Source organism: Grammomys surdaster, unplaced genomic scaffold, assembly GCF_004785775.1.
Source record: "Grammomys surdaster isolate TR1022 unplaced genomic scaffold, NIH_TR_1.0 275, whole genome shotgun sequence".
Classification (NCBI taxonomy): Eukaryota; Metazoa; Chordata; class Mammalia; order Rodentia; family Muridae; genus Grammomys; species Grammomys surdaster.
The window spans coordinates 796,592-868,680 of NW_021604716.1; the positions used below are offsets into that span (position 1 = coordinate 796,592).

At 44.0% G+C, this 72,089-nt stretch overlaps 2 long non-coding RNA genes across 2 annotated transcripts in view; both read left to right on the forward strand.

Moving 5' to 3' along the window:
- The first annotated feature begins 24,537 nt into the window (after window positions 1–24,537).
- LOC114628997 lies at window positions 24,538–31,478 on the forward strand. The gene is made up of 3 exons (XR_003712581.1): window positions 24,538–24,746; window positions 30,309–30,464; window positions 31,068–31,478. It is a non-coding gene; the product is annotated as an uncharacterized LOC114628997 (long non-coding RNA).
- A 38,250-nt stretch (window positions 31,479–69,728) lies between these two features.
- LOC114628969 overlaps window positions 69,729–72,089 on the forward strand; it is a 5,600-nt gene continuing 3,239 nt past the window's right edge. The window contains exon 1 of the long non-coding RNA XR_003712574.1: window positions 69,729–70,056. This is a non-coding gene — a long non-coding RNA (uncharacterized LOC114628969). The remainder of the gene's footprint in view (window positions 70,057–72,089) is intronic.

Consider the following 72,089-nt stretch of genomic DNA (forward strand, 5'->3'; position numbering starts at 1 on the left):
CTGAATGTAAGCCAGCCCCGATTAAGTGCTTTCTTTTATAAGAGTTGGTATGGTCATGGTGTTCTGTCACAGCAATAATAAACTTAACTAAGACACCGCCACATTTACCTATTATGTGGGTTTAAACTTATGTCTTCATGATTGTAGAACAAGCACATTACCCTATCCCCAGAACTGGAGGGTTATAAAAGCAATAAAGAGATCGGAGGAGGCTGCTCAGCTAGGAAATCACTTACTAGACAAGCAAGAGGGCCAGAGCTTGTATATACAGCACCCAGGCAAATGCCAGGAGGATGTGGCAGCCTTGCTCTAATCCCAGCAGGCAGGAGAGAGGGGAGGGATCCTCAAGGCAAGTTGCAGATCTGAAATAGCCAAATTATCAAGCTCCTGTTTCAAGCTAGAGACCTTGCCTCAAGGCTGGGGAAAAATAAGGAAGACATTAATATCAACTCTGCCCTATGCATAAACATGTATGCACATCATACACACAATTTGTAAAGAAAAATAAGAATGAGCAAAGAGAATAAGACCTCGGGGTGGCTTCAGAGAAGCAAGCACTAGTGACAGGTGGAAGACGAGCGGGAGGATGGAAGGTGGAGGTGCAGGCAAGAGATTAATTAATAATTCAACTGATTGATTGCAAGAACATAAAAAATTAAAGCAGCAACAGGTGAAGGGAGATGAAACTGGTAGTGGAGAGATGAGACGGTTTGAAAAGCTCAGTGGCTAACTGGATGCAGTGGTACAAGAGGCAGAAGAGCCAGGGAGACCCTGGGTGTTAATGAGGGGGCAAGTGGGTAATGATGTTGGGGATCAAGGCTGGCGGTGGGGGGAGAGCCTCTGTTTTAGATGGTTGCATTTAAAATCCTGTAAAACAGACATGAAATCGGCAAGCAGTTGAAAATAGAAGTTTGACTCCACCAAGAGAGAAATGGGTGTGTCTTAAGCATTCCATACTAGTTGAAGGTTTGGGAAGAAAAAGTTCCTAGAAAATTCAGAAGTTGCTGGAAGATTGCATAGGCTAGAACTCTATGGAAGCTCTGTGCTTATAATAGTACTTGAAGAACAAAAGGGGGAGTATCTTAGTTAGGGTTTCATTGCTGTGAACAGATACCATGACCAAGGCAACTCTTATAAAGACAACATTTAATTAGGGCTGGCTTACAGTTTCAGAGGTTCGCCCATTATCGTGGCAGAAAGCATGGCAGTGTGCACCAGTCATGGTGCTTTAGGAGCTGAGAATTCAACATCTTTACTCGAAGTCAATAGAAAGGGACTGGCTCCTCAGGCAGCCAGGAAGCTCTGATTCTACACTAGGCAGAGCTTGAGCATAGAAGCCCTCAGAACCCGCCTACACAGTGACACATTCCTCCAACAAGGTCATATTTTCTAATAATGCCACTCCCTATGGCCAAGCATTGAAACACATGAGTCTATGGGGCCATTCCTATTCAAACCAAGATCAGCGTCAAACATCTTAGACATGATGAGCATTGGTGTTCTGAGCAGCGTGGAGATCTCAGTTTTGATTCATTATGTCTAGGAAGGACCTACAATTCTGCGTTTGGTGACATTGGTGCTAGTCCACTGATCTAAATCAGAAGGGCAGAGCGGAGACAGACAAGTCACATAAGCCTTACTTTCTGCTCTCTGGACCACTAGAAACCCTCTGTTTATTGGTTTGCTGTGAGTTCGATAAACCTTGATCACATCCAGATGAGTAATACTAAGGTATGGTGATGCTTAGGGTTTCCAAATGCATGTCTTCATTCAAACTCTTCCTTACTTCCACCATGAGGTTTTAGTTCCATTCTCCTTACTAGTCTGGTTCTATTCCTCCAACCAACACAGCAAGTTTCCTTCTTTGCCTGTTGCTTAGAGACTTGTGAGGCCAAAGCAGCCAGGCAGAAGTCTAACTTCCAGCTCAATAGAGTCTTTGTTGGGTCTTTGGTGAAAACATTCCTTCCTTTAGAACTAAGACCTCTGGGTCAGCAGACAACGGGATTATGGGAACAGGAAGCAAAAAAATGTGGGTCACTGGGGGTGATTGTGAGTGACACCATTCCATGCCCAGCTATTGCTTCCTGGCCAATGAATCCTGGCTATGAGACAAATGGTATCTTATGTCAGATTCTAATTCACAGCACATACAGCCTTCTGGACCCTTGTCCTCTGTCTGCACTGTAAATGTCTTCCAAAGGCCATTTCACCCTCTCATTGAACCAGCTTCTTCCAGATGCTAAGGCATATGATGAGACCAGTGAACTGAGAGAGCGTGGGACTATCACTATACGTCTTTCGATCTGAAGTGAATTCTTTGAGAAACAGTTCTGTGCGGAAGATGACAGGTCACATTGTCTTCCTGTTGTTCCTCACAGACCAGTCATTCCCCAGACTCAAGGGCATTCTTTCTCACATCTATAATATTCTTTTCTTTATATGTAAATGAATCTCTAATTCATCCTTTTCCTTCTCCAGCTTCACTCCTCAGTGGGGCCTTGCGACAACCAGTTATCATAGTCCTGCCTTGTCCTTCATTTCTGGTCTTCTCCCCCAATACTTACTATATTCCAGTGAACTATAGACTCTGAGATTGTTATCCATCCCACAGAATACAAGCTCCCAGGGGCTGGGATTATCGTCTGTTGATTCATTTCTGTGTTCTCAATGGAGAGGACCTGCGCATATCAGACACTTAGCAAACATTCCTTTAATGAATATACACAGGACGCAAGCCTGCTGGAAGAAAGTAAGGCAAAAATTCTAAAACTAAATGTATATAGGAGGTAGACAAGTAGTACAAGATAATTCTAGGTGATGGGATGTGTTTGAGAGTCCTCCTCCACCAAATTTTTGATTGTTGCTTAGAATGTCCACATATGGTGACTAGTTCTTCATTTCCTTTTCTTTTCTTTTCTTTTCTTTTCTTTTCTTTTCTTTTCTTTTCTTTTCTTTTTTTGAGAGAAGCACAAATATTGTTTTTATGCAAAATCTCAAGATTTTATGATTAATGATTAGGTCTCTGGTCTACAAGGTCAAGGACAATGATCTTGCTTTGCAGGGCAAGTGACTTCCAGATACAAACAAATCTTGTAGATATAGACATTCTGTACAGTTAAGGGTCCTTCAGTATAGATTGTATGGATTAAGTTTTATGGGGATCTACAAGTTCTAGGAGTAAAGGACATGGTTATCCCAGGTGCCCTGGGACCAGCATTCCACAGAGACTCCCATGGAACAGCCACAGAAGCAATGGGGACATGATTCATCTTTCTGGATCATTCTTCACATGGAGCTTAGAAGCAAAGCCAAGCTGTTTGAAACTGACTCTCCAAGGGTCTTAGATAATTTCAGTAAAAGCCTCAAGAAGCTGATGCAGAACTATCCACTGATGGAGACCCGAGCAATTTCCTCTGGACAGGTGCAGATGTGTATGCAATGAGCAGGGGGGATCACATCCGTGGTAAGGAACACTGGGCATACACAGGAGTGGGTAAAAGCACAGACTCTGGACTTCTGTGCAGCAATATGGAGATCACATTCCAAGACCTCAAGCAAATGCCTAAAACACTGACCTAGAAAACCATCATCCTGACTTCCTTTAGGCAACGACTGCATCCACTCCATGGCATCTCCATCTTATCTGAACTGCCAACATCACTTCTGTGCTTTGTTCTTTATTTAATGTAAAATAAGTACTACTTAAACACAGCATTTGACCTGGCAACCAAGAAAGCCACTAAAAGAACACTAGGTGCACCACAGAGATTGTGTACATGCAAGTCAAATGCCACAAGATTCCACCATGTTTTTCAGAAAGGCATGCAATTTAAATCATGAGTTATTTCTTTCTGAAACTTTCCATTTGATGTTTTTAGACCACAGATGGCTCCAGGTAACTAAAACTGTAAATGAGGTTAGATTGCTGTCTGTAGTGCATAGAATTGTTATGAGAATAGAATAAATGAATGCTTGAAGTAGGTCTGACATATGGGAAGCAAATAATAAGTGTAGGCATGATGTCACTGTGCACTGTGTAAAGATTATCCTTCTATTGTTCAAATGCTGGTTTCTGTGTCCCCATATCTGGTTGCAGTCCTTATTCTAAGAATCTCCTGTCTCAGTGTTGTATGAACATTGCTCCTCAGTTATTCCCTAATTGGTCAAGGAAGAAACTGATCAGCCAGTGACTGAGCAGAGGAGAGAATAGGGCTGGACTTCCTCCCAGCCATGAGAGAAAGAGACAGAGAGATTGGAAGTTGGGAGTTGACAAGGAGAGGACCCAGGAAACACCAAGAGAAAACACTTGGAGCAGAGATAGCCAGATCAGTACTGAAACGCTAGCATCTCAAAATGTAAGCATCTCGGGGATTTGGATTGGGAGGTTGCCAGATTAGTTTAGAGGATTAAAATAAATTCTGCTCAGTTGTTATGCCTTAAAGCTGTGAAATAAATCTAATAGTCCTGTCTCTATTATTTGGGAGCTAGCCTGGTTAAGAAAAAACCTGTAGCACTTAGATAAATGACACTAATAAATAAGTACAAATTAAAATCCCTAAACCCATGAGCCAAAGGTATCCCTTTCTCTGTATGAGCTGATGGTCACGGTGTTGTTGTTATGGTGACGGAAAACTGACAAAGGCACATTAAAATAGCTATGACGTTTTCTAATCATGCTCAAGCAGGTTTCATTCTAGAGCCCGTGGTCAGTCAGCCTTCTATTCTGTACTCAGTCTTATTCTCACGAGCAGCCAGACAAGTGAGATAAAGGTGCTTGCTACCAAACACGATGACCTGAGTTTGATCCTAGATCCCACTCGATGGAAGTCAAAAACTGACTCTAATAAGTGGTCCTCTCACCTCCACACACACGTCCATACCCCACAGAACACACACATAAACAAACAAAAACAAACCAATGAAAAATGTAAATCTAGCTGCCAATATCCCTTACATCTATGAATGAAAAAGTCTTCAACAACAAGTAGAGTCCAGTAGTGGCAAAGAGGAAATGCCTCACAATTGTCTGTGGTTATCCTGAAAATTCAAGGTCTGTACAACAATTGAAAGTTAGGTTAGTCAGTATGAGGCTTACTAATCAATTATTTCTGTAGATTAAAAGAAAGCATTAAACAATGAAAATCAAGATAAACTAGGAGAAAAAAGAAGAAATATGAAGAAAACAGGAGAAAACCTTAAAACCTAATAAAGGAAGTTTACAATAAAACTATAGTTAGTATCATAATTAACAGTAAAAGACTGAGTTTTTCCCAGGGTTGGACGCTTCTGCGCTTGCAGTGTCTTTTCAAAGTATCAGGAATTGTAGTCAGTGCAATAAAGTAAAGTGGAAAGTATACACAGGCAGGAGAAGTTCACTGTTTGCTGACAGCATGCAGGAAATTCCAAGAAAGCTACAAAAAAAAACTACTTAAAAACAGATAACTGAATTCAACACACTGCATGTCTTCCTGTCTTCATGTTTAGACCATGGGTCACTTTACCACGGTGACTCTCCCCAGAGTGGCTCAGAGGATCATAAAAGTTTCCATGGAAGGGCAAAGGAACCAGAACCAGTTCAGATAATCTTGAAAAAGTCTGATGGAGGAGAACTTGTGCTACCTGGATTCAAGACTTACTGATAACGTTTCGGTCCTCAAAATATTGTGCTAAACAGATAGATTAACAGAACAGAATGCAGAATCCAGACACAGACCTACATAAAGATGGCTGACTGACTTTTTGGCAAAGGTTTAAAGGTATTTAACAAAAAGAAAACCTTTGAAGAAGCGATGCTGGAAAATTTGGATATTACACAATTTGGATAATACAGAAACTAAAATGAATCACAACCTGCATACTCAGCTTATACACTATTTAATTTAAAATAAGTTGTAGATAAGAAAATTTATGTAAAGCAATAAAAATTGTAGGAGAAAATCTCTTGAACTCAAGTCAAGCAAAGTTCTTAGAAATAACATCAAAACCATAGGCTATAAAAGAAAGAATCAATAAAACCGATTTCATAAAATGAAAACATTTACTCTGTGAAGGACATTGCTGGAGGCTGGAAAGCCAAAGCAATGCCAAGCAAAGCTTGGAAATCATATATCTAATAGTGGGCTTCATTCAGAATAGAAAAGGAACATTCAAATCAAAACCCAACAGTAAGAAAGCAAATAATAACAGATGAGGGGAATTTACAGGTGGAGTCATCATCAAAGATGATGTAAGTATAGAGTCAACAAGGACATGAATAAACACCAACCATTTAGTCATTAGGAAGACACAAACTATAGCCACAGGGCAACAGGTACATATGGCCATTGACATTGACTAGACCCATGTCTTAAAGGCTTAGTCCCCAATTTGAAAGACTATGGAACCCAGGGGGAAACACTGGGACCAACTGAGTCATACCACAGTAGACATTAGTGACAGAAAATCAAAAGTAAATATACTCTGGCCGAGTCCACTGTGGTAGCCAAATGTGCAAACACAGAATCTTGTTGCAAATTGATGGATTCCAAGAAAGAAGCCTAATTCTCAGGAGTTTCTTCCTTGAATTTCACCCAGAAAGGTAGTGAAAGGTAGGAAAGTTCAGGAAGGTAGGTATGTTGGCTGAGTCGGGATTCATCCTCCTTGTTTTACTTAAAACACAAAGCTAAAGAAGACCACTGTGGGTTCTCTGTAGCACGTCTGCACTTTTCTCAGGGCTTCAGCAGCTTGTGGGGGAGCTGAAGCAAAGCTCAGGGCTGAAACTGCGCCGGATCAGCAGAACTTCACACTTGTTTCGACAACTGCAAGAAGAGAGGTCAAGAAAGGACCGTCAAAATGTGTCAGGAGCCAGGAAAGCTGTACCAAGGCCAGCGATGTTCTGTGCTAACGGTGGGCTGGACAGGCGCTGTTCACAAAGAAAACAAGCCAGCACTGTGGTTTGAGCTGTCTTTGTGATATCAGGAGTAGTTGATGCATGCAGACAGATACTGACATACATATACAATCTTTGACACATGTACACATACATAACCACCCTCATCCCTGGTTCCTTCCACATCTTTGCCATTTAAACCATTGTGGAGGAAAAATGAGCAAAGAATGAGAGATACCTCTATAAACGGCCATTCATTCATTTATCCAACATTCATTAAGCAGATACTAGGTCATGCCAGGTCCTGTCCAGGGGCCATAGGCAGAGGGGCATGCAGTGTCTGCCTGAGGGGAGAATCAGTGAAGCAAATGGCACATGAGGAAGCAGGACACTGTATGTAATACTAAGAGGCCGGCAAAGGCATTTCAGAAGGTGGCAGTGAATATGCCAGGGAACCAGAGAAGCTGCTGAAGGAAGCTATCCTTGGGCATCACTTATAGAATGAGAGGAGTTGGATACTTGGAATTACACCCCTCGGATGTAGAGACATATATATGTACTAGACAGGAAACCAAGCTCAAAGCAAAAGCTGTTTGCTTACCCACCAAACTCCCCTCATAACTGTCCGTTGGTTCACACAATTCCCTCATAACTTTAGACAGCAGAATCCCAGTGTCAAGTACAAGCTGTGGAATGACAAGCAGATGAGCAAGCAGACTTTACTGAGCGGCCAAGGCATGAATGGCAGAGCCTCGGCTTGAGAACAGAACCGATCCAACTTTAAATCCTAGGTTTGCCAGGTGTGGGCTGTATGGCCTTGTGCAGGTCACTTTTGCTTTCTAAGCCTGTTTCCTGTGAAGAGAAACACAGTGGGCCAGGCATGATGGTTCCCACCTGCAGTCCTGGCACTCAAGAGGCTGAGATAAGAGGACATCTACAGATTTGAGGCTCTTCTTGGCTATATAGTGTGTGCAAGACCAGCCCAGGCTATATAGCAAGACCTTGACTCAAAGACAAAGAGAGGGAGAAGGGGAAGAGGCAGTTGAACACAAAATATACAGAAACATAGGTACCAAGCTGTCTGCTGCCAGGCATGCACCTATAGCCTCATGGGGTGTGCCCTTATGACTGGTGGATGAGGAAGAGAAGACTAGGGCCTGGTTTACTGATGGTTCTGTGCATTACGCAGGCTCCACCTGGAAGTGGGCAGCTGCAGCATTGCAAACCCGTTTCTGGGACAACCTTGAAAGATACTGATGAAGGGAAGTCTTCACAGAGGGCAGAACTTCAGACAATACACATGGCCATGCATTTTGTTTGGAAGGAGAAATGGCCAGATGTGTGATTGTTCACTCAATCATGGGCTGTAGACAATGGAGTGGGTGGGTGGTCAGGACTTGGAAGGAGAATGATTGGAAAAATGGTGAGAAAGACATCTGGAGAAGAAGCATGTGGAGAGATCTCTGCAGATGGGCAAACAATGTGAAGATATTTGTGTCCCATGTAAATGCTCATCAAAAGGTGACTTCAGTTGAGAAGGCATTCAATAATCAGTAGGTAGGACAGTTGGTTTCTTTCTAATGTCATTCCTGTTATTGCCCAGTGGGCCCATGGGAAAAAAAGTGATCATGACTGCAGAGATAGGGGTTATGTTATAGGCTCTACAACATGGACTTCCACTCACCATGGCTACAGCTGCTGCTGAGGGCCAATCTGCCAATAGCAGAGACCAGCACTGAGCCCCAGATATGGCACCATTCCCTGGGTGACCAGTCAGCAACCCGGTGGCAGGTTGACTACATTGGCTCACTTTCTCCATGAAAAGGACAATAATTTTGTCCTTGCTGGAATAGATACTTATTATGGTTACAGATTTTCCTTTCCTGCATGTAATGGTTCTGCCAAAACCATCATCCATGGACTTACAGAATCCCTTATCCACTGTCATCACGTTCTACACAGTATTACTTCTGATCAAGAAACTTATTTCACAGCCAAAGAAGACAGTGGGCCCACTATCATGGAATTCATTGGTCTTACCATGCTTCACATCTTCCTGGAACATCTGGCTTGATTGAAGGATGGAATGGCATTTTGAAGACAGTTACAGCCCCAATTAGGATGTAATCAATCACCCTGAGGGCTGGGCAGGATGTTCCAGAAGGTTGTGTATATGTTGAATCATAGTCTAATATATGATACAGTTTCTCCCATAGCCAGAATCCAGGGTTGGAAAAGAGACTAGTTCCACTCACTATGACCCCCAGTGACCCACTAGGAAAAATTTTGCTTTCTGGCCTCACAACCTTAAACTCTGCTGGCCTAAGAATTTGGGTTCTAGAGAGGAGAACTCTCCTGCCAGGAGACACAACAAACATACCATTGAACTGGAGGTTGACTTCCCTCTGGCCACTTTGAGCTTCTGATGCCCTTAAATCAAGCTAAGGAAAGAATAACAGTGTTCAGAGGGGTGACTGATCCGTATTATTACGGGGAAACTGGATGGCTTCTCTACAGTGGAAGTAAGAAGCATTATGTTTGGAGTGCAGGAGGTCCCTTAGGGCACCTCTTGGTGCTGCCATGTCCTGTCATTCAAGTCAATAGGGAACTACAACAGCCTAATCCAGGCAGAATGACAAAGGGTACAGACTTTCCAGTAATGAAAGTATGAATCACTCCCCCAGGAAATGTTGCTTGCTGGGGGTGGAGGAAATACAGAATGGGTAGTAGAAGGTAGTTAAAGATACCAGCTGAGGCTATGTGACCAGTTGCAAAAATGAGAATTATAATTGATATGTGTTTTCCTATCATCTGTTTTTAAAAGCATATTTGTACAGATATTTGTGTTTTCTTTCTTCAGTTTCTGCATCATGAAATATAACATTAATTAAGAGAAAATAAGTGGCTATTATATTTAAATTTTAGATACCAAGAGAATGTTCCTCAAAGGATGTTGCAACCTATTCTCAAATGTATGTGTTCGTGCTTGTATGAGGGATAGCTATACAATGTAAGAGGTAATTATGAGCTAATCAAATATAAAACGTGTTTATAATTTGATGTAGGATAGTTATATCATGTTTGACACAATTATGACCTGGTTAATGTTTTTATTTGGAAATTAAGCATGGCATAAGGAGATACAATTGTATGTCAAGTTGACAAGGGGTGGACTTGTGATGGCTTTTCTTAGTTGTCAATTTGCCTTCATCTGGCATCAACCAAAACCCAAGCATCTGGGTACACTTATGAGGAATTTTTTTCTTAATGAAATCAACTGGCATCTGAAGACGAACTTTTAATCCAGATCTTCTGTCTGGGAAGCTCCACCTTTGATCTGGGCCATGCCTTCTGCTGGTGGCCTATGTAAAGGACAAGGAAGAGGGAAGCTTCGCTCTCCCTGCTTGCTCTCATCCTCACTAGCAAGTCCACTCCTTCACTGACATTAGAGCCTTATTTTCAGAATCCCAGGTGTATACTGAAGACCAGCTGAGACATCCAGCCTCACAGATTAAAGAATACCAGGATTCTTGGATTCTTAGACCACCTTTAGACTAGCTGGACCACAGCCTGTAAGCTATTCTAATAGATCCTCTTTATACAGTGATAGATTCATTTTACAAGTTCTGTTCCTCTAGAGAACTCTGGCTAATATACATGCTTTGTGGGAAAAATGAAAGCCCATGCTGCCCCTTGCAATTCAGGAGACATATGTGTGGGTGCACATACATGTATGTGTGCATGCATGAAGAGGACAAGAGGTTGATGTTGTGTGTCTTAATCACTTTCACATTAATTTGTATTTACTGGACAAGAATTAGACAGTATATTTTAATCATGTTTTCTCCTCCCCTAATTCCTCCTGGGTTCTCCTAGCTTCCCTTTCCACCCAACTTTATGTTCGTTCATTCTATCTGTCTGTCTATCTATCTATCTATCTATCTATCCATCCATCCATCCATCCATCCATCCATCCATCTATCTATCTATCTATCTATCTATCTATCTATCTATCTATCTATCGCAATCAAACAAGAAGAAACCTATGGACACAAACATAAATCAAAATAAACGAGAAAATGCCATTTCACCAAAACAAAGCAAATTCAGGCAAAAAAAAATGTCTACAAAAATATCATTGAGTTTATTTCATTTTGGTCAATAATTCTGGCCATGGGGCCTTCCTTAAAGTGTGGTTGATAAACCCAGTGAGCTTCTACTAAAGGAAACTGATTTTTTCCTTTGCCAACAGATATCGACTGAAGATAGCTTCTTGGTTAGGAGAGGGACCCCAAGTCCATTTCCACTTCTCAGTTCTGGGACCCTGTCTAGCTTGAACCAATTCAGGCTCTACAAATGCCTGCACAGCCTTCGTAAGTTCATATGCAAATCAGACACATGGTGACTGGAAGACACTGTATCCTCAGACATCCATTACTTCTGTGCTATCACAGTTTCTCTGCCTCCTCATCCACATAGCTCCCTCAGCCTTGAGGTGAGGGCTTTGATGAAGATATCCCATTTAGTATTGAGTGCTCTGATGCCCCTCACTTTTTTGCCCATTCATGGGTCTCTTCAACTTTGTTTTTTAAGGCAGGGCTTCTCCCTGCCTCTAACTCTCACTGATTCTGCTAGACTGGCTAGCCAGAAAGCTTGTCCCTCGCTAGCTAAAGCACCTCCTGTCTCAGCCTTTCTGGCCCTGTCCTTTTATGTGTGTGCCAGTGATACAAACCCACATCCTCATTCTTGTATGGCAAGCATTGTACCAGCTCCCCCCTCACCCCAGACTCTCAAGTGGTATTTTAAGTGTTTCTAAACTACATCATTAGAATCCAATCCATTTTGTCATATATTGTTCATCTGGCTTTTCGATGGAGACAAAAGTTCCTTTAAGACAAAAACCCATAGTTTAGGGGCTCCTTTCTGTAGCTTCAAGCTGAGAATATGCTGGCCTTGGCCTGTCTTTGGCTGAGCAGAACAAACAGAACTTGAGAGAATCACTTCATAGACATTGAGCTTTTGCATTGAAATCTTCTTTATCGACTCCAGCTCCCCCTCACCTAGTCTTGTGAAACCCAAGAGATAACCAAACTCTGTCAACCAGAAAATTCTGAAATGCTAAGACAGTAAGTACCATAGGCTTACAGCTGTGGCCAGATCCTGTCTAGAGTCCTTAGCTTGGGAGATACAGAGCAGGTGCTTCTGTGTTATCAGAGAATGGTCATGCAGTATATTAGAAACAGAATAAAGAGAATAGAGTATGTGATGGTTTGTATATGCTTGGGCCAGGGAGTGGCACTATTTGGAGGTATGACTCTGTTGGAGTAGGTGTGTCACTGTGGGCGTGGGCTTTTAGACCCTCATCCTAGCTGCCTAGAAGTCAGTATTCTGCTAGCAGCCTTCAGATGAAGATGTGTAACTCTCAGTTCCTCCTGCACCATGCCTGTCTGGATGCTACCACGTTCCCACCTTGATGATAATGGACTGAACCCCTGAACCTAGAAGCCAGCCCCAATTAGATGTTGTTCTTATAAGACTTGCCTTGGTCATGGTGTCTGTTCACAGCAGTAAAACCCTAACTAAAACAGAGTAGGAAGTTAGAAGAGATGGCCCACACTTACACCCTCTCTTTGTAAGGATGGATGGGTCAGTGACCATTCCCAAGCCTTGTTTTCCCTGACTGGAAAATGGGATCGATTAAAGTACCAGCTGAATGGTCTGGTTGGTCACACTGTGAGACATGAAGTGTATGGAAGTGTTTTGTATTCCAGTTCAGCTCGTGTTCCTGTGGCCACACACCAGAGAAGATGCCTTAGCATGGTGGTGGAGGCCACTGACTTTACAGCTTACAATGTAGCCCCATTAACATTCTCATGGAGAGATTCTGAGACTGAAGGAATAGAGGATTCAGAGAAGGCTGGTGGGAGAGGGACAGTTGGTGACCAGGAAAGAAAATTCTAATCTTTTGCTAATGCCAAGGGTCCCGGTTTGAAAACAACACACAAGCAAATAGTGAAGCATGATGACCCTGAGGCCAGCCACAGAACCACAGGAACGAAAGCAGTACACAATGGAGCTTTCAGCTCTGCAGCTCAACAGAGCCAGCTCAGGCCAGGGGCTGCTGAAACAGAGAGGATCAGGGTCCTGCTTAGAGACCCATCCCCATGGTCAAATGTCAACTCATCAATATTAAAATGAACAGAAAGGAGCCTGCTGTCTGCTGGGGCCTTTGTTTCTTTGTTTTTAATTAATTAGTCTTTTGTTCCTCCGTCTGAGCAGCAAAGAATGTCTTCTGCGATCCTTTCAAAACCCAGCTCCTCCACATGTATCCACATTAGTGAAAGCAAAATAAAATCTGTGGTTTTGGCACATTGCCTTGGTCATATGATCGAGCAGGCCTTTGAACGGTTCCTTTTTTTTTTTTTTTAAACAAGTGTTTATTGAATGACTGTTATTCATTCAACAAACATGTCATGAGTGCCTACTGTGCCTCTGGCTCTGTAACCAGTGTTAAGGACACAAGGATGAATACATTTCAGACCCAGAACTCAAGAAGTTCAATAGGGAAGGTCGCAAACAACATCAGTTAACAAAGGGCTGGTGAGAGAAAAGTTGATGGCAGAAGAGAGACACTCTGGAAGAGGCCCTCTCTGGGTGAACCTCTCTGAGTGAACTCTGTGATAGGAGCGTGTCTTCTGGAAAGACAGGGGAGAGTTTATTTCATCGTGGCATTTGCATGCTGAACAACAGACATACAAGGTCCTCCGTGTGCTTACTGTGTGTAGTGGTTAATATTGACCATGGTCAACCTGACCAGATCTATACCTAGGAGACAAACCTCTGTGCGTTCTGTGAAAGTGTTCTGTGAAAGGTTCAGGTAACCGTCCATCCAAAATGTTGGTGATATCATTCCTTGCTGGGTCCTGGGCTTCATAAAAGGAACAGAGCAAGCTGGGCATCGGGATTCATTTCTTCTTGCTCCCTGACTATGGATACAATGCAATCAGTTACCTCACGTTCTTGCCACTGCCCCTGCATGACAGATTGTATCCGTTAGATTTAAATAAGTTCTCCCTCCCTTAAGTTAACTTGTCACAACTATGAGTAAAGTTATAAGTCTACTCCACTGTGATACAAAGTGAATGTGTCACACAGATGTGTGTGCTGGGCTGGCTGGGCTGGCTGGGCAGTGTCCTCAAATGTAGTCCAAATGTTACTCCTGAGAAGCTCTATGGTGGAAGCCTTGTGATGTCTTCATGGCACATGCTCCACCTCAGTGAAGCCAGAGCAGGACCTGGGATGGATTGGGGAAAGGCGAAGACAGGAGGGACTTATTTCACAGAGCTTTGATTGTGGCTTTGAGGAGTCTAGCATAAGGGCAGAGCTGGAATTCAGAGGGCCCAATTTTTTCCTGACCCTGTGTGCATGCTGCAGACCTGCCCTCGGGTGCACTTTTGTGGCTCTGAGGGCAGGAGCTGGGCTCTCGATAATAATTGCATAGATTTGCTTAGTAAACACCGGGTAACCATAGGATAATTACATGTTCTTACAGAGACAGGGCTCAGTAATTACCTTCAGTGGCCCCAAAGTATTATTTAACACATATTCTGGTTTATAAGGCAGAAATAATGATGAATTTGCTTGGTAATTACCCAGCACTCAGCCAGTACATATCCTGCCAGTAGCTGATCCTTAGCCCATCATTAGGGGCTAGCTGTCGCTTTGGTAAATAGAAGTTCTTATTTTCGGTCTCTAGGCACATAAAGCATTATTAAAACACCATTAGCGACATTTCTTCAAATGACAAATACACCAGCTAATGTAGGCATCTCTGTATGAGACGCCTACATTCCTTGGTCCAGAGGCTTTATTTCTATCTTCTGGGAGGGTCGATGGAGGGAACCAATGCTAACCTAAGCCTCATCATAGCATCTTCCTGAAGGTGGGCTGAAGAAAAGAGACCTGATTCCACTCGGATAACGAAAAGGAATCACAGCATCACTGCCTTCAATCCAAAAAGTCTCTTCTTTCACTCATCCAAATGGCAGTGCCCAGTTTAGGTGGGGCCCTAGGACTGGCACCACTACACTGCGGTGGGCTGGGTCGGCATATAGAGTTCCAGGACAAACCACAACCTCTAGATGTATTTATTGGCAGAATTCTCTGGGCTTCTCCTAAGATGAGGCCTGAGAGCTCCGCAAAGGGGCTGAGACTCTGTATGTTGGGGTACCATGGTTCTCTGGACATTTGGGATATATATAGGGTACATATGAAGACAGAAGAGAAGGGTATCAGATAAAGAACTTGAAGATGCAAGGCCAGATCCAATCTCTTTGTCCTTGACATAGGTCCTGGAAAAGCAGCCTACCATGGTTAGTCCAGAAGGTAGTAATTTGAAGGCCACAACCAACTCTAAAGCGCCCTTGGCTCGTCCACTCACACCAGAAGTCAATTCTTTGTAATCAATAGGGCCTTAAAGAGGGTGATCATCCATTATGGGTCGGGCAGGGAGTAGGCTGCCTGGAGCAAACAGAGCCCTTATTACCATTCCATTACACACTGACCCACCCTACTTTGCGGGGAGGACTTGGAAGAGGGGCTCAACATTAACTATAAATGCCAGTCCAAATTCCAACTGCCAAGGTCAGTTCCAGTGGCCTGTTTCTACTGTAGGGCTGCCTTCAGCTTTGGAAGTGATTTGAGTGACTGTGGAAGCCAGTAAGGGGAAGCTCAGCAAGCTCAGGTTTAGGCCAGGAGACCTGGGTTTGAATCCCAGGCATGTTCGTTATAATCCTGACAGTCCTAAACTTCTTTATTTTGACCTGAGAGACTGTGACTTCTCTCAGCACAAAGGCCATGCTCAGTATGCTGTGGAAGTCTCTGGACCCAGCTACAATCAACACATATGAGAGAACTAGGGAAGTGCACTACACATTTAATTGACATGGCTCTATCCTTTGTGTGTTCACTGATGATCAAAGAGCAAGCCAACCAAGCAATTCTTTAAATGGTACAGAGATTTTTCTTGACAATCTGCTTGGGGCCTGAATTGATACTGAAATCCAACATGCAAAGCTACCCTCCCCAGTCCTCCTATCTGTACTGGGTGCAGGAGTGGCTTTGCCTTAATATGGCACTGTGGCATCAAGCATGTCATCCGCCATATTACAATAACCATCATATATAATTTGTAAGTATATTTTTTTATTTGCTTAAAAACTTTGTTTTTTTTTTCCAGTGTGTATGAGTATTTTGCCAGTATATATATGTCAAGGCTCTATGTATATGGAATTTCCAAAGAGACCATAAGAGAACGTAAGATCCCTGGAACTCGAGTTACAGACAGTTGTGAGCCATCATGTTGGTGCTGGGAATGGAACTGGGGTCCTCTGGAAGAGTAACCAGTACTGTTAATCACTGAGCCGTCTCTCCATCCTGCTTGAATTTGCTTTTGATCATGAAAAAACACTCTCTCAATGTCTTCTTTTCACTTAATAATAATTTTAGATCTCCAGGGTTTACTAGTAGGTCCTAGACTTATAAAGGGCACAACTTAAATGGCATGATGCTCTCCCTTCCGAGCATTGGGTTGCATGCTGGAAGAAGAAGCAGAATCCCTTGGCATAGCCTTAAGTATTTCCATATTCAAATACAGGAAGGAATCATGGGAAACAACACTTAAGATTAGGCAAAGCAATGTTGCTCCACGTGTCACAGTCAAATCATTATGGTATATCTTCCTGGCACACTGAGAAGAAATGAGTTTGTCTATAGGTGCTAGAGAATGTAATACTGCGTTTACACAAGTACAGTGTGTCCCACTCAGACTTATAGATAGAAGAGGTGTTTCTGGGAGAGGATTTTGTTTGTACCCATTGCTGTCTTTGGATTCATCCTGAGCTGTTGGGTTCTCTGACATAGTCACTGCCTGCATGGGAACTGGCAAGTACCTGTTGAGAAATAGTATCAGATATAAGCAGCCACAGACCTGCTTCACACCCTTTGAGTACAGCAACTCAGTTAATTCAAGGTCAAGAGGCTGGATTACAATCCAGACCTCCTGACTCAATTCCAACACTGGCATCTGCAGCACAGTTTAACCCAATGGAAGCCTATTGAACAGTTATGATGTGCCCATCACAGTGCTGGATACACTTGCCTAAAGTACGTAGAGCACAGGTTACTAACAACTCAACAGATGGTTTATGCAAGCCCAAAAGGCATCCAATTAGCCCAGGTATGATGAATCTGGGCATTTCATCTACACTTGGAGCCAGTTACAGGGGAGAATGAAATAGTCAGGTGCTCGAACAGACACATGAAGAATCAATGAGTCTTTGTCCTATGGGGCAGTAGGCATTTCTTCTCCATCCTAACTACTAACTGTTGGGAAAAAAATCTGAAATTCAATGCCACCTTGTATGCATGTTGTGTTACCAGGTTTCAAACTGAAGAAGAAAATACAGTCTGTTTTCTACCACTCATACATTACTGGCAACCTGCCCTTGTTCTGCCCTGCAGAGCAAGAGTCTCCAAACACAGGGGTGGAATGTAGCAAGGACACACAATCTCGTATCCCATGTGAAGTGATGAGGCACCTGGGAGGGTTCCCAGGGAAGCCTCCACAGGAAGATTGGAGTTGGGCAAAGAGTGACTGAAGAATCAGGCCATGGACTGTGTCTGTCGGTTGTACCTGCCCCATATCTACCCGACTGTTTCCTCAAAATAAGATTCTGATTTGTTGTTAGGGAGGAGGACTCTATCTTTGCCTTAAAGGTGAACCTGGAACCCAACATGGAAAATAAGGTGAATCTAACCCTTTGCTCACAGTGATTATTGCATGAATAGGTATATGTAAAGACCCAAGATGTTCCAGACAAGCCCATGCCCCAGAATATGAAGAGGAAATCAATCTCTTTTTATGGAAAAGGACATAAATTACAGCCACCCATAGCTCCCATACTAGTACCTACTAGCAACTGGAGCCAACATGGAGAAAAAGACCAACATCCCAGGAACACCAGACTCTTGGATCTGACTCTGCCCAACTTAGATGGCACCCATCAACATTCCATCATGGATGTAGCAGGAGCTCATGTAGCCCCATCTCTCCCGAGTTATAGGTAGTTAATGGTTTTCTATGGGAGAAGAGGGAGTCATATCCTCAGTGGTGTAGCCACTGATAAGTCGCTCTTCCTCAAAACATAGTAACCAGCAATGGTCACGCAAGCAACCCTAGTCAAATGTAGATACACACACAGACACACACACACACACACACACACACACACACACACACACAACATACACACACTGAGGAGAAAACGAGGGGAATTAAAACAGGACAGAGCAGTTAATGTTGGTCTTATTTACAGTTGAGAGAGTCCTAATACATTACATGGTCACATAAAATGGGAGGAATAGCAGAAAAGTCCTGGTAATAGTAGAAAGAAAGATCTAGGGGCAGGTTTAGATGTTTTGGGGTGGCTCACTTTTATATAGTCAAGAACTATAGAAAACAAGGGTATAGAGGGCATATCATAAAAGTCCCAAGTGGCAGGAAGAATTACTTGAATATCTGAGATTCTGAATCCAGAGATAGGGTCAGGAAAAAGACACAGCTAGACCCAATGACATCTCATAAACTGACTGGTCCAGTTGCTGCACTCCTCATCTGGGAAAACCCCTGCCATGTGTGCCAGATGCTGCACATCTGTGGTTAACATTGTTCCTTTAAAGAATCACAAGGATTCCACTGTGGGTGAGCTACACATTCTCATTAGCTGTGGTCAGGAGGGGCGCCTCATTCCTCCAGAGGAATCCTAGCTGACAGACTGCTCTAGGGCATGTCTGTTAGGGAAACTGATTCATCTCTTCTCTTGGCTGGCTGTAGGGGGATGCACACCTGTGTCCTAGGATGACTTCAGAGAAAGAGGAGACAGAAGACAATGTTGGAGCCCGGCTGCCTCAGCAGACACTTCAGCAGCAGTCAGACTCAAGGGCCACCATGCCTGGTGGACAGTCATCAGTGGGATTGTTTATTCTTAGTGCCTGGGTAGCCCCACTTGAGGCTATTCCTCTGAGTTTGATCCCACTAGACAGCTTGGATTGAGGGAGTCTGACATCTGGGCTTGATTTGATCCCCCATTCTTCCTTTCCTCCTACATTCTTCAGCCATTGCAGAATGCAAGTTTCTCAAAGCTGCTTTGAAGGTAGAGGCCCAAACAGGGATAGAGGTACATTTACATCTATTCACATTTTTTTCCAAAGGGGAGGGGGTTTCTTCAGAGCAGAGAGCAAAGGTAGGGAGAGAAAGGTAGGGGAGAAGATGGTGGAGAAAGAGGAGAGAGAGGAGAGAAGTGGAGGCTGGCCATGACCGCATGGAGAGAGGGGGAAGGGAAGGGAGGAAGGGCGAGGAGAAGCTAGAGGCAAGAGAGTAAGAGCACATCTACTCACATTTAACTTAAGAGAATTCTACTATGTGTAGTTAAGAGGAGAGGAAAACATAGAGAAATAAAAAAAAAAATTAGGTTTAACCCAGCACCTCTCATAGGGCAGACATCCCACTCCAGTGTTTCATGGTAAATGGGCATATGTGGTTCTTACAGGTATCTTCTACCAAATAAGCACCTTATCCTACTAGTGTATTTGTCAAAATAAAAATTTAAAAAGCAGGCATAGCTCTTGAAACAAAAATAGCAATGGCATAGCCCATTAAAGCTGATTGTTTCTTGTCTTATTAGGGTTTTATTGCTGTAAACAGACACCAACTCTTATAAAGGAAAACACTTAATTGAATCTAGCTTCCAGTTTCAGTGGTTTAATCTGTTGTTATCATGAGGGAAAGCATGGCAGCACACAGCAGACATGGCTCTGCAGAAGTAGCTGATTGTTCTATGTCCGGAGCAGCAAGCAACAGGAAGAGAGAGTGACACTGGCCTGGCTTGAGCTTCTAAAATCTCAAAGCCCACCACCAGTGACTCATTTCCTTCAATAAGGCCACACCTACTCCAATAAGGCCATACCTCCTAATAGTGTCACTCCCTATGAGCCTATGGAGGCCATTTTCATTCAAACAACCACATTCTACTCCCTGTTCCCCATAGACATGTAGCCATAGCATAATGTAAAAATGCATTTAGTCCAATGTCAAAAATCCCCATAATCTGTAGTAGTCTCAACCCTGCTTAAAAGTCCAAAGTTCAAAGTCTCTTCTGAGACTCGTGACAGTCTCTTAACTGTAACCTCCAGTAAAATCAAAATGAAAAAGCAAAACAAATGCTTCCAACAAACAATGGTACATGTACATCACCATTCTAAAAAAGGAAAGGAAGCATATGAGAAAATACTGGACCAAAGCAAGACTGAAAACCATCTGAGAAGACTCCAAATTCTGCATCTCCATCCCTGATACCAAAGTGCTCTTATTATCTCCAACTCTTTTCAGCTTTGCTGACTGTAACACACTTCTTTCTCTGGAGCTGGTTCCACTTCCTGTTAGCAGCTTTCCTTAGCAGTTATCCCCTGGCTCTAGTATCTCCAACATATTGGGATCTCCAAGGCAATCTAGGATTCACCTTCACAGCTTCTTACAATGACCTCTCTAGGCCTCCATGCCATACACCTGGCCTCAGAGGCTTTCTTTAGCCACCAAGGAAGATTCCATAACCCTCTTCTTTTATCCTTGGCTCTAAAGTCAGAACCACATGGACAAAGCAGCCATGTTCTGCTACTTGCGGGGCCTGGATCATTCAAATACATTTTCACCAACTTTCTGGTTTTGATAATTTCCTTTACTGTCTAAACTTTGCTGATCTGGAACTCAATGTGTAGTTCAGACTGGCCTCTATCTCAGAGATCTGACAGCCTCTGCTTTCCTAAGTGCTGGTACTAAAGGTGTGTCCCTCCAGCCACCATGCCTAGCCATAAACATTTCTCTACTTCCTTTTCACAAGTTGTAAACTTAGACAGCTGGGATCTTGCCCTGAGCTCACCACTCCCTTTACTCCATTTAGCAGCAGGATTTTCTTTAAACATTTTTTTCTGGTGCCCTTTTTCTCTTCAAGCTGTACATTTTGTCTTACTCCCTCTCTTTATAGGGCTGCATAAGCTTGGGCACAAATAATCAAGAAACATATTTAATACTAGGGTGTCTAGAAATCTCCTCTGCCAAAGCCATATATATATATATCTTCAATTTAGCCTCAGGCAGAGTTTATTTTATTTTTTTAACAAGGGCAGAAAGCAGTCACATTCTTTTCCAAATATTACAAGAACAGTCTCTAGGCCACATGCTAATATTCTTCTCCTCTGAAACCTCTTGAGCCAGGCCCCACAATTCAAATCACCCTTAGCCCCATTGTCTTCCATGCTCCTAATTAGCATGGCCCACTAAGCTCCTCTTAATACCTTCAACTCCTGCTTTTTCAAAGACTCAAAGTCCACAGTCCTCCAAACAAAAATGTGGCCAGGCCTACCATAACAACACCCAACTCCTAGTACTAACTTCTATCATAGTTAGGGGTTCTATTACTCTGTAGAGACACCATGACCATGATAATTTTTATAAAGAAAAACATTTAATTAAGGCTGGCTTGCAGCTCAGAGGTTTAGTCCATTATCATCATGGTGGGAAGCATGGCAGCATCCAGGCAGACATGGTGCTGGAGAAGTAGCTGAGAGTTCTGACTCTAGATCAGCAGGCAGAAGAAATACAAAGTGACACTGGTCATGGCTTGAGCTTCTGAAACCTCAAAGCTCAGCCTCAGAGGCACATTTCCTCTAACAAGGCCATACTTACTCCAATAAGGTCATACCTCATAATAGTGCCACTCTCTATGAACCTATAGAAGCCATTTTCATTCAAATGACCAAGCTGTTCTACTGTCAAGTGTGACAGGAGTTTAGAGGGCCCAGTTGGTATCTGACCTCTAAGAATTGATTCAAGGACCAGAGGCTTTCATCTCTGATGTTGTCCTATTGAATAGCCTAATAGAGAACAAGGGATTTGTCAGAGCACAAGCCCCAGGAGCCAGCTCTGATATGGGAACAGAGTGCAGGACTTATGTGAGAATGTTCAGGATTTGTGTCTACGGAAGGAAAGCAGGGATACAAAATTAGATACAGGGATAATGATGCTGATATGTGTGGTCCCAAGGAAAGATCTCCACTAACTCCTCAAACAGCTCAAGGACCTGAGTCTGGGGAGGCTTTCTCAGTTGTCCCTTATTGTAGCAAGATAATGATGCTGTGGAAACCAGGCATTTGGGAGAAGTGGGAGCATCTTCCAGCAGCCAAGTGATAAGTTTATTACTACAAACGGAGATGGATTGTTACCACAGCCTGAAGGACTAGAGCAGAGGTCTGCAGCTGTTCAGGAAATGGTTAAGGGTCTGCAGGCCCCTCACTCAGGCACCTTACTTGTCTCTGTTGTTGTGGGGTGAAAACAGCTGCAAGTGGGATAGGGACAAAGGAGTGAGGCTGGGATCCAAGAAAACTGTATTTATAAAACAAGCAGTAGACACGGTATGATTGCTAGGCAGGAACGATGTAAAGATGAAGCCTAGACATGATTGTCAGCATCCAGGCCTTAGTCCACTGGGCTGATCTCAGTCACAGGGTGTCATTGAATTATAAAGGACAGGAAATGGAAGCTTTCTTTTTATTTCAACAGAAAATGGATGGAATTTGTGGTATTCTTTTAATGATCTATCACCACTCTGAAGGACCTCCTCCATCCTGGTCTTTAAGGATATCCAGCAAGTCCAGAAAGAGTAGAGATGACTCCAGAAAGGGTTTCAGAGAAGTGAAGGTCCAAGGAGAGACCAGAGAAGAAGGAGATGGGCACGGAAGGCTCAAGGGGACACTTCCTAGAGGGTCACATCTAAGTAACACACCATGTGGCTTGTCCTGTGTGTAATGAGAGGAAAAAGTGAGAGGAAGAAGAGCCCACAAATGCTACCTTGCCAGAAATATAGAAAGATTACTTCTCTATCCACATCCCTGTATCATGTCAGTGGAGGTATGGTCTACAGGACTGTACTACTCAGTGTCTATTGGCGTGAGTTTCCTGTACAGAAATTTAGGGCCTTGTCAAGGTGTCTGGGCACCCCTAAACACATCTAGCCCAATCCTCAGAGACCCTCACCATTTCTTACCATCACTACACTCTCAGTCAGATAATGCCAAAAACTACTTCTTGCATTGAAAACCGTTTTCTACCACGATCCAGGCCCTGCATGTTGTACACAATTTTATATAACTATCACTAAGCAGTTAATGCACACTTTACATCAAAGGGGAGTTGTGAGAAATTTTTTTCCAGACAAAGACAAAGGAGATGACTGATTTGGTTAAAGTGCTTGCCATTCAAGCACCAGAACGGAGCTCTGTCCACAGAACCCAGGTAGAAGCCTAGCATGGCAGTATGTATTTGAAATCCCAGCCCTGGGGACAGAGGGTAGATAGATAACTTGGGCTCACTAGCCAGCCAGCCTACCTCAATCATCAAGTTCCAGGTAAAATAAATGACCTTGTTTCAGAAACAAAACCAGGAAAACCAGGATAGATGGCACCTAAAGGTTGGCCTCTGGCCTCACAATTGTACACTCATACACACACACACACACACACACACACACACACACTACTTTAAAAGAAATCTCCTTTCCTTCGTGAGAAAGATGCCTCATATGCTATCTTTAGGGTAGAATCTGTCAGCACACATTAAGGGAGGGGAGACAAGCACCAGTGGGCAGTTGGGAAGCCTCAGGTTTCGAGCTCAGCTCTGCTACTTGCTAACTCTGAAAAACTAGTTATGTGTACTTCCTTTTTCTAAGTGTGTGTATATTTTTATGTGCATGGGTGTTTTGTCTGCATGTATGTATGCATACCACATGCATGCAGTGGTATCTGACCTAGACCTAGAGCAACACATCATTGTGAGCTGCCTTGTGGGTGCTGAAAAAACAACCCAGGTCCTCTGGAAGAGCAGTCTGTGCTCTTAACTGCTAGGCTGGGTCCCCAGCCCCTAATTGTGTATACTTCTTGAGCCTCAGTTTCTCCATCTTATTTAAGAGGATAACTGAGCAATTTACAAGGCTTCAGCAAAGTTGAAGACACTGTAGGTATGTAAAGCTCTGGGCAGTTGGCAAATGGCAAAGTATTCAATAAGTATCAAAAGTTATGAATTATTAATACTGCCGTACTGCAAGTGATCAAAGTCTGCTGGAGGGGAACTTATGCAAGCCGCTGCATCTCCCTGACTTTGATTACAACTTCTACAAGAATGTGGATAATCAGACAGTTGTGTCCTATCGAGCACTCCCACCACACACGCACACACCCAGTATGAGGGTTTGGCATGAGTAAGAGGTTGTTTGACTCTCGTAATTAAAAATAAATACAAAGTGATGTTAAACTCATCTGGAAGGCTATTAGGAGAATAAACTATATGTCACAAAGGGAGGTGGAGGCACCACATCTGGTTCCAGAGAAGCAAGATTGAATAAGATATTGTGTTAGTTATCTCCTGTCCCAGAGCTGAATAGCTGAAAGCAACCACAGGTTTGCTTCCCACAGCTCTGTGGGCTGGCCACGAGGTTCCTCAGCTGGTGGCACCTGGGCTCGCTCTCACAGCTGCAGATAGACTATATTTGGCTGAGAGAACTGAGAAGGCTGAGTGCCATGAGAGCAAGCCCCGGGGCATAAGCGCTTAACCTCTGACTGTATCCCAGGTGCCTTATTGGCCAGAGCATGTCATACAGCCAAGCTGCGCATCAACACAGAAAGGGACCACACAAAGGCACGATAGCAGGTGGATTCGTGTTGAATCACTGTTGGGAGACAGCTGGCCACAGACATCTTACCTGCCCCTGAGGTAAGCCTCTGTAAACTATTCACTTTGCCACTGTCCAAAGACCGCTTCCGTGGTACACCCTGGGAAAGTGTTTACAGGAGAATCCCTGGGAAAGCATTTACAGGAGAGTCCCAGTTTAGTTTACACAACACTATAGAAGTCTGGTTTTCTACACAGAGCCTTAAACACCCGTTGATCTAGCAAGCATGATTAGACCATTCCTTGTCATGTTTCATTAGCCTGAATCTGATCACATGGCCACAGTCCAGCTGCAAAGAAAGGAGTAGATTTAATCTTGGCAATATACCTGGTATTATTTCTGCCTCCACAGCCTCTGTCCCACTCCAAGATGCTCACAGAGAACTGCTCCTTTGCCTGTTAACATTGTCTGGCTGACAGTGTAGTCATCATAGAAAATGGTGGGATCTCTGAGGGTTGGGCTGCTGGCCAAGCCAGGATGGGTTTAGAGGAACCCAGATACTTTGCCAAGGTCCTAAAGTCCTGGGCATGAAGCTAGTCCCAGTTGACACTGAGTAGTACAGTCCTGTAGACCATGCCTCCATAGACATTATCATAAGTGGATATGGGTAGAAAAGTATTCTTTCTATTTTTCTGTCCAGGTAGCATTTGCAGGCCATTCTTCCTCAGCATTAATAGTCAACAAGGACTATTGTCCTCTGGTTACACATGAGACAAGGCCACATGTTGTGTTACTTCGATATGACTTCCCAGGCCTCCAGGAAATGTCCTGAGGTGTTCTGCCCATCTCCTATCTCTCTGGTCTCTCCCTGGGCCTTTAGTTCTGTCTTCTGGAGCCCTTTCTTGAGGCATCTTTACTCTTTCTGGACTTGCCAGTAGTCCTTAAAGACTAGGGTGGAGGAGGTCCCTCAGAGTGGGGACTTGAAGAGCACAGAAGAAAACATCAACCACTGTGGTTAAGGGATAAAACTTGGGGCTCTTGACCTAGTTCCGTGACCAGTTAGCTCCCTAGGACTGGTTCTGTAATTGAAAGGCTCTAGAGCAAAATGAAGGTGTAGATCTTCTTATTAAAATATTGGGAGAAAATGACATTAAAGGAGTTAACATGTGAGGTCTGTCCTTTCTTCCCATGGTTCCTCTGTAGCTTTTCATCTTACTATGATTGTCATTGTATGTAAAGAAAAATGGGGAATATCATAAACTATGAGCTGAATTTTATCACTTATTTTTGTATAGCACAATGTTTTAGATGTAAATATGAGAGAATTCAACTTATACACAGAATCATCAAAATGACGTAATTCTTAATTCTTGGCTCTTATATGTAGGTACATATAAGTATATGTAAATATCTATGTATATATGTATATGTCATTTGTTTTAAAACAATAGTATTTTGCCATGGAATTCATCCGTTAATTTAATTTTGCTTCTTCACTATGTTTGTTTGTTTGACTGATTGATTGTTTGGCACAGGGTCTCATCTAACCCAGGTTGTTCTTGAACTCTTGATCCTCGTGCTTCCATTTCCCCAAGTACTAGGATCACAAGTTAGTGGTGAATGAAAGGAGTGTCAGGCTTCTCTCTACCTCTCTTCTTTTTATACCTTCGTTTATGGCCCAAGGAAGAATCAAATAAGGTACATAGTTTGTTATTCAGAGACCTTCACCTACTTTCTTGTGTCCCACTGAACTGGGAACATGACCTCTTGGGGTTATCAGTGCTCCAGTCTAGTCAGTTATAGACACAGCATCTACTTCTTTGTGTTTTGTTGAAAAATGTGTATTACGCATCTCCCAGGGTTTATTTGAGTCTATCGCAAGTGTAGGAAATGAGGTGACAAGGCCCTAAGGAAGCATACGGCTGCTATTCTGATCATTGTCATATCCAATATCCAGTCAGACTTCACTCACAAAACACACACTCGAAGACCAAATTCTTAAGAACTTCATGATGGCCACAGCAGTGCATCAGACCAAGATGCTCTGCGTGTGCCCATGGAGCTGACATCCAATGTCCTCATGTGTCTGCAGCTGCCCCATGAGGTGCCTTGTTCACTTTCTTTTCCCTAACTTGATTGATGGCTCTACCACTTACCTCTTACTGAAGCCATTCAACTGATGCTAGGGTTGGGTCCCCCTCACTCCAACCACCAGCCCCTCCTCTACACAGCATCCAATCGCAGCATTCAATTGCCAAGCCTTATTGATTTTTACCACCCATATATGTTCTTGATCTGTCCTTTTTGTGAGAAATGACCATTAGCTATTGCCTATATAACACTAAGAGCCTCTTAATTGGTTCTCCCTAACAATCCACCGTCCACTTGCTTTCCAGAATGATAACCCTAAAGTGTAAATGGACTTCCTTGAATGTTTTTGGCTGGAAGCCTTTCAATCACTGGCTTCTTCAGATCCTTCATATCTGTGCTTCACATTAATCCCTCAGAGAGGCCTTCCTGGAGTGCTCGGTACAAAATGGACCTACACCCACTGGCAGAGAGCTGGCCCATTTCCTTCATCATCCTTATCTCCATCTGCAACTGTATATGTGGGTGTTTATTACGCTGGAATATAAATTCAAAGAAAACAAGACTATTTGTCTCACTGCACTACATCAGCAATTAGCACAATGCTCAATCATTGGCAGGCACTTAGATTACTTAGGAAATTGATATATGGGTTAATAAAGCAAAGGGAAAGTGCCTGGCCAACTCCCAGGTCTGGCTTAAATGGAAAAGGAGCTCATGATAGCACATTGAAGGAGGGGTAATTTTAATGATAGAATAGTTCATGTGAAAATAGAAAAGCTGGTACAAATGAAGTTCATTTGTATGGCACATCACATAGGTATGTAATAGTAAGAGAAACTAAAGCTAACTCTAGATAATGCAGGCTTGGGTGATCAAACCATCAGAGCCAACGAGAGTCTTATGTTTGTATAAGAGGCATAAATCAAGACTGTATGGAAAAATAGGCATCAAGCCAACCCAGACATAGATTATAAAGACTGTGTCACTGGACCCAAGAGTGAGCATGTAGACAGACTTCAGATCATTTTGGGACTAAGAATAAGAAAGACTTTGATTTTCCAACAGTTGGTCAGTTGCCAGGAACCAGAAGACCCTTTCACAAACACGGCTCCATATAGTATGTAAAGCTAGGTAGTCTCTCTCAGAGATTAACTACAGGAAATACATGACATTCGTGAATTCAAGTTTGGCTGGCTAAACATGCTGACAAGCCAAATAAGTAAAAGAGTTAAACATTTTAAAGTCCTGAACAGGCAAAGACAGAGCAGAATCCCTGAAAAAAGCAAGTCTTGAGAGTCAGATGATTTGGATGTGGTGAAGCTGTCAGGGCATTTCCAGAAACAGGAACAGCATGAAAAAAGGTGAATGGCAAGACCACTGGAGTTAAAAATTCACCATTAAATTTCGCCAAGTTAATAATACTCGCTGTAGCCTCACTATGCAGTAATGTTGCAGGATAATTTATCACACTGTGAACCTCAAGATTGTTATTTACTGAAGAAACGTTGTTTCTAGTTGTGATGTGGTTCAGCCTTAATACACATCCTTAATCCCAAACAATGAAGATAAAGTTAGTTTGTAGAAGGAAGCAACCGTGTTTGAAAGTGATGTCTAATTGAGTGGCAGACAAAGTGATGAATCAGAGAAAGATTTTGACAGAATAGGATACGCCCAACTCTCACAAAAAGAGAAAGGAAAGGGAAGCTACTTGAGAGGCAGTGGAAAGAGATGAAGAGAAGGAGGCAATTTTACTAGGACAGTTGTACAGAGACAGGTTGCAGAGATAGAACAAGTTAGACAAAATGAGCCAGAAAATGACAAGGAACCAGGTTAGAACAGACTTTCAGAGCTACTTTGAGGCCAAGCAGTGCAAAAAGTCAGAAGCCATGGGAGAAGCTAGATTGAATCAGTCAGCATGGAAAGGAGTTTAAGCCATAATAGCTGAGTTGACCATCCAGCCAGCATTCAGAAAGAGCTAGAAAAGGTAAGCTTATTCAGCAGTAAGTAAGCAGAAGCTGAAAACATTCTCTACTTAGATAAGATTGTATGGAAGCTGGACACTTTCAGGATGAGGCCTAGGTTAGCAGACAGAGGCAATACGCCTCAGAGACAACAATTATATCAGGCAAATAAAAGTTACTTTTAGACAGTAATTTTTTTTTTTAGTAGTAACCTGAATATTAATTCTTGCTCCCGCTCTCTTCTTGGTCAATGTTGAGTAGACAACAGTGAAGACCTGGCTGCAACTGGTGCTAGCTACACTGAAAGTAAAGCTACCCTATAGAAAGTTGTTGAGACCACTCTGGTTTCTAAGCCAATGTTTCCAGTTAAGTAGGACTTTGAAAAGGAATATAAAATATGACAAAATAGAATGCATCATAATTCATTGTAGGCAGTAAAAGTAAGTACAACTTTGTCAAAGAAAAGTTTCACCTTTCAGCTTTATATGAATGTATAGGTCATACTTTTAAAAAAAAGTACTTAAAGACATAGCCTGGAGATGGATCACATTCAAAGTCTTTTTATTGCCTTCTACTTCATGGGAGATGGTTATATGAAAGACAACAAGTTGACGAGGCGATGATATTAACCAGATATTCCTCTGGGGTTTGGTTGATGGTTGAGTTTTAAAGAGGTGTCAGAAGTGTAAACCACATTAAAATATAAAACACATCTTGGACCTTCCTCTCCTCTTCTGGTCCTCTCCTGTCGTTTGGTAGACCTGTCAATATGGAGCAGAGAGAAACAGAATGGACTGATATTCCGTGCAGATACCAAGAATGAATAGTAATCTGCTGCTTTTTGACTTCAGCACTAGCTCCTCCAGATGGCCCGTTCTTGAAGATGCTTTAACAACAGTTGACCATGATCTTGCCCTGTGTTGTGCTTTGAATGTGAAATATTCTTCACACGCTCACATGTTTGAATATGTGGTTCCCAGCTAGTGGCACTGTTTAGAACAATTATGGATCCTTTAGGAGATAGATCATTGCTAGATAAATTGGATCATGACAGGCTGGGTCTGGTGATAACTTACCCCCTTTCCTGTCCCCTCTCTCCTTCCTGACTGTTGGTACAAAGTGATAGCTGAATCCAGTATCTGCTTCTGTGCCTTCTCTGCCATACTTGAAAAATCTTCCTTGAACTGTACGTCAGAATAAGACTCTCCTTCCTTAAGTTTGTCAGATAGTGTATAATAGCAATAGGAAAAGTAGCTAATACACCTTGTATTTCCAGCTTACAAAACAATCAAATGACCTTTCTATGAATGGATGAAGCCAGATCTCCTGACAGCAGTGCAAGCATTCAGCTCTACAGGATAACTAGGAACAGCAGACCCTGCCTAGCAAGCTAAGCAAATTCTCAGGCTCTCTCAGGCTTTCAGCTACTAGGTCAAGATCCTAAGAGCCAACAGTACCCTTCCCCACCCATGGAAAACTACAGCATCTGGGTCAGGCTATTGAATAATGTCCAGTCCGTCTGGATCTGGACCATTACACTGTGGGAGGTCAGTTTCCCTTTTCCCTCGGCATCCAACATTGAATTTCCCATCTCTTCTTTTCTCATCATAGGATCCAGCTGTTTCCTGCAGCCTCCTGCTAAGATGTGAGCTCTGAGCTGGAAGACCCAACTCCAAGATTAGCCCAATCTTCTGCCCTTGCCCTCCACTTCCTGGACTTCCCTGTAGAGCTGTGGAGGATGTGATTGCTTGGCCTTCTGCTCCTCCTGTAAGCATAAATGATGGTAATATTACAAGCCAGCCCTTCTGGCTTGAAGACAATGGGATCTGAAGGCTGGGTGTCAACAGAGGAACGAGGGTAGATGCTCAAAATGCTGACCCAATGGTACCTTTATGTTCCTTGGCCCTCAGCCCACCCACAACTTTCCCAGCAATCTGGCTGCTTCCACACCTTAAAACCACCCAACAAGAAAAGGGGGAAGTCTTTCTGTCCAGGAAACCCTCAGGTCCTTCCTACAAAACCAGAGCCTCAGGGAAGCAAGAATAGCTAGTAACTCTTTGCTGAGTCTATGACAGTCCATGTGCTAGAGATGGCTCCAGATGGCTTAGTTTCCATGCTTCACCTCTTTCAGATCTCTGGAAAGGAATGTGAATGCCATGGGCATCCTCAGGTATCATGAGACTCTGTCCTTGAAGAAGGGGCAACTCAGGCCTACCTAAGGCTTCTGTTCAGACCTCCACTTTGGACCTTGGTGCATACCTTTGTCTTTCAGCTATACCCCACAGCCCCCCTCCAGATAAAGAAAGAAGACTACAAGAAACTTTCGGTCCTCTTCATGAGAGTAAAAGGTCTTTCCTCTTTCTCCCTCAGGCCTCCCTACTCACACTTCTCTTTCCTGCAAGTGTTCGTAAAAAAATAAGATGACACGCAAGGGTCTATAAAGCAATACCCAGAGATGAACGGACAGCCCAAATGTGACCAAACCAAAGCCTGTGAGCTAGAGGGACAATCTTCGGGAAGGAAAACAGAAGGAGACTGGGAAGGGATGGGGCCGAGACGTGGAAAGAATGCTGGGAATGTCAACCAGCTAAACACACCTTAGACATGTCACCACCACCCTCACAGTCCATTCACTCTTGTGACAACTGAGGAAGCTTTGAGGTTTTCCCTGCCTTACCTCAGACCCTCCTCAGCCCCTGGCTGTACCTTCTTTCATACAGAGCTCACTGCCAGGACTCAGCAAGTCATAAATAATGGCAAAATAAAGCTTATTGGATGGAGGCTGAGTAGTTTAATAAATCAGCATAATTAGACATATTTCTGTTCCAACCCAAAGGGGATCAGTCCCAGCACAGCGGCTGTGCACTGCTGGATACCTGCTGGCTCAGGAGTATCTGATTTAGCTTCCTGCTTCCTGTAATGCTGGTTGTCTGGGCTGGTCCACCCATTTCAGCCTGTGAGTCTGGGGCAGCCCAGGGGTCCTAGCAACAGAGGCCATGCATTTGATCAGTCTACCAGCCACAATAGCATGCATCAATATTCTAACATTGTGATGTAGTCTATGATCTCTTCTTCTCATGTTTTAGCCACATTGGCCCAGATGCTTCTTAGGAGAACCAGACACATTTGATGCTGGTAATTAACGTGTCTTCCTAGGCAAGCCTCTTCAGTTCACACGAAAATATGAAGAAAAAAAAACAACCAAAGATAGCTTTGACTAATGCGAACTGCTCTATCACTGCTCTGGACATACAGGGTTAAGTCCAGAAATAAATTAATCTGTGTCACACCAAGAGAGAAAATACTTGGTCCTTTCTTTTCACAATGTTTCTTTTTAGCATTGCCTGACATTGTAGTGTGTTTTGTATTTATCTCTCTAAAGACCCATGAGAGAAAAATATCTCAATTTTAGGCCTGATTATGCTCCACTGTACTTCAGTGACCCTGTATATAGTGGATGGGTTGTCTAATGGTTATCTCTGATCACATATGAACACAGAATGGCAAGTGAAGTTCCCAATGGCATGAATACAAGAGGCAAAAACAGATATGCACATAACACAACAGATAACATGCAACAGATAACACACTAAGGGAACTGTGGGGAGTTGTGAGTGTGTGTGATAATAGTAACCTTGATGATAATGGCTTCCAGTCATGTCCCTCTATGCCATAGACTGGGTCACCTTTTTATAAGTAAGATCTAAGCCAATATCTATCGTACCTGGTTCCAGACAGAACTCTCACTTGGTGATTAAGTAAACCGTCAAAGTCATAAGTCACAAGAACAGAGCCAGGCTTAGCTCGGACCCATTTGTCTGCAAAGTCCCCGCTACTTTCTGAACGTTAACATCCTACTTACACATTAGTTTATTCCACAAAGTTCTGTTGTGCTACCTGACTTCTGACTATCTCTTCACTGTCACTTAGAGAATGTCTGCATCTTAGAAACTGTGTCTTTTCCTTCTCTTACTCCAAGCATGGCTTAGAAGCATGAGCTACACAGGTACACACATGGAGACACAGCTGACTAACATATAATCACAGACTGTGTCAGAGAAACACAGACAATCCAAACAGCGACGGCAAAGCGGATCTGTCTGGCCCCACATCTCCCTTTCATGGGGACAGTCTTACTGTTCCTCAATTTTTCAGTTATTCACAAGGTTCTTTGCATCATGCAACTTGCATGAGTCTAGAAATTATAAGGGAGGAGCTAAAAAAGGACTCAATGGCTAAGACTGCTTGCTGCTCTTCCAGAGGACTTTCAGCATCTATGTTGGATGGCTCATTACCTGTAACTCCAGCTCCAGGGGACCCAACACCCTCTTCTGGCATCTGTAGCACACATACACACATGCACCTACACACATGCACACATTCAATACAAAATAAATGAATTTTTAAAAAATAGGTTCATAATCTGGGGTCTCCTGGAATGTTAAAGAATCAAGAGATAGATATTGCTATAATTTAAATGTCTCCCCCAGAAAACTCATGTTGAAATTTTATTGTTACAATGACACTAAGATGGTGAACAATTTTAGAAATAGGTAGGTCATGGGGGCTCTCCATTTGTTAAAGGAGACCCATCTGGTTGCCTCTTCCATATACTTTGAAGGGACCCAATGTTTATAATGAAAGAATAGAGCTTGGGCTTTGGCCTCCTTGGGCCAAGAGTCTTCAAGTCTTCTGTGCTCTTATGAGCTCCCCTTCATTATCCTTGGGAGCTCAGGGCCATTGGGAGACTCCAGAAAATGGAATGCTACCTATCACTCTCAACAAAGCTAGCTCCAGCAAGAATACTGAGTCCAGGGCATGTGCTCCCCTCCGTCTTCCATACTCACTTGCTCTTTCTTCATGAACAAATCAGCACAAAGGCCCTAACCAGTGAATCTGAAAGAGAGCAAGTTGAGTGTAGTGGGTTGAATAGCTATGGCCCCCATAGACTCACGAGTTTGACTGCTTGGCCGTTAAGGAGTGGCGCTATTAGGATATGTGGTCTTGTTGGAGTAGGTGTGTCCTTGTTGGAGGAATTGTGTCACTGTCAGGGTGGGCTTTGAGGCCTCCGATGCTCAAGCCAGGCTCAGTGTCTCACTCTCTTCCTGCTGCCTGCTGCTCCAGAGGTAGAATTCCTATTCCTTCTCCAACAACATGTCTGCCTGCAGGCTGCCATGTTTCCTGCCATAATGATAATGGACTAAATCTCTGAAACTGTAAGTCAGCCTTAATTAAATCTTTTCCTTTATAAGAATTGCTGTGGCCCTGTTGTCTCTTCACAGCAATAGAAACCCTAACTAAAACAGAGGGGTCTATGGAACAGTTTTGAAGGAGGCAAGAGAAGGGGAAAATTAAGTAATTATATTATAATCCCCAAAACTAAAAGAAGTAGTTTTTAAAGGCCTTGGCCAGATGCTAGCTCCATTCTAGATCTCCCAGTATCCAGAACAACTCTCTAAATCTCTGTTCTCCTTAAACTGCCTACATTGACACTCAGTTCTAGCAAGAAGAAATGAACTGTGATAACTTATATAGCCTCACGGCATTTGGGATGGACAAGCAACTAATGTAAAGTCCAGCACAGAACCTATAAGCACCACTAACTACACCACTCCTGGCCAGAATGACTGGGGCAGTAGCTAACATAGACTCAACTCCATAACTAGACACAGAATGCATGGCTCTTGACAGTTAGTAAAAATGGCTTCTGTTTATCTTGCCGTGCAGTAAAGGTTTTGTGCTTATTATCTTATTCGATCCCCACTTCAACTCTGCAAAGCATCCATAGTTTACAAGCTGAAAGAGAAGTTAGGTAATATCACAGACAGAAGATGGAGCCGAGATAGGAATTGAACTGTCCACCTCCAAAGTTTTCCCCACCGTGTTAGATTCTGCCTGGGAAGCTCCTTTGTGTCATGAGCCTTGTCTTGGCAGCACCAATGGTCCTGGAAGTTATTACACATCAGGAGCTGTCTTTCTGGAAAGGATTATGATGCAAGGCAGAGCCATAGGTGACATTCCATCTTCTGAACTTGCACAGTGGCCCGGAGCTCCCAGGGGCAGTGCAGGGGAACCCATAGGGCCACAGGACACTTGAAAACTGTTGGCCCGAGGAGGCCAAAGCCCATGCTTTATTCTCTTATTATAAGCATTGGGTCCCTTCATAGCACAGTGACCGCCTTACCTGGGAAGAAAGTTGAAGCTTGGTGAAATTGAGATTTAATGAAGTTGACACAGTGGGATTTTGGCAGAACTGGGTTTTAAGCTAAAACTAACTGGTTTCCTGAACTCATCACTGTGACTACCTGGGTTACACTTTGGGTGTTCAGAGACTACAAGCTGAATCTCCTCTACCCACCTCGTGGTTAGAATCGTGGCGATCATGTGCTGGGTACCTACTGTTTGCCCCATGTTGTTCTCCTTATATGAGCCTTCTGACAGTACAAGGAGGTAAAAACTGCTAGTCACACCATACTGACAAGAGAAGTAAAGCAGAAAAGCCAATGGTAGGGCTGGGATTTGAACCTAGATCTGGCCACTTGCTATAATCAGACACAGACACCTCCAAAAATGGTAATTCCATATCTACTATTCCTTGGATTCTTGTTCTTAGTCAATAAACTTTGCTTTTAAAAAATGTTTTTGTCTTTTTTATGTGTGTATCATGTATGAATATGCATGTAAGTCTTATACGTCTTCCTCAGCTTCTTTTCATCATATTTTGTGAATGTATGAATATAATATGTATGCCTGTACATGTTTGTATGCACATGTGTGAGCACATGTACATAAACATACATGCCCCATTGTGTATGTGAGAGTCAGAGAACAACTTAGCTTCCACCTTGTTTGAGACAGGACGTCTTTGTTGTTCATGCTGTGGTCAGGAGGCTGGCGGCCCATGTGACCACAGAGATTCTCCCGTCTCCACCTCTCATCTCACTGTAGGCGCATGAGATTCCAGTCACACTGTCGTGCCTGCCTTTCATGGTTCCTGCAAATTCTAACTCAGGCTGTCATGCTTGCAAAGCAAGCACTTTACCCAGTGAGCCATGCCCTCAGCACCACCGGGTAAACTCAAATTCTTATTTCAACTTTGCTCTGCACCCTGAGTCTCCTACAAAGGCCAAAGGGACTACAGTCAGGAAGAGTATTAGGAAAATACAATTTGATGCCTTGGAAGGAGTGCTTGTAGGGGTGGCACTGGCTCTCTGCTCTTTTCCAGAGAAGTGTTAGGAAGCACCCCATGAGAACTTTTAAGAAAAACACTGCTGGGAGCCAATGCTTCTCCCAAATATACTCAGTTAGCAAGGCTGAAGAACACTCTGAAATCATCAAAACAACCGCCATGCAGCAGAAAGACAAGTAAATACAGACAGAGAGGGAAAGGAAGAGAGAGGGGCTCTGAATAAAACGTCCTTTGGCATGTAAGTCTAGATCCCCAAGGAATTATGTTACAAAACTTAGAAAAAAGCAGTCAGGAAATGAATAATTCAAAGAGATGGCTCTAGGTGTTTTCCAGAAATAGTCACGTGACGCTATTATCATTAGCATCAACATTGTCAGAGTGGGCTTACACATGCACTGGGCTGGCAAGTGCTGCAGGGGAGAACCGAAGTCATCAGGAATGACTATAACTCCTACCATCTGCAGTGGGTTTTGTTGTTGTTGTTGTTTTGTTTTGTTTTTGTTTTTTTCTTGCTGTGCAGTTCTTTTTGTCATAAGTCTTCTTGCCACAGCTTATGGAGATCCACTGGATGTCCAGTTAGAGATAAGGAAAGTAAGTTCAGATTCTAGGCTTTGGGAATCCAACCAAGTGTACAACCCATTAAAGTACAACAATGACGAGAACTGAGGTGATGCCTCTTCTCCCCTCTCTCCTGCCAAGGCTAGAGCTCACGTTTTCACTGTTTATATCTTAGAAAGCATGATAGAAGCATGGGTAGGTGACTGTGCTTCCTCCCCTTGGGTGGTGAAACTGGATGATGTCACAGAATTGTCCACCTAAAGAGCAAGCAACTTTTGATTCATCTGATACAAGTATCGGCACAGAGAAATCCTTCATGCAAATCACAAGCACGTGTCTCCTCGTCTGAGATGGTGTAATGCCAGGTAAGGATGCCGCTAACTCAGAGACAAGAGAAGCCCTGTCTGTGTTCTGGGTCTCATTAACACCGCTCAGGCTAGACACCTTTGTGCAAAGCACAGACTGCATGGTCAGAGAGGCACTCCCAAGTGCTACTGCACATGAGCGTTTACAGGAGGATGACCAGGATCGTGAAAGGGATTGGAGAAGGCACGCCAAGAGAACAATCAAGAAGGCCTACTTGCTTCTAATTACAACTTTTGTAAGATCTCTTTTTATTGTATGTGTGGGGGTTTTGCCTGCCTGTGTGTATATGTACCACATGTATGCTTATTGCATGTTGAATTCAGAAGGCATCAGATCTTCTGAAGCTGGAATTACACAGGGTTGTGAGCCACAATTTGGTTCTGGGAACTAGACCTGGATCCTCTGGAAGAGCAATCAGTGCTGTAACCACTGAGCCATCTATCCAGACCCAAAGACTTACTTTTATCACAACAGGTTATGTGGTCTTTGTGCAAAATGATTGGAATCAGAGATAATTCAGATTCTGAGTTTGTAAAATTGGAATATTTCCATATATACACAAATATGAATATATGGATATAAATATTCATTATACATACACATGTGCATATATATTAGACATAGACATAGAAGTAGACATAAAGATATTTTGAGGGATAAAACCCAAGTGTAAACATATAACTGACTGGGGGCTCTGTTCCTCAATAGGGCTGCCTTCTCCGGCTTCAGTGGAGAGTGGGTTATACATACCCTACACACATGGCCGAAGAGTATTTTGTGTGCTATTTGTAGTGTACCTGTATTTTGATGGTGATATGGGTCATGTGTGAGATTTTTCACTTTTAGTGTTGTGTTGTAGATTTTAGAGCATTTCAGGTTAGGGATTTTCATCTTAGGTATGCTCAATCTCACCTAGGTTCAAGAACACCCAAATCATGGTGTCCTTTTCCCCCAAACCAACTGGAGAGATGAAATTGGAAAGAAGCTGATGTTGGACAGGGTGACATTGGGTCTCTCTCCATCGTAAACCCACTTAGTCAACTGTGGACAGTGTTCAACTGTCACTGGCTCCTCATCAGGTATTGACTCAATTTCTGTCGAAGCCACATAGAATGTGTGCTTCCTACAAAGCGGATCAAATACCAGAGAAAAGGGGAGGAGCTAATCTCCTTGTTTCTTTTCTCCAAATTCAGTCAAAAATAGACTTCCTCCTCACCTGTGAGGGACAAGAGAAAAGAAGAAGATGTCCACTAGCAGAGCTAAGACACAGAGACACCCCACATAAGTGTGTTGACAGCTACTCCTGCCTCTAGCTGGAACACTTGCCCAGTGAGAGGAAGCCAGGCTGACTCTACAAGTTGGCTGTTGTGAAGCTGTAAACATGAGTGCACGCCTACTGTGTATTGACTAATGCTTTAGGGATAGACCAGGAATGGTGCTGCTGGGTCATACGGGAGTTCTATAGTTTAGAATTCCTCTTTGAGGAGCTTCCACATTGATTGCCACTGTGGCTGCCTATCTTAGATTGGGTTTCATTGCTATGAAGAGACACCATGATTAAGGCAACTTTTTAATTAATACTTATTTATTTATTTACATTCCAAACACTGCCCCCTCTCAGTCCCCCATCACAGAATCCCCCCCTCATCTCCTCTCTCTTTCTCCTCTGAGAGGGTGGAGCCTCCCCTAGATATCCCCCCAACTCTGGCACATCAAGACTCTGCCAGATCAGGCATACCCTCTCCCACTGAAGCCTGACAAGGGAGCCCTATTGGGGAACAGAGCCCCCAGTCAGGCTACAGCTTTAGGGAAAGACTCCGCTCCAGTTTGGGGGCGTTCCACATGGAGTCTGAGCTGCATGTCTGCTACATATGTGCCAGGGGATCTCATTCAAGTCTGTGTATGTTCTTTGTTTGGTGGCTCCATCTCTGAGAGATCTCAGGGGTCCACATTGGTTGACTCTGTTGGTCTTCCTGTGGAGTTCCTATCCCCTTCAGGACTGCAATCCTTTCTCCTACTCCTCCATAAGAGTCCCTGACCTCTGCCCAATGTTTCGCTGTATGTATCTGCATCTGTTTCAATCAGCTGCTGGGTAAAGCCTCTTAGAAGACAGTTATGCTGGTCTCCTGTCTGCAAGCATAACAGAGTATCATTAATAATGTCAGGGACTGGTGCTTGCCCATAGGATGGATCTCAAGTTGGGCTGGTTATTGGTTGGCCATTCCTTCAGTTTCTTCTCCATTTTTGTCCCTGAATTTCTTTTACACAGTCAAATTTTGAGTTGACAGTTTAGTATATGTATTGGTGGCGTTATCCCTCCACTGGAGTTCTTGCCTGTAAATGACTGAATTAAAATATGGGGTACAGATCTAAACAGAGAATCCTCAACAGAGGAATCCCGAATGTACAAGAAGCACTTAAAGAAATGCTCAACATCCTTAGTCATCAGGGAAATACAAATCAAAATGACCCTGACCTTATACCAACCAGAATGGCTAAGATAAAGAACTCAAGTGACAACACATGTTGATGAGGATGTGGAGAAAAGGGAACACTCCTCCACTACTGGTGGGATTGCAAACTTGTACAACCAATCTGGAAATAAATCTGGTGGTTTCTTAGAAAATTGTAAATAGTTCTACCTGAATACCCAGCTTTACCGCTCCTGGACATACACTCCAAAAAAAAATGTTCTACTATACCACAAGGACACTTGCTCTACCATGTTCATAACAGCTTTATTCATAATATCCAGAAACTGAAAATACCCCAGATGACCCTCAACTGAAGAATGTATAGAGAAAGTGTGGTTCATTTACACAATGGAATATTATTCAGCCATGAAAACAAGGACATCATGAATTTTGCAGGCAAATGGATGGAACTGGAAAATATCATCCTGAGTGAGGTAACCCAGTCACAAAAGAACACACATGGTATGTATTCACTAATAAGTGGATATTAGCCATCCAGTACAGGATACCAATGTTATACTTCACAGACCCAAAGAAGTTAAACAAGAAGGAAGGCCCAAGTGAGGATGCTTAAATCACACTTAGAAGGGGGAACAAAATAGTCATAGGAGGCAGGGGGAGGGAGAGAAGTGAGTGGGAAACGGAGGAGGAAGGAATAGGGAGGTCAGGATCAGGTATTGGGAGAGACAAGAAAGAGGGTCAGAAGAACAGGAGAATGAATGGAAATATGCAGCCGCATGGGGTGGGGGAATCTAGGAGTCTCTAGGAAGTCCCAGAGACCTGGGAAGGGGAAGATCCCAAGAGACAATACAGGTAACCCTAGCCAAGATGCCTAACAATGGGGAAAAGGAACCCGAAGAAGCCACCTCCTGTAGCCAGGCAACTCATCAAAGAACATATTTAACTAGGGCTGGCTCACAGTTTCAGAGGTTCAGTTCTTTATCATCACGGTGGGAAGCAGGGTAGCATGCAGGTAGACATGGTACTAGAGATGCCAAGGGTTCTACATCTTGATCCAAAGGCATCCAGGAGGAGACTGTCTCCCACAGGCAACCAGGAGGAGGCTCTGATTCCACACTGGGCAGAGCTTAGGCATAGGAGGCCTCAAATCCTGCCTACACAGTGACACACTTCCTCCAACAAGGCCACACCTCCTCCAAAATAGAGCCACTCTCTGTGGCCAAGCATTCAAACACATGAGGTCTATGGGGGCCAAACCTATTCAAACCACCACGCTGCCCCAATCTACACACCCAGCAACAGTGAATAAGAGTTCCATTTCTCTGTCTTCAGAGTCAGCTACTTTGTTTTGCTATGTTTTCTCGGTGATAGCCATTCTGACTGGGCAAGGTGGAGTTATTTCTGTGTAGTTTTGATTTGCCTTTCCCTGGCAGCTAAGAATTTTTACTCTTTTTATTTTATTTTATTTTATTTTATTTTATTTTTTTATTTTATTTATTTATTTATTTATTTTTTATTTTTTTATTTTTTTGGTTTTCGGAGACAGGGTTTCTCTGTATAGCCCTGGCTGTCCTGGAACTCACTCTGTAGACCAGGCTGGCCTCTAACTCAGAAATCCGCCTGCCTCTGCCTCCCAAGTGCTGGGATTAAAGGCGTGCGCCACCACTGCCCGGCTTGAATACTCTTTTGTGTATGTATAGGCCATTTAAACTTCTTTTGATTTTGAAGTTAATTGATTATTATATGGGCATGCATACGGGAGCTTTGCATGCCTCTCTACATGCTGAGACACACCTCTCCTGCCCTACTTTACGACTTCATTTGAAAAATGTCTAGCTAGTTTATTTAACTATTCACTGATTGAATTATAATAATCTTTTAGTGTTTTTTTTAGCGTTTTCCAATGCATTCTAGATCAATGTATTCTAGATCAATAGTTGGCAAGGATTTTGTCTACTCTATAGGCTATCTTTTGATGCTTAATTGTTTTTCTTATCCTATACAGAAGATTTTTACTTTGATGCAACCTTAACTATTTGGAGTCATCTTAAGTTAATATGAAGTAAACGTCATTAGAATGACACCACTCATTCTTATTGGATATTTCATTTATTTACATTTCAGATGCCATCCCCTTTCCCCATTCCCCCCTCCAGCAACCCTCTATCCCATCCTCACTCCTCCTTTTCGCTTTTATACCATTTTAATTACGTGCAAGTATTAAGGTCAGTTCTAGGTTTAGGAACTAGCAAATACAATAGATGCAAAGAGTCAAGGAACAAGCAAGGCAGTAAACAAAGACCTGTGATCACTCCCGTGATCATTGTTTCTAAGGGCTTGACACCATTCATTTTTCAGGAGGACCAGGTGACAAAACGCTGAAAGCAGACAGATTCAGAAGGGAAGGACCGCTCCCGCGTTATCTCAGTGACTCCTGTTCCTATCTGTGACCTTTGCTTATTAGCCTCCCTGCTTTCTACCTCCTTCCCACTGATCCACTGTGCCTAGTAAAGCCAGAACAAGATTTGTAAAGGCAGATCCCAGTAAGATCCTGGATTTCAAGGGGAGCTAGCTCAAGCCAGGAAGTTCCTGCAACGAAAGCATGAGAACCCAAGTTCAATCCCCAGAATTCACATTTGAAAAAGCCCAATATAGAAGTACACCATTGTAATTCCAGTGCTAGGGAGGTAGAGACAGGCAGATCCCAGCCAGCCTAGCCTTCTCAGTAATCTGCGGGCAAATGAGAGGCCCTGCCTCAAAAAAGAAGGTGAGCTGAGAGAAGAGTAAGGAGAATGACACCCAGGGTTGCCCTTTTAGCACCACTTGCATGTGCATGCACTCACACATTCACACATGCACAGAAGAACCTTAACCACAATAATAGCCCCACCTTCAACTGTGGGTTCACTTTGCATAATTTCTGCTACCTTTCGTTAGTCACAGTCCAGAAATATTAACTAAGAAATAAGCAGTTCATATGTCTTAGATAGTGTATCATTCTGATGTACTTTTTAAAAAAGAATTATTTATTTACTATCACTGTCTTCAGACACACCAGAAGATGGCATCAGATCCCATTAGGGATGGTTGTGAGCCACCATGTGGTTACTGGCAATTGAACTCAGGACTTCTGGAAAAGCAGTCAGTGCCACTAACCACTGAGCCATCTCTCCAGCCCCCATTCTTAGTACTTCCATTCTGAGTACTCCTGACCAGTGTATCCATGATGCATAAACTATCTATGCTCTCGTGTAGTTAATAGCCATCTTGGTCATGGGATCTACTTCTATGGTATCATAGTGCTTGGATTCAAGTAACATTTATTTTAGTTAATAAGAGTCCCAAGGCTCAAGAATGGTAATACTGGCCATTTCATTACAGTATTCTGCATTTTTATTTCATTATAAATTATCACTATTAATCTCCAGCTGTCCACATTCCAAATCTCTACAGTCCACAGAGAACCCAGCCCCACCCAGCCCTCCCATACACACACACACACACGCACACACACACACACAAAGAGACACACCACACAGCCCCACTCCTTCCCAACACTCAAACGATTGTGTTCTCATCATTAGACTGATACAAGATCTGTTTATCTGGGGCTAAGAAGGAAATGTTTACAATTGAAAAAAAAATCAATAAATGGTTTCCTAGCAACCCCGTGTGTGACTCTTGGGAGATAATATTCTCTCTCTGGCTCTGACTCTTTTCCTTGCTCCTTCATCTCCTCTCCTTGACCCTCAAGGATTTTTTTTCTATTTTAAATAACAAAACAGTTTGAGGGCTTGGTTAAAGCTGAGATTTTCTCCTTCAGGAAATATATGTAAATGTACACATGTTAATACATGTAAGCATGCACATGTTAATACATGTAAGCATGCACATGTTAATACATGTAAGTATGCACATGTTAATACATGTAAGCATGCACATGTTAATACATGTAAGCATGCACATGTTAATATATGTAAGCATGCACATGTCCTGTCTCAAAGCTGCTTATACAGCCCAAGGGCTCACTGTGTGCCCCAACCTGGCTCATAAATAATGCCTTAACACAAGGAATATGTCCCTAACTCCATACCTGTCTAGCCTGGGGAGGGGCATGATTTCTGAACGGGGGTGTTATCCCTGGAAAATACTTAATGGCCTCAGCTCATTCACAGTCACCTACCCTTAAACCCTTCTCTATGCTGCTAATCTAACCTGAGAGCACCCATACGCCTACCCCTCAGTATCCCATTGTACCACCTCTTCTGTGTCCCCTCAGTTAGTGGGCACTTATGAAACAAGAGTGCCTTTTAAATGAAAGTCTGAGAGAAACACCATGAAGGTGGCCAGGTGATCTTATTTGATCTCTCAAATAAGAAACTGATAGAAAGGGGACAGGAGAAATTGTCACTCTACCATTTACTGTGTTCTTGTCTTACCTATCCTGTTGCCCTCAAGAATGTCCCATGCTGTGACACTTTTTTGTGGTGACAACGGGCAACTTGAGAGACAGTCACTAGGTTGGACACCTATCCCTATCACCCACCAGCTATGTGACTCTGAGACACTACTCAACTCCCCTGCACCAAAGTTTCTTCATCTGTACAGTTTACTGCGGATGAAGCTGTTACGGCCTGAATATGACATGCCCCCCCTCCAGGTCTGTGTACTGTGACCTTGGCCCCCAGGTAGTAGAGCTTTTTGTGAGATTCTGGAAACCTTAGGAAGAGGGGCCTAGTAGGAGGGCATAAGGACACGTCTCTGAAGGTCCTTCCTCACTCTCTGCTTCCTGTCCACTGTGAGGTGAGTAGCCTTGGCCACATGCTTCTGACATCTTAATTTCTCTTACAATGGACTCAGAATTGTTGGACTCTGAAACCCAGAGCCAAAGTCAATCCTTCCTCCTTTCGAGTATTCTGCTGGATATTGTATCATAGCTACAGGAAAGCAACACGGAAGTAACACCTCATAGTGGAGAGATGACTCACCCCGGGGCATGCCTTCTAACTGCATGTCTAGAAATCCCGAAGCCTGGGCTCCTGCCCACTCCACCACACGGCCAACCATTCTTGGCTATTAAGGCCTTTGAAATGATGATCTTTTGAACAACATCCGTACAAGGCAGCAGCATTCTCCATGTGTTCCCTGACTGTAGACACAACATTGCACTGTGCCTCCTAACAGAACAATTTCTGGTAGTCAACAACTGTTGGTCAGATTTTGGTCAACATTGGAAGTTCCAGAAAATTACAACAGCTGAAAACTCCCTCTTGTCTGGTGACATCTGAACATCGAGACTCAGCAACACATTGCTCGGGTGGGTGTCTTGGTGCTATGTCTGTAAACAAACCTCACCTATAAAACAGAGCAGTACAGTTATGTACAGGGTACAATGACTGGCCATGGCACCAAAAAGGTTGTTTTCATGGGGGGAGACAATTCTATGTGTGTGGTGGCCCTGAAGGTCTCCCAGTATGACAAGATTTGGCAGGATGGTGGTAGCACTGACGATGTAGACCCTGTGTAGGCCCAGGTTAATGTGTATAGTGATGTCTTCATTTTGTGTTGGTTTGTTTGGTTGGTGTGTGTGTGAGAGAGAGAGACAGAGAGAGAGAGACAGAGACAGACAAAGAGAAAGAGAGAGAGCTAGAGAGCCAGAGAGAGAGCCAGAGAGAGAGAGAGAAAGAGAGAGAGAGACAGAGACAGAGACAGAGAGAGAGACAGAGAGATCGAGAGAGAGAGATCTGTATATGCTTCTACATGATACAGGCATATGTGGACCATGGCAGGCACAGAGGCTGGATACCAGCCTTAGGTGCGGTGTTCACCTTCTGTCTTGTTTGAGACAGGGTCTCTTGTTCATCCCTGTGTGTGCCAGGCCAGCTAGCCTTTCAGCTTCCTAAAATTCTCCTTCTCCCTATAGGGCACAGGGATTATGGATGCAAGCTACTGTGCCTGCTTTTAAGTAAATTCTAGGGGTTTGAACTCAGCTCCTCACACTTAAATGGCAAGTCCTGAGCTGTCTCAGGACTTTGTTTTCTAACAAAATCGGTTTAAAAGAAAACAGAAAACGAATAGAGATGTAAATCGGCTTCAGCCCACAGCCTGGGTTTCTAGTAAACATCGGCACCTCAGTTTCTGTCATTTTATCCCACAATATTCACACACAGCCACAAGCCATATATTGCAAACAAAACAAAACAAAAAAAACCAAAATACTTGTCACTAAGGGACGCATAACTGTTTAAGAAAACATTGTATAAACACAAATTGGAATCTATTCTGAAAAAAACAAAACAGAACAAAATACTGTCGCTGGAAAAACATCAAGGTCATGACCACAAGTCCGAGGACAGTTCCATATGGAAAGAAACTGGAGAGACATCACAGTTAAGCCCAGTGTGTAACCCTGGACACATCTAGAACCCCTCAAAAGCTTTTTTTTGCTCGTGTTTGTTAAATCGCTGTCAATTTTTCCCTAACATCTGTGAGCCAGATAATTAATTTATACTGGCATAAATCACCTAATTTTGATTATCATAAGAGTGTGCATGGTTCTCAGGGAAATGTACGCTGAAGTATCCATCTGTGTGTGTGTGAGAGAGAGCAAGTGTGTGTGTGTGTGTGTGTGTGTGTGTGTGTGTGTGTGTTTGCTCCTTCATTTGTGGATGGAGACCAGAGGGGTCAACTTTAGGTAATATTCCTTAGGTGCTGGACACCCTCTTGGGGGAGGGGTGGGCTCTCCCTCATAGGACCTAGACCTCTTTGGTTAGGTTAAGCAGGCCATCCAGCAAGCTCGAAAGATGCCTCCCCAGGGCTGGGAGTGAAAGCTCACATCACCATACCCAACTTTTTACCTGGATTCTGGGGGTCAAACTCAAGCCGTTAGGCTTCCAAACAAACATTTTACCAGCTGAGCATGCCCTCTGCTTCTGCGTTATGGTGTCTTGTGGTAAGGTGACATGTGTCTTCTCAAGCAGCTCAGAAAGCCTCGATGATGTGCCCAGAAGAAGGTAAGTGGGCACAGCCAGAGGTTGGTCTGTGGAAAAGTGAGAGATAGTCAGAAAATCTCTGCATTCGGCGACATCTTTCCTACAGATCTCCAACAACTTCAAAATAAACATGGCTTGAAAAGTGGTACCCAGGGCTGGAGAGATGGCTCAGTGGTTAAGAGCACTGATTGCTCTTCCAGAGGTCCTGAGTTCAACTCCCAGCAACCACATGGTGGCTCACAATCATCCATAATGGGATCTGACACCCTCTTCTGGTATGTCTGATCACAGCAACTGTGTACTCACATTCATAAAATAAATAAATCTTTTAAAGAAAGAAAGAAAGAAAGAAAGAAAAAGAAAGAAAGAAAAGCGGTACCCAAAAGACTCAACCTTCCCACTGTCCAGGGATTCTCTGAGCGTGTGAGGTATGGGACTGAATCCCTCTAGGATCTTGGCTACAAGACATCTCTCCCTTTAGAGACAACTCTGTTGTCACTTCAACACAGAGCAGTTTTCTTATCCAAGAGAGAAAATCCTCCCAACTAATCAATTAGGCCTTTTATAGGAAGGGAGAAACACTTCAAAATTGGAAGACCACTCTCTCATCCAAGAGGACGAGGCCACCCCTCACCTTTTTCCCCTCTCTTCAAAACAAATGTCTGTCCATGGTTACACTCGTCGCCTGACACCCCCTCACAGACTCCTTTTTGTCTGCTGGATTTTCACAGGCTCCTAAAGAATGTGGTGAATTTGCTGTTTCTGAATGTGGTTCATTTGCACAAAATTCTGCACCTCCTTTCTCCTTCCATGTCTCCATCATCTGTGACCTTTTCCCCAATAGGCTGCTCAACAGCATGAACGGAGAGAGAGGGAAGGGAGGGAAGGGTTGGGAGAGGGGGCTCCCACAGCCTCCCTCAGTGGAAATTTATTTAGTTAGTGCCTACTGGGCACCAGCTAACAGGATGGAAGACCCAGGAGGCAAAGATGCAAACCCAGCCCTTCCCTCAGAGTGTGCACCAGGGAAGACAGGCAGAGGATGTCAGTGAAGCCTGGAAATCATAGCAGGGTAGTGGGAGACATATCCATGGGAAGACGGTTTACTCTGTAGGGGTCAAGGAAAATCTTAACCTAGATGACGTCCTCATTGTTGGCTAGGTCAGAGGAAGTCAGAAAAGCAGAAGAAAAGAGAATTCTTTTTGCTCATTAAAAATAAACATCCTTGTTTTCTTTCGAAAACCAGCAAAACAGCACTGTTGGTGGGATTGCAAAACGGTGTGCCAGCTATAGAAACAGTGTGAATATTTCTTCAAAAAACTAAAAATAGAACCGCCACAGGATCCAGCAGATTCACTCCTGAGTAGCAATGAAGGAACTGAGAGCAGAGTCTTGGAGAGGTTTCCATACACATGTTCTGTATAGCGGCATGACTCACAGTAGCGAAAGGTAGACCTCCCAGGTGTCTGCGACAGATGACTTGACGAACAAAAAGCAAACTGAGTGCAACACGGTGCTGCCAGCCATGTGGAGGTGGAACCCCCACCACGTGCTACATCATAGATGAACTTGGTCACAAAAAAAAACTAGCATTGTATAATCTGCTTCCATGAGGCACCTAGAAGAATCAAGGTCACAGGAAATGAGGTACAGCGTGGGTGGCTGCTAGGGCTCGGGAAAGGGAGAGCCTGCGGTGTGACTTAACAGATACAGACTTTCAGTTCTGCAGGATGAGATCTGGGGATCTCCTGGGTGGAGGGGTGGAGATGATGCTTGGCATCCCACTGTGCACGGACAGCTGCTAGTCTGAGACTGTGTCCCCCAAAGTCCGGGTGCTGGGACTTAACCCTGACACAACAGTGTTGAGGAATGGGGCCTCCAGGAGAAAGGACTCTGCTTAACAGCAGTGTGGATAAGCTGTAACATTACCAACCCTGACATTCCAAAGTATCCGGAGGGATGGCTCAGTGGCTAAGAGCACTTGCTATTCTTCTCAGTGCCCATGTTGAGTGGCTCACAGCTGCCTCTAACTCCAGTTGCAGAAGATCCAATGACATATTCTGGCCTCCTTGGGTATCCACATACATATCTCCCGACACACATGATTTTTTAAAAGTGAAGGAAATGGTAAATTTTACTTTATGTAAGTCTTGTTTTGTCTATATAATACTTTTCCCCCCACTGAACCTTGCGTTTCTATCCACAATGAAGTAACCTAAGTCAGGGAAAACAGGAGTTTATCTGACAGGAACGATGGTCATTATGTTGGTTGCATAATGAAATGCCCTGGTATCCTGTGCCTGATTTGGTTCCAAGTAAAAGAAAAATAACTTCAGCAATAAAGGACCAAGATACATGTATGTAAATAGTTTACATACTATTCATAGCTATAAACTGATAAAATATACCAACATGTTTGTTTGCTAAACCGAAACCTTTTTTTAAAAGATAAGATCTCTCTATGTAGCCTTGGCTACCCTGGAACTCCATGTGCACACAAGGCTGGGCTTAAACTTACAAAAACAAACAAACAAACAAACAAAACCAAAACATTCCATGCCAAAAACATACTTAGTCTTTCAAAATGCTCCCAACACTTCGCTGCTTCTCAGCCCTAAACTATGATGAGAACGTACTCATCCTCTGAGGCTGTAACCCTCAATTAAATCCTTTCCTTTGTAAGAGTTGCCTTGGTCGTGGCATCTCTTCCCAGTAATAGAATAATAACTAAGATGAAGCTCTTTCTTTATCTCTGGACCCCTCGATGCCTTGCTCAGCTTCACCAGCACTGGGCATGTCCAGTGCAGAAGGAGCACAGGGTATCTTCCACCCTTGCCCCAGCCGCTGTCGCTTTCTCGGTTTGTTTTTGTTCCCTCCAGAGCATGGGCAGAAAGGGTTTGTATTCAGTTAGCATCAATGTACCTGATACTGTTGGACAGAGACACTTCAGTGGTATTAGACACTCCGTGGATACTTTGACGTGGCCAAGGCAATCCACCAGCACACCCTGATTACCTTCTTTCCCTACATTCCCTCCCTGTTCCTCAAAAACTCATGGGAAGGATGGCTCACTTCAGGATAGCCTGGCAGAATCCTCTGGCCCTTCCCTTCCGCTGCGGCCCCCACTCTGTAATCTTGACACGCCTTTCCAGTCAGCTGCCATCTTTATACTTCCCCACGGCCGGCAATCATTAGATCTCCTAAGACATCTAAGAGTCCCACAGGCCTGCTCCAAGTATGCTCAGAGCCAAACCACTGAAGGTCTGCAGTCAATGGGCTTGCACAGTGTGGCTTGCATAGCTGCTGAGAAACCACATTTGCTTCTCTATCTTAGCTCAAGAAAAGGGACAAGAGCTGGCTTACGATTCCTTACACGGAACAGTAGTCCTCAAGAACAATGTCCCCCTCTCTCCCTCTCTCTCTCTCTCTCTCTCTCTCTCTCTCTCTCTCTCTCTCTCTCATCATTTGGCAATGTCAAGAAACAAACTTTCATTGTCACACCAGGAGATCTAGGTGGGCGAAGAACAAGGTTATTGTTAAATATCCCACAACTCACGGCACAGCTGATGTGGTTTCAGTATTCGTCCCCAAACCCACATTCTGGAAACTCTGTCGCTAATGTCAGAGTGGTGAGGTCAGGGGATGTAGGCCGTGAGGGCTCTGCCAATGTCAACAGATGAGGTGGCTTTCTTGAAAGTGGGTTTACTCTCTTAAGAGTGGGATTTGCCCCAGGGTTTTGTCCCTCTCTCCCACTGCCCTTCCACCTCCCCCCATAGGACAATGTAGCTAAAGGACCCCTCAAGGTACTAGCACCTTGACATTGGTGTTAACGCTTTCTGCTCTTCTAAAGTTGCCAGGTTGTCACACGCTGTTATAGACAAAGATGATTGTCCTTCCTGACATGGAACTATTGAGTCTTCAACATCAACAGGGACAAGGCTGAGGACCTCCAGTCTATGGCTTCTTTGAATATGATGATGAGGGAAGGAGAGGTGCCTAAGATCATCAGACCTCAGCCAAGAACAGAAAATGGTCCATCAGAGCATCCGAATTACTTTACATTAAGAGCTTCTCATAGAAATGACCTCAAGCAGAATCAGCAGCAGTTTCAGGCATCTTCAGGAACTCTTTCCTGGGCTTTGCTCTCACTATGCTGCCTGGCTGTGGGGGCTGGCTTTCTTCCTGTCCAATACATCTCTCTACCCCTGTGTAGGACATAGGACAGAGAAGAGAAGAATTCCATTTCATCTCTGTTGTTGTTGTATGTGTACATGTGAACAAGATCTGTGCTTGAATGTTCTCATGCATGAAGGCACATGTATATGTGCTGGTACATATGGGCATACATCCATGTGGAGACCCGAGGTTGACACTGGGTATCTTCCTCAAGCGCCTCTCGACATTATAGACTGAGACATATTCTCTCACTAAATTCAAAGTTAACTTTCTCAGTTAGTCCGGCTATCCAACCTGCCCCAGATACACCCTGTCTCTCCCCAGTGTGTTAGGTTCGTGCCTTCTTCCAACATTCCACTGGCCACACCTGAACTTGCACGTGACGAGGGATGCAGTAAGATGAGAGAGTATATATGGGCACAGGAGAACCACCGTGCCCAGTTGCTGGCATGTTAAACCTATTGGGATTTTCTGAGAGAAGACTGTCTTTGTGGTGTTGAGGAGGGCGGTCCTGACAGGTTCTATCATTGTTCTATGTCTGGAGCTTGGCACTAGAAAATCCAAAAGCTGTCAAGTAACTAGAGGGTTAAACTTTTGCATCCTCTCCCTCAATCTGAGGACAGGACATGAGCATAGAGATCAGACCCAATCACAAGCCAGTGATTTAACCAGTCATGCCTCTACTATGAGTGCAGCTGGTGGGGCTTCCTGGTTGATGAACACATACTCTAGCTCCATGGGGCAGAGGCTTCTGTGCTTAGGAGCCCTCCAGACTTTGTACTATGTAATGATATTGTTAACTAGCTTTATAGCCAGGAACCAGCTTTAGGGTTGGAGGTCACCTCTGAATCCAGCGATGACGGTGATATCATCCATAGGCGACAGGGATCCGCACATCTGTTGCCATGGCAATTGCCATACATTCCCAGGATCCATCTGGCCTACCTTTACCTTTATGTCACAGCTCAAATAAAAGTCAGACCCTCCTGACCTTTGCTCTCTCTTTCCCCCTTCATCTTCGTCGCTCACTTTTGCCCCTTTTACTCCACGATAAACCTCTCTCTAGTGCAACTGTACTGGCCTGGTGTGATCTGTCCAGACGAGCTGTGATTCAACACAACTGATATGATATATAAAATAATAATTAAAATGATCACTAAAAATGCAGCGGTTTCTGAGTGCTATGACCTACTCTGGTGCTGCACTAGCCCTTGGCCCCTTAAGATGGTCCTTGGAGGTAGATGGTAAGAAGGTTCAGAGTCAATGACACGGATTCTGGGAGTCAGGTGAGAAGCAAAGACAGACTCACTTATTATAAATTTAGAGAGTATTTTCATATCCATTGGCTCCATGTAGTTGGCACCATCTGATTGGTTGTTCTGGTCACGTGCTCTGTAGTCATTTGTCTCCGGGTGCCAGGCAGGCTTTAGAGTTAGCAGGCACAGAAGCTACAACTGCACATGCATGGCCCACTGTGGGCCTCCAGTCAGAGCTTGTTGACTCTTTCCTCCTACACTCTACCTAATCACCAGTCCTGGAGGGAGCGGTGGTGGTGGGAGCCTATGCATTTGCACCCAAGTTGGACAACAGTACAAGCCGTCTGGCGCCCCTGCTTGCAGCTAAGGGCAGCCCTCTTGAGGATGCCGTCCTTTCATTGTGGAGTCTGAGGCCGACTCCAGGTGGTTGTTACCTGACTCCAAGCATTTATAGCTGGTGTCTCTGTTAGTCATGATCATTTGTCTCTGACCAAAATACCTGATGGAGGAAAAAAATCCGATTTATGTGAGGGAGGATTCACTTTGGCTCACAGCATGAAAAGGATTTTAATCATCACAGAGGGGAGGATGCTGAGGTGGTGACATGGTGTCAGAAGGTCACATGGTAGTGACCTAGGAAGCAGACTGGGTACCAGAATGTGATGTTTGGCTAAAACTTTCAAAGGCCTATCCCTAGAGCTCCTGTCATTAAGCCAGACCCCACCTCCAGAAGGTTCCACAGCATCCCCAAACAGAAGACAAGCATTCCAAACATGAGCCTTTGGGGAATTTTTTTATTATTATTAAGACCAAAAAACATTCCGTTCTCTAAAGGCTCATCAGTGTTTCAAAATGCAGAATGTCGTCGAACGTCAAGAGTTCTCATTGCCTTAAGAGCCCAAAGTTCAAAGTATCTCTGGAGACTCAAGGCAAACTCTTAACTGTGAGCCCGAGTAAAATCCAATATATGATTGGAATGTATATTGGAAAATCCGATATACAATGGAACATTCCAGAAAGGGAAAAAAGGCTGAAGAATCACAAGGAAAGGCTGAATCCTAGCAGGGGAAACATCATTTCCCATGGTTCCATGTCCAGCATCCGGGGCACACAGTGTCAGGATCTGAGTCCAACAGACTCGGGCAGCCCCACCCCACGGGATTGCCACCTGCAGTACACATGGTCTTTCTTTGAGACTGGCCCTGCCTCTCTCGAGAAGCTTTTCCCTGCAGACATCCCTCATGCCCGGCATCTCCAACACTGTGATGTCTCCACAGCCCTCATGCCCGGCATCTCCAACACTGCGGTGTTTCCACAACAATGCAGATTGCACATCCGGTTTCACAGAGGCCTCGTTCAGGTAGTGTCTCACAACTCTCCAATCCTGCTGCACACTGCCTCCTGACCTCATACTTTTTTCCCTCAAAATCCTGATGGTGACTTTCATGACTGCATGCCTGAAAGACCAGCGCCACATGGATAGCACAGCGTTTTGCTGCCAGTTTGAAAAGTAGCCACGCCCCTTAGGCTGTGGCAGTATCTGAATGCCTGTGTGGCTGAACCTGAAAAGCTTTCCCTGAGCATCCCTAGCCATGCAGAGCACCCCTAGCCATGCAGAGCACCCCTGCAGTTATGAAAGTCACGTCTCCTGTTGTCCCCCCTCCCTGAGGAAAGTGGTCTGATTCCTTTTAACACCGTTAATCTCTTGAACAGCTGAGGCTAGTTTGTCTGCACTTGCTTTGTGCGCAGGTTTGAATTCACTGGGACTCACAGACTGAGTGTTTCTCTTCAGCTTTTAGCTCTGAATTCTCACTAAAGACCTGGCAAGAAAGTGTCAGCAATAACCGTGCTACAGGCTGTGCGCTCTTCTGTCGTGAAATGTCTCCCATGTACTTAAGTTGTCCTGCTACCTTTTAAGCCAGCCTTACTCAAGTTTGCAGAACACAGACAAAATATAGTAAGTTCTGTGATGGAATGTAGCATGTGCAATTCCTTGGAGACTTCCTTCCTTCTGAAACCTCACGAGCCAGACCTTCGCCATCCACTGTCCACAGTTTTGTCAGCTTTCTGGTCTTCCGTATGTCCACCAGGGTCACCATTAGGAAGAGATTCCAACACTCTGGCATTTCTCCAGCCCAAATCTCCAAGCCCTTATGCAATATCCCTACAAATCAAAAGCTTACAAACCATGTGGCCAGGGTTGATCTCGGTGACCAGTCACATCTCTATTACCAGTATTCGCTATCAGTTGCTTTGGTGTCACTGTGACAGACACAAGGGAGGAAAGATCTGTGGTTTAAGAAGTTTATAATCCATCCCAGCTGAGAAAGGGCACGACAAAGTGACTAGGTCCATGGTGGCAGCAGTATGAGTAGCAACTGTCTACATGGTACCAGAGCAGGAAGCAGAAGGACACTGGAACTGGGCGGGAGAGGGGGTAACCCTCTCATCCTGGTGGTCTGCCAGCCAGACTCCATCTCCTGCAGGTTCCATGGCCTCCAAAAGACACACACCCCTGGGAGATACATTAGATTTAAACCATTACATTGTCAAACCTGACAACAGTTGTGGGGGAACTGGCTTTAAAATGTGTTCAAACATGTATAGTGGTGTCTTTTTAAGACAGTCACTATAGCCATTTTACAGATGAGAACCTAGATTGAGAGAAGTTGAACATTCTCGAGGTCACATAGTAGAATGTAGTGAAGCCCAAATCCATACACAGATTTGCTTAAGGGTGACAGGCAATTCAGCAAATTGCCAGGGTTCCTCTCCCTGGGCATGTGAATGAGGCCCTTATTTAAAATAGGGTTTTGCATGCCCCTCCTTTGAAAAGCCTAATGCAGACAACTTGGGGCAGGTCCTGGGGACTTGTACATTGGACAAATGCTCCAGGTGACTATGCGGCTCAGGCGAGCTGGGCAGACTGCTGTGCCTACTCGTCCAGCCTCCTTATTTGGGTTATTATTATTCTTTCCTGTAACCCAGCCCTTTTGCTAAGTCCTAGCACTCAGAGCACCTTATTATGGAACATTCTTATGCAGATGTTCTGCACAGCTAGGTGGAACTGCTTCCTGGTCATTCCGCTGTGATTCTATCTGTTGCTTGGAGAATATCAATGAATTCATCAGCATGAATCCGACTCCAAGTTCACAAATAGGCTCTCCACCTTGCCTCTTGTACCTGGGTCTTCCTTCTCTAGCCCACCATCCTCCAAACACCCCAGCGAGGAATCGTTGAAACATATCGACTCCGCTTTCTTCCTGATTCCACATTTACTCATAATCATTTACTGACGAGTTTTTGTACTGTTTGTTTGTGTTTTGCTTTGTTTATTATAGACTCTAACTCTAGAGCCTAGGTTAGTCTGGAAACTGCTGTATAGCTCAGGCTGTCCCCAAAGTCTTCATCTTCCTGCTTTGGTACCCCAGGTGCTAGGGTTAAAGGCATAAGCTGCATCACATCCTCATCTTCTTTCTGTTTCTGTATCAATACTTAGTATCCTTACTTTCTGCTTTCGCTCTCCATGCTCTGGACCTATATAAACTACCAGGCAGTAGGAGGGAGATTCAATACTCAAAAAAATGGCTACAATGATGTCCCCTTTGGTGTGCTTTTCAGGAATGTTGCAAACAGTGGGGATTTATTCTCTTTTCCTAAATATGGGTTCACATTCCTAACTACTTCAACTAGCAGAGTTCGCAGAAGTAAAACCACATGATTTCTGAGAGCAGTTCCTAAAAGGCAGTTCAAAAACCACGTTGCCCATCATGGTGCTCACTCTGCATCTCCAGGCTGTTGTGCAAGCAGCTTCTTCCCTAGGTCATCTCGCTGGGAGAAATCTGAAGCTCGTCTCTATCCAAAGACCAATTTGAGTGACCCTATGATTGCAGAGAGAAAGAAAGACTGATGTCCACCCAGCCCTCACCAACTCTAGCCCTTCAATGTTCAGGCTATGACCACATGAAAAGTACTAGACCAGCCCTTTCCAAATTCTCCATCCAAGAAAAATGAGAAGATAATAAAATCGTTGTTTTAAACCAGAAGATTATTGCACGGTTTTTAATGCAGCAATAGGCCCTGTTAGGTGGAATACATTTAAAAAGTTTTACTTGAACTAAGACTGATTCAAGGAGACAGCACTCAGAACCAAAAAGTAAAAAAGCTCTGCTTGGCAGCATAGGCTGTTCAAGTTGACCGAAATAAAAAGCACAGATAACTTGACCAATCACAGCAATATGTTTGTCTTTGGGGGCGGGCCTGATGGGCGTGGCCTGTCACCAGCTGGAATCTAGCTACTAGTTGCTCTCTTAATTTAGTTCCTATTTATTTCCTACTAAGTTAGGTTGCAGTTTGTAAACTTAGGCTGATCTCATGGCCGCCTGCCTCTCAACAGCTCAACATGGAAGCAGAGAGCACGTATTTAGAAGCTTTTGACTGCCTGACTGAATGCTAGATAAATCTAATCATTAAAAAAATCAAGTAGATTAGGTCTTGTCTGAATTTGGAAAGACCTGGGTTCCAAGAACAGAAGGGACTGTGCTCCTGATTGGGTGGGTAGATAGCCCTCCTAGCAGCAACTGCCTTGCGCTGGGAGGTTGGGGGAGGGGGAGGGCAAGGACACAGCGGAGTAATGCGATAGAGCTTGTCCTTGAGAACCTGAGCTGCAGCTGACAAGCAGCCCTACTCACGCGGATTTAGACAGTCCTTCTTAGGTATTTTCTGTGTGACCCCTTTGTACCGGAAGGATTTTTACAGGACCCGGGGTATGTAGGGACATAAAACAGATATACAAGCAAACATCATAACAAAATTAATCACAAACAAATTACTTTATATACATATGTTTACCATTTATTAAAGATAAAGGCAAATTTGCATGCTAATGAGATGGGTGTGTTTTTTAACTTTTGCATCAATGTAAGTCTTTTCTGAATATCTAATACTGTGGGATGCAATGTGTCTCCCATGTTTTTTAAAATTGGTTGATATTTCCATTTTGTAATTATCAATGCTGAGACTGTCACTTGATATTAAATATAGAGGATAAAGTGGCAGAGGAATGTTTAAGGCCATTTCAGGAACTAAGCCTTAATCTCAGGCTAAGCTGCACTGAGTGACTTTTTCTTTTAATGAAACTCAAATTAGCAATTCAAACGACAGTTTTTAAAGTCAAACATTCCAGCACAACCCAGTCTAGAGATAGACTGATTTGATGGCCACACACTAAGTAGCAATGGCGGAGAGTATTGAAAGTCTTTGTTTGCTGTAACTAAGTTGTTCATTTCACCAACGTTAGAAAATAACAGACATTGCAATGCAGAACATAAAATGTCCTCAATCTGAGCAGGCAGTGTTTGCTGACGCTGTGTGGTCTGACGGGACACGCAGTGCAAAATACTCCTGCTGCATGTCCAGGTCCAAAGCTACAGGAAAGTCTCGGGCAAACATTGCCCGATGCACCTGAGGTTCACTGTATGCTTTGTTTTGAGTTAATTTGTGGTCATAGTAGATTCAGAAACTTTCAACAATTAACATTTTTTTTAATAAACACACATCCAAATGTACAATACCATATGGAGTCATGACCCATAGTTTCCTAAGCTAGGTTTTACACAAACTGTGGCTTATTTTCTCATCATATTAAAATATCATTGGGTGATTGTTAGCTGGTCAGGAGGACACTGAAATGAATTACATGGGGGGAGGGGGATGAAGTAAGGAGTTTATTAGAACTACTAACACCCTGGAGACAGAAATACAGAGAAGCAACAGAATGATGCGGGGTCCAAAGAGAGTACGGCCCCAGTGCCAGAGACATTATGGCATGGTCTCTGAATTCTCTCTTCAGAGACCGAACGGCAGAGGTAGGAGTCTGGCCTGGGCACGGGGCCATGTCACAGCAAGAGCAGCAGCCAGGCTCTATGATTCTCAGGCAGGAGTCAGCGAAGGAAATGGGAACAGGATGAGTTTTGCAGACACCTACTCTGATGCTAACTCACTCCTCAGGTGAGAGTCCAGACACCAGGGTGTCTGTTAGTTAGGGACTCACAGACAACTGGGTAGGGACCTGTTGGTGTTTGTGAGAGAAAACCTGAGCAGAGGCTGGACCTAATACTACCTTCTTACAGTGACAGTCCTGTCATCTTGGGCACCGGACTTCCAACCCTTTGAATGTTTTTGCCAAAGTCACAGGAAGAAGGCCACGCTGCCCTAGGGCAGGATAACCCTGAAGGGGCTGCTGTGCTGGGTCTCAGAGCCCAGAGGAGCACTAAACTCTAGCTGTCCAGGGGCAATCATACTAATTCACTCTTTATTGGCTTCTTCCCTCTTTGTCTCATGTTCTTTTCTTTTACATTTCCTCTCCCAGATAAACAACGTGTGTTCTGTGAGGCTCGTGTGAGAAAGACAGAAAGCAGCAAGCCATGATACCACAGACTAGGTGGGAACCTGAGCAGACGGAGGCAAGGCCTTATGGAAGGGACACAGACGGAGAAGGGGACAACAGAATTATGCTGTGCCCTCAGAAAACTGATTTAGCTGCCTCAGGAAGCTGCACTGTGCTCACCAAGTTGCCAAACAGCAAAATCTCTGCTGTCACTGCTGCAATGAGACTATGTCCCTGTAACTTGCATGTACTGCAGGGTCAGAGGCAGGGGATCTCAGTGGGAGGTATCTGGGTTGAGGGACTCCATCCTCATGAAGGAATTAACAGTGTCTCTTGAGAGAGAGTGAGCTCTCTGACTGTCTGAACTGGACCAGTTTCTGGAAGTGTGATCTGTCTACACAGGTCATCCTTAGCATTTTGCCTCTTTCACACTTGCTCATTTCCCCTTCACTGCCATGACAGGAGAACCTCACTAGAGTTAGATGCCCGTACTGGGCCTAAGTAGACTCCTTTCCGGAAAATACCCAGTCTCTAGTATTCTGCGATAGCAACAGAAAGTGAGCTAAGATGCTAAGACAAGCACAAATGTGGTTACCTCTCCCCAAAACAATCGTGGTGTGTAGACATGGACATGTATGTATGTGTGCTTGCGTGTGTGTATGTGTGTGTGTGTGTGTGTGTGTGTGTGTGTGTGCAGATGTTAAACGTCTTTCTCTATTACTATCTCCCTTATTTTTTGAGGCATGAGTTCTCAATAAACACAAAGTTCATCAATTGGATGAGCAGTGAGTTTCTGGACTCTGCCCATCTACTCCCCGAAAGGCTGTGGTTAGGAACACATACCACTCTACCCAGCTTTCATGTGGGTCTTGGGAGCTCAAACTCAGGTCCTTCCTTATCCATTATAGAAAGCACTTAACCAACTAAGCCATTGCCTTTCCCAGCCCTAGAACAAGCAATCTTAATGATTTTCCACTCGAAGAAAGGATGTCTCCTGATGCCTTATGTCCTAGAGCTTTCTCCTGTCAAAGACAGCCACCTGGGAAGAGTTTCCATGGTGTAATTCTAGGATCAAAAACAGAACAAAAAGCTCCATAGGATCTAGAAGTGTTTGTCTAATGCCACCCGAGACCACCACCATCAAGCGTCTCTCGGGTAGACACATTCACGGTATCCTGTGTGACCAAGGGTCATTTCCTTCATTTCTCTGTGACTTCTCTGGAAACATCTTTGTTCTAACAATACTGCCTGTGGTGGTTTGAAAAAGTATGGCCTCCATAGATTTATGTATTTGAATGCTTGGCCTATTGAGGGTGTGGCCTTATTGGAGGAAGTGTGGCCTCATTAGAGGAAGTATGTCACTGTGGGGGTGGGCTCTGAGATCTTAAATGCTCAAGCTACACTCAGTGTGCAGCACATCCAGTCTCCTCTTGGCTGACCTCAGATTATGATGGCTCCTTCAGAGTCATGTCTATCTGGACTCTGGCATGCTTCCCGCCATGATGATAATGGACCGAACCTCTAAAACTGTAAGCCAGCCCCAATTAAATGTTTGCCTTGGTCATGGTGTCTCTTCACGGCAATAAAACCCTGAGACACTGCCTTTCAGATCGCTTCAGAATACAGTGCCTAACAAGAAGATGTACCTGGGTTCTCCTCATCAGTAGCTCATTCCATTACCTTTCTTCCCACACTCTCTTTCACAACTCTGTGAATGGCCAAATAACCAACTCTATCAGTCTGATGCTTCTCAGCCCACTTGCTTCTCATGATTATGTCTATGAGGCTTATACCTCATTACAAAAACACTGTACTCTAATAGCAGTGGGGCCATAAACAGAGGCCCAACTCACATAAAACCATTATAATCATGGTCCAGATTTAATCACTGGCTAGTGGGCTCCCCTGTGGTTTGACCAAGAGCCAGACAATAGTCAAATGATCAAACTTCAGATGCAGAGCCAAATTGGCTTATGTGTTAAACAGTGGCGAAGTCTTAGATTATAGTTGGGAGAACAGAAAGAGAGGTAGGCTTTCACAATGTCAGAATTTCCCATCTATGCCTTCCCTGGTTAATTGGTCCATAAAATAACCAGGCTTGTTAATGGATAATAGACTCATTTCTGAGAGGACCCCAATCAGGCAGTCACTCTGGGATGCTGGCTCTGTGTTTAGAGCCAAGACAGATCCTCAGGGTAATATGAAGGTAGGGCCATTGTGATCTTTGTCTTACTGATTACTTCCAGACACTCAGCTGCATAGAAAGAAGACCCATGTCACCAGATCAGTAAAGAGGGAGGTCTGAAATTCTCACAGTCTGAGGATCCCTCTCTGAGGAAAACTTAAACAACACTTCATATAAAAATCGCTGCTATCACTACTGTGGTTTGAGTATGTCCCCATAATCCACATTTAGCCTAGTACTGCAGTGTCAGGAGGTGGAGCTCAGTGGGGGGTATCTAGGTTGTGGGGGTTCTGCCCTCCTACAGACATGCATGCAGGCAAAACGCCAGCACACATAAAAACAAGTAAATCTTTAAATCATAATAATAAGGTAGGGAGGCTGTTCCAATTAAATAAGTGTCCTGATGAGAGACAACACTGTTCACTTGATCTCCATCATGTGAAGGCGCAATGCCTCTGGAAGGTCTTCTTTGCTGGAGAGCCGGGAGACTATAGCAGCATATGTGCATCTCTTCTGCAGACCTGCACAGTATGCTTCCCGTACCTGCATATTTAATGCAAAAGACAATCAAGACAGCTTTGCAGTGAGTGTGTCCAAAGCACTCAGCGGGAACATTGGTAGACTCTGAAGAACAGTTTCAGCAAGAGAGAATAATTGACATCTTCCTGTCATCTGATGGGCAGTGTCTTAGGCTAGTACCGCCTCTCCATTGTTTGCTCCAGAGAGAGATGCACTTTGTCTGCTCAGGGAGGGATAAGGTGGTAGGAGCCAGCACATAAATGCAGACCCAATGGGATGATATCTGCTTAGATCTGAAGAGTATCTAAGCCCTGTGACTTGTGACCAAGGACCACAGTTCCTAGGGGGAAACATGTATCCACACATTGCTAAAAAATCCCAGAGCAAATGTGATAGCACAGTTTGGAAGCAAGAAGCTGAGGTTGGATGGTATTCCTTCAGCTTTCATCTGTGGAGCTTTCAAAGACATGAACATGAAGCCTGAGAGTGAGAGAAGGGGACAGGGCAGGCCGACTTTTCCATGTTGTTTTATCTGGAGGGCCTGAGAGAAGAAAGATTGTGATGAGAGTCATTTTTCTCAAAACCACACTGCCAGATCTGGGCCTTGCCCTATCTGCTACCGCCTTTCCCAATTATATCTCATCTTGGCTTTATGGCCACATCCTCCCCAAAACCCACGGTCTCTGTTACTTTCTCTTGCTGTGATAAAACACTAGGACCAAGTCAACTTACCAAAGAAAGTGTTTAATTTGGCATGCAGTTTCCGAGGGTTGAGTCCATGATGGCTGAGTGGAGGAACAACTGAGAACTCACATCTTGGTTTCCAACCTTGAGGCAGAAAATAAAGCACTGGGAATCCCATGAGTCTTTTGAAGCCCCAAAGCCTGTTCCCAGTGAGACACCTCCTCCAACAAGGCCACACTCCCTAATCCTTCTCAAACAATTGCACCAACTGGCAACTAAGTATGCAAATATATGAACAGAGGCCATTTTCAATCAGACCACCACATTTCCACTTCCTGACCCCCATACCTTCATGGTCATATCATAATACAAAATGCATTTAGTTCAACTTTAAAGGTCCCCGTACTCCGTCACAGTAACAGCCTATTTCCTGGTACTAACTTCAGTCTTAGTTACTTTTCTGCTGCTGTTAATAAAACGCCACAACCAAAGCAACTTATTTTAAAGAAATGTTTAATTTGGCTTCTAGTTTCAGAGGGTTAGAGTCCATGATGAGAGATTACATCTGAGAGATTACATCTTAATCCAAAACCATGAGGTGGCAGTAGGGGTGGGGGAGGAGAGAATTAAGAGTTTCATGAGCCTTGAAGCTTCAAAGCCTGCCCCAGGGACATACTTCTTCCAACAACTCCACGCCTCCTGATCCTTCCCAAACAGTTTCACCTGCATGGGACCAAGTATCCAAATAAATGAATTTACGGGGGCCATTTTCATTCAAATAACCACACTCAGGAAGGCAGAAGTGATCCTACAGTGTCCTGGTCAACTCTGTAATGAGCTGCAGAAATGTTTTCAGTAGCTTCACCCAACACACACAGATCCATACATATATACATAAACTCACATGTTATATGCATGTATATACAAACTATACTCTCAGGTACACACATGCAAGTCCAAACACTGTCTAACTGCACCATACCGACCCTGGGAAGAATGCCTACAGGCCTCCACTGAGTTATGCCATCCAACCACCAACTCCTGTGTACTATAACCTTCAGATTCCAGAAATTTCCTCCATGGTCCAGATCAAAAATTTTGTTTCTTTCAGTTTATAACTTCTTGTTGGTGTCCCAAGATTAACAGTCAGAATAAAATCTGTTGCTAACATCTATATAAATTCTGTAGAAAGGACACAACATGACCCGGTGGAAAGACATTGGAACTTGCTCAGTGTTCCTATAGGTGAACAAGGAACAAACACACATATAAAGCCCTCCTCCAACTTCATTATGCTAAATGCAAAACCCCAAGAAAATAGGAATTGATCACATGTAGCAGTATATTAAAGAAATACCAGAACCCTGAAGTCAGGCACGCATTGCTGTAATTTCTTGCATTAACTCACTTAGAAGTATTTATTGTGTTATTTGAGCACTCACTCTTTGCCAGTGTGGAACTGGCTCAAATACAGAGCAATAGAACACAGAGGTGTGTCATTCAATTAAGCCTGAAATACATGCATGGAATTGGACTTCAGAAACAGACCTTTAATAGGGGTAGGCTTTGTGATAAAGGTGTCTGATCTCCAAATGCTCTCTTAGGTATATGGGTTCCCTCATGCATGAACATACACATGTGCATGCATGTGCACATGTGCACAAACACACACACACATACACACCACACACACACACACACGGGAGGACAATAATATCTGCCTCAATCATAATAACAGAACTGAGTCAAGTAAGTTGTAACTACTGTTAAGGTCCCACAGCACAACCAGGCCTTGACAACACATGAATACCTCTAAATACATCATCACATTGACATTTTTAATGGCTCTGTGAAGGCAACTGTCTTGCATAAGGTCATGTTTCGTGTATGAAGAAACTGGAACCCAGAGAAATGAAGTAACTAACAGAGGTCTCTGAGCTCTTGCAAACAGAGATGGCATGCAACCTGGATTTCGTCTACCCTCATAGCCATGCCAGGTCGGCCCTCAGGCTTCCTTTATTTTGTAAGAGTAGTGTCGCTTACCCTGGGGTTACATAACAGCCCAGAATAAACCTGATTCCATCTCAGACACAGTCTCAGGACTTACGAGTCAGGCCCACAGTCAACTGCTCAAGTGCAATGTCTAGAAGCTCCCATCCTCCACTGGCTGTGAAATAGACAGCATCGGCCATTTCATGTGTAACAAATCTACAATGATTTAAAAACAAACAAACAGAACTGAGCTGGCAATGAGGGACTTGCACTATAAAGCCCTATAGTTCTCTGTGGCCAGCTGGAGCCCCCATGCTGGAGACTCTAGCCAAAGAATGAGAGGAGGAAGAAGAGAGACAAGTACCACACACAGTAGGGCTCACTGAAACTCCATGCCAGAAGCTGAGCAGACATTTAAGGTCAGGAATGGCAAACTGAGTGTTCTGACTTGTTTGCAGCTGTGTATGTAGGCTGATTTCTCTCTAACAACTCAAATTTTCAGCAAAAGCTCAAACACATACAAATGTCAGCTAACCCAGACCTACTATATGTCAGGAGAAATTCTGGGAATTTCTACAACAAGCCCATTTAATCCTTACCATGAATTAATAATGGTCCTAATTTTCTAGCTGAGGAAACTAACACATAGAAAGGTTAGTTAAGTGGCGGGGTCCCAGAGCTAGTAGATGGCAGACACAGGCTAATCTGATCCCAGAGGCCCTGGTCACACTCTCAAATCTGCATTGCCTCCCAAACAGGGCCATGGTGAAGGAAGGCACATTCAGAATAGAAAAGCAACTGGAAACCAGATTTAGGAGGCTAACCTCAAGTCAACAATTCTAACTGAAATTCTAAAGTAAAAGCCCCTGGTCCAGTAGCCTCCACAACTGAGACTCCAACCCCCATCCCAGAGGCACACAATGGTGGGTGTCATAGTGAGGGTTTTACTGCTGTAAACAGACACCATGACCAAGGCAACTCTTATAAAGGACAACTGAAGCAGGACACTTATTCTGCTACATTGTATTCGCAGTGGAGCTCAGTGATTAGGCAGTAGAAAAGGAGGTGGAGCTGGGAGAAGAAGAGAGGACGACGGGTAGGGGGAAAAAGAGGAAGGGGGGAGAAAGAGAGGAGAAGAAGGAGAAGAAGGAGGCTAGCAGCCATGGAAACCCACAGATGAGTCGAAAGCTGTCCTGAGTAGCAACTTCTATAAAAAGGTTAGATATTGGGTAACAACTCTAATTATGTGGGCATCTTGTTGATTGAGCATTTCTAAATATATAAATCCTTTAGATAATCATTAAGCTTTAAGAGTCTCATTTCTACTAAGTACTGCGAGGATGGCAGATATTGTCTGGGGTTCAGCCAAGCTTTGTGGATGCAGCAGGGTGGGTTGGCAGAGCTATCTCCCATGCTGGCACCTCGTAGGTGCCAGGACCTGCACATCTAGCTAGCTGGAGCCCCAGTCAGAGCCAAGGAGCAGCGTAAATATGGTGGCTGCCAGGGAACAAGCCAGACAGGATACCATTTTCTAAATATCATCCCTACAGACAGCAGTTAATTGGGGCTGACTTATAGGTTCAGAGGTTCAATCCATTATCATCAAGATAGGAACATGGCAGCATCCAGGCAAGCATGGTGCAGGAGGAGCTGAGAGTTCCACGTCTTCATCTGAAGGCTGCTAGCAGAATACTGACTTCCAGGCAGCTAGGATGAGGATCTTAAAGCCCAGACCCACAATGACATATCTACTCCAACAGGCCACACCCTCTAATAGTGCCACTCCCTGGGCCAAGCATATACAAACTACTACAGTGGGGAAGAGAACCAAACTAAGGGATCCAGTTCACTTCTGAGGTACTGACTCAAGCTTCAGGTTTAGGCCGAGTAAGAATGGGCTGAGAAGCAGAAGGGTCTGCACAATTGAACGGTCCTGGTCAAGATGTGGTCTGCTTGATCGTCTTTGTTGTGGCTTTAAGAGGTGGCCTGAGGAGGAAGGCATTACCCCCGTCATGGCTGGAGAGCATCACTCTGGTTTCTAACAACAGCTCTGCTCCAGGACACAGCCTCTCTCATTACAGATGCAGTATTGTAGGGGCAGGGGGCAGGGGCAGGGTCGGGGTGGGGATAAGGGTTGGGAATGGGGATGGGGTGAGGATGGGTTCTGTCCTGTGAAGCTTGACTGCTCTTGAGTCTTAGAGGACTACAGGTTTAGGACAGTGGCTTGTCTTTGTACTTTTAGCCTTGCAGGGGATGAGGTAGGTTAGGGAGTTGGGCCTTCCTTAGGTGATTAACGTATACCTATGAAGGGGAGGTGAGCAGGCACAGGTGGAAGGCAGAGAGCCGGCTTTCAGTCTGTGCACATTCACCTTATGAACCCAAGAAGTGGGAAGTCAGTAGTTGGGGGGAAGAGGTGTTGGTTGGTTGTTTTCAGCAAAAGCAATCTCTAACCAATTGTTAGAAAATGATCTTGGAAATACGGAGAACACTCAGGGAGACCTGAGCCTGTGGTGCTGCAGTCATTTAGAGTGTATGCTGACTACACTCTAGGTTCTGGATTTCCCAGCACCATAAAATACTACTAGCTACTACTAGTAATAATAATGATAATAATAATAATAATGGTTTTCCTTTGGGGTTTCAAAAGGAATACCCAAATCTAGTGGACTTGGGCTGCTTGGGAGACGGGTTTTGAGCCCGTCTCACTTGGATCTCAGTGCTTGGGAGCTAATGTTCTAGCTGTGGTTCAGATATCCTCCACTGCTTCCATAGTCAGCGCTCTTAGAACAGTGGTCCTCAGCCTGTGGGTCGAGACCCATTTCGCAACCCTCTATCTCCAAAACTATTTACATTACAATCCCCAACAGTAGCCAACTTCAGAGTTATGAAGGAGCAACAAAAATAATTTTATGCTTGGGGGTAGCCACAGCATGAGGAGCTGCATAAAGGGTCCAGCATTCAGAAGGTTGAGAACCACCAGTCTAGAGGGCTTGGTCCTAATGTGTGCTGGGTTTGTGAGTTCTGATTCTGCTATGTTCTTGTCTGCTTTTGGCAGTAGGACTTAAGGGAATGGTCTCACTTCTGCTTCACTAACCCAAGGAGGGGAGGATGTGGTGTGGTGGTAGCAGCTTGACGCATGTTGGTCATGTTGCATGCACATTCGGGAAGCAGAAAAGGATGAACATTCGTGTGGAGAAAGGTCATGAGATAAAGTCAAAGTTCTTCACTAGTACAGGGAGAACTAAAAATACAGAAGTCGGATGGGGGATCAGCTGTCAACATTAGTTCTGCTATTGCCTAACTGGAGAAGAGGGTAACTGCCCTGACTGAGTGGGTTCCTCAGACTTAACCCTCACCCCACACCCACAGATGTCTAATAGAATGTGTTGTGAAAGAGTTGGTAGCATTTTGTTGTGTAACAGAATCCGTGACATAACTTAAAAGAGGAAAGATATATTTGGACTTCTGGTTTCAGAGGTTTCAGGTCATGGTACAGAGAATAGTTGGGGGTCTGAGCTTGGGAACAGCAATAAACAATATAAGCAGCTCTGTCATGGGGGTTCTGAGAAAGCCTGAGTCCCTCAGACAAGCCCATCGTGGAAGGAGAGAAAGCCTGAGTCCCTCAGACAAGCCCATCGTGGAAGGAGAGAAAGCCTGTGTCCCTCAGACAAGCCCATCGTGGAAGGAGAGAGAAAGAGGGATGAACGCACATATTCAGGTCCTGCTTCTAATTCAGCCAATCAAATCAGGGTTTCCTCATCTCATAGGGAATAATTCAATGGGCAAAATACATGAAGCATATTACCCTCCAGTACTTCAGCCTCCTGAAAAGTGGGACAAAACTTCTCCCATTTTCTTCATGAAAACAGGAAAACCACAAGGGGAGTATCTCCTGAAGTCCTGTTGGGTCAAAGCTTCCAACTGTTCCTGGCTGAATAGAGATTCCTACCTACCTCACCACATGCTGCTGAGAACAAATGTCCCTTACTGGCTGAGATCTCCTATCAGAACTGGCCCACAAAAATGTCCTGTGGGGCTGGCACTGTGTGCAGCCAGCATTCTTTGCATAGCTCTCTGGCTTAGTCCAGTTAACTATCTCCCACCTCCTTTGAAGGGGAAAGTTTGTAATTTTAGCTGCAATTTTCCTTACTACTCAGCCTCAGTCACAAAAAGACTCTCTGGCTACTCCCCACTAAGACACATACGTGATCCAGAAACTTAGCTGCTGCCAGAAACCTCTCGATGAGATCTAGGAGCCCTGGAGAACTGCAGTACCCTAACAGTGTGTCCTGCCAGCAGCCGAACTCCTCCTCCTTCTCCTCTTTCTCCTCCTTCTCTTCCTCTTTCTCCTCCTCCTCTTCTTTCTCCTCCTCCCCTTCTTTCTCCTCCTCCTTCTCTTTCTCCTCCTCCTTCTCTTTCTCCTCCTCCTCCTCTTTCTACTCCTCCTCCTCTTTCTCCTCCTCCTCCTTCTCTTCCCCCTCTTCTCCTCCTCCTTCTTTTTTCTCTTCCTCTCCTGCTCCAAGGAAAATACATGAGTTACCTTTCTTATTGATGAAACAAAATATCCTCTAAAGAACAACTTAAGTGCCGGTTTATCTTGGCTCACAATTTGAGGTGCAGTTTATCAAGGAAGGGAGGATGTGGTGTGGTGGTAGCGGCTTGACGCATGTTGGTCATGTTGCATGCACATTTGGGAAGCAGAAAAGGATGAACATTTGTGTGGAGAAAGGTCATGAGATAAAGTCAAAAGTTCATTCAAGTAGACAATTGGGTGTCAGCAGGCTTGCATTCTGGGTCATTTGCTCAGGACGCAATGGAAGCTCACAGACGCACAGATGAACGAGATTCTCATTGACTTTATTCATCCCAGCCTCTCCCCAGGCCAGCTAACAAACTCCGTACTAGGAGTATTGAGTTAGCCACCACTTAAATCAGACGCCTGTATGCTTGTGCTGAAAAAAATCTATTAATGGCTTCCCATTGCACTTAAAAGACCCCCTTATCCTGGTAAGGGGACACCTGGAGCTGTATCAAGCACATCTGCAGTTCTGAAGAGTTCTTCTTGCATAGCTGAGGTCCAAACAGGTTTCTTTGGTCAAAGGGGCAGCTCCCCTCCAAATAATGACACAGAGATTTATGTTCCTTCCATCTGTAGCTCCATCACTGCAAACACACAGATTCTAGTGGAACCATTTGGAGAAAGAACATGAAGGACTGAGATGGGGGGGGTACCATTGGCTAGAAGTCAATCACATAGTCATATGTGGATACAAGGAATGATGAGAAATATAGCTTTGTGTCCAGGAGGATGAGAAGACCTAACAGGTTCTTCCCACGTTGTGAAGTCTACTCCCACCTCCACTCCCATCCCTACCCCGACTTCACTCAACCCCGAGCTTGTTTCTGCTTCTTAAATACCCAACTTGGCCTTCTGCACGTTCACCTGCCATAGAAACTGAGTACTTGTTGACCCTTATCCTAGGAGGTTATTATGAGTGACTGTTCTCCCAGACAAGCAGCCAACTTCTTGAGGAACCCCCTTTGCAAAAGGATTGTTCTGGCTGGACTCGTTCTCTCTTTCTCTTCCCTCAGGGAGGGTTGGGGAAGGTCTCACCTGAGTATACAGCTGCTGTCACTACCTACTGTATGCAACTCTGTCTTTACTGCATGTGGCCTTGGGAGTGAGGCTACAGTGTACAGGTATTGGAGTGACTACAGCTCAGGAACTTGAGCTTTATCCATATGGCTGGAGAAATCCACACCCTTGTAAGTAAACCATCAACTGTGCTCTGTAAGGAAAGACCAGTAAGGTCACTGATTCCCCAAACTGACTACTCTGGTGGAATTTTGCCTTGTTCTGTCACTGTGACCTTGGGAGAAGGGACACATATTGTTTATGTCCTCCCTGGGAAGGAATTTTAGCAACAGAGGCTCTTCCCCAAGCCCAGCAAGAGATGACTTCTCGTAAACATGGCCCACACAGACCTCAACTTTCTTTTCTTTTTTCTATTTTTTGGGGGGAGGGGGGCTGTATTTTTTCTCTTACATATTACATCCCAACTGCAGCTTTCCATTTCTCCCCTTGCTCCAGTCTCCCCTGACTCCGAAACCTCCCCTCTCCCTCAGATCTACTCTCCTCTTCCTCCCCTCAGAAATGAGCAGACATCCCAGGGACATCAACCAAACATGGCATAAGAAGCTGCAATGAGACCAAGCACCTACCATCACACCAAGGCTGGGCGAAGCCACTCAGCAGGAGGAGAAGGGTCCCCCATGCACCAGATCTCAGCTTTCTACCCTCTTCTATCCCCTTATCTGGCCTTGTTCTCCTTTAAAACAGTTAGAGTTATACACAACTATATGATTTGTTCTGTCATCGTCTGTCCCTGCTATTAAGTGCAAACATGAAAACCATGGAAATCTGGTATTGTCCTACACCAGAACACACAGTAGGGATTCCATAAAGAAGTAATGAACATCATCAAAAAAGACTAACACCAGGGTTTCACTCCTCCCACATTCTCCTAGGGTTCCTAGGGCACCTAGAGCAAGCGGGAGTCAGGAGCAAGCTTTGCAACCAACCAGTCCAGAGTCCAAGCTCGGCTCCATGGGACCTAAGATGGTAAGTTGTGTCTTAAATCTCAGTAATCATAACTATAAATTGAGTTGTCTTTTAATATGCCTCCTTTGTTGTGGAGGTTAGGAGTGATGTCAGTGAACTGCCCTGGACTTTTTAAGTGTTCAAACAAACAAATGGTAGCTGCCTGGAACTGTAGGTATAGGCAGACTTAAAGGACTATTTAGGTTTTCTTGGAAAAAGACCAAGTCTCCAGCTAGTGACAGTCCTGAGTGACTGTAGTAACTACTGGCGTCACAAGAGACTTTGCTTTCATTCTTGCAGTGCCAAAGCATGGCGTCTGCGCTGCTGTGGTAATAAAAAGATACCACGGGATGCCGACCTAAACCTTAATTTCAAACATACAAACAAAAAAAAGAATTTTCTTTCATTTTAAGTATATCTCATTTTACATATTAACTTGGGCTATTTTTTTAATGGTGTAGAATAAGAAAATGCATTTTACACTGAAACGTGTGTTGTATCCCTAATAGGAGCCAGCCACATCATAGTGAGCAAAATTGATAAAGTATAATCTCAGCCTTGGAAAAATACTGTCTCCCTGGCTCAGAACTCAGCTCTGCCTTTCTGAAGAAAATCTGGTGATGGGTGCTAGCAACTGACCTGACATCCTACTCCACTGAGACTTGTTCAGCAGCAAGCAATGTTCCTCCTCTGTTCACAATAGCTAGGAAACGGAAACAGCACAGATTCCCCCCCATTGACATATAGATAATGAAAATGTGGAATATATCCACTGTGGAATACTATTTAGCTCGAATTAAATCATCAATTTGCAAGGAAATAGATGGAACAAGATGATGTTTTGTGGAGGGAGATAATCCAGACCCGGAAAGACAAATGTCATGTGTTCTCTTTCATCTGTGGTCCCTAGCACAAAATCTTCAAATGTGAATATATAACCTGAAGTAATCATAGAAACAAGGACATTAGAAGGGAACTATGGGGGTGGGAGGAGAAGCATGAGACTGTGGGGACAGGGTAGTGTAGAAGGGAATAGCAGGATAGAAATGTTATAAGGGGAAGAAAAGAATAAAACAGGGGAGACTTCAGTTAGGGAAGACAGAAGGAGTTTAATTCAGAAGGAGAGGGATGAAGGAGGGAAAAATAACACTAAGGGTGTTTCAATAATACTGAAAATAAGGAATATTGGGCTTTTTTGTTTATTCCAAATTACGTGTAAGTATATATGTATAAATATACATACAAAATGTAAATGAAGTTAAGCCAGTGGTTCCTGTAGATTACCTAGCAAAACACTCAGTGCCAACTGGGAGAAACTCCCTTTTGAACTGTTGGTCAGGCAAGTCCAAGAGACTCTACAACAACACAAGCTATGGTATCACTGTTTTCTTTGGCTGTCTCCCAGATGCCAAAGCTATCCTATTGCTGAAGATATCAGCACTGTGGACAAAGAACTCAGAAGCTACAAGCTGGATCTCACCGGGAGCCTCTTCCCTCAAGACTAGTTTTCATAGTCATGGGAGGTGTTGCATAAGCTGGCAAAAGAGGGAAGCAGCCAACAGTCTTACCCAGTTATGAACCACAGCAACAAGCATGGCAATCTGTTCCTGAAGAAGCAACAGTGGCACTCACATCTTGGCAGTAACCAACAGGTCCTCCTTTTAGACCTAGTGCCCATTCAACAGGAAGGAAAACACGAATGATACTGGAAAGAGAGTCAACAACTACCTGGGGCTAGGGATATCATGAATTTTAGAGAACCTACAACAGCCACTTGACTAAACCAGCATAATTTCTAACTGTATTCTAAATACTTATCATTATGGCAGCTCTCACCCTTCAATAAAGAAGCTTCTGTTTGCAGCAGAAAGAGACAATTACAGAAAATCATAATCATAACAGTCAAAATACACAGAATAGTATGTTGGTATGGGTACCCAACCCTAACAGATATATCTACAACACAACTCCTCGGGAAATAAAGGAAAAAAAAAAGGGGCAGAAAGATTGTAAAACCCAGAACACCAGTAAGTCTGCTATGAGGGTGTCTCCTA